The following is a 72,089-nucleotide window of genomic DNA, read 5'->3' on the forward strand; positions in this document are numbered from 1 at the left end:
TATCTTCATCGTAAATATTTTATTATTTATAATGAAAAATATTTTTCATCGTAAATACTATTATTGATAATAAAAATTATTTACATCGTAAATAATTTTATCGTAAAAATATTTTTTTCTTATAATGATATTTAATACCCATAGTTTTGTTTTTTTATTTAAAATTTTGAATGACAAAGATGCTCCTCCTCTTCTACAAAAATTAAGACATCCTATGGCTTTATTATAACTTCCTGCACAGGATGTCGTAATTTTTCTTCTAGAAGTCATAAAGAGAGAATGATATTTTTATCATTAAAAATTTATGATACTTTTCAATGCGTATTTAATATCTACAGATCAATTTTTTATTTAAAATTTTAAATAACAAAAATATTCCTTCTCTTCTGAAAAATTATAGTATTCTATTACCATATTATGATATCCTATAATCAAATTATGAGCTATTACATAGAATGTCATTATTTTTTTTTTAGAAGTTGTTGCTGCTCGATTCGATCGAGATCGAAGAGAAGATGATTGAGCCTTGCGCAGGGATGCTGGCACTAGAGTGACCTACAAAATAAGTCTAAATCAGAGATTTTCACTCCAATAAAAATCCTCTGACGTTCAAGTCAGATTCAGAAAATAATAGGAACAGCAACGAGTTTTCTAAGAGATTGATTAAGTTGGTCCTCGAGGTTTTGATTGCTTATATAGAAGACTGTCCAGCAGCTAGTTACATAGCTGTATGAAGATCGTGAGATCTTGAGATTGTATGATCGTTAGAAGATACCATTGCAAGTGACATAATCAGCTCTTAATCGCTCCCGTGAAGTGAGGAGGCCGTTACTAATAATATACTGAGTGAAGGATTTGCATATTCTCATTGAATATCTTCGAAGATTGTGCCTGACCTTTTGACTTTCTTCAGTTGGATGAGTGGTATCACCTTATGGTATATGAGGGTCCCACCTATTAATTGCATAGGCTGCCAATCAGAAGCTAAGAGTGTTGAGAGATTTTAACCTTCATATGCTCCCACGTGGGGATATTTATTGTTTTTGACCTTTTCTACATGGTGTGGATGGTTGCCATGGCATGAAGATGGCTAAGTATAGAATACCTTAACTTGGTATGGAAATAACCAAGTATACCTCAGCTCAGCATAAATGAGGCTCAGGATAGCTCTTATCAGCATGAATGAGGTCCAAAATAACTCTTAAGTCAGTGATCTCGATGATAGCTTGAAAATCTAAATGTCTCATGATTGTCATACTGATCTGAGGTACTCACTGTAACTACCGTAACACTACCCCCAAGTTCTGAGTCTGAGAATCAGACGAAAGTAGTATTCTGAAAGTCATATCTCGAATTTAGAGATGCGCACTTCCATGCCTTCATGAATGTCCAACATTTAAAGTTGCTGATGTCATCTTGGCACAATCGTTACAAATGATCATAATTGATGGGACCCCACAGCTGGCAGTTTTCTCAAGAATTTTGATTTTCGATTTTTTTGGTGGCGGTTTTTTGTCTTTACCTTTATCCTCTTTTAAATTGAGGTGTACAGAGAAGATGATTGTAAGATTTCTTTTCTTTTTTTCACTTCAGATTTTTTTTGCAACTCTCGGAAGCAAGATGAATTCGGATTTCATGAAGAAGCTAGAGCTGCTCTCAGCTGGAGAAGGTAGGTCAAGATTCTGATTGTCAAATTGGTGCCCATGACCATGAGGGATGAGAATCTGTTCTGACCGTCAAGCCTGCGGCTCTATCATCGAAGGTCGTAACAAAGACTCCACTGGAAGAAGCTTCGACTGAGAAGGTATTGATGGAAAGGACACAAGCAGTGGGTATAACCAATCGATCTGAGGAGGTTCTAGCAGCAGAGACAAATTTGTTACTGCTCGATTCGGTGAAGGTCAAAGAGAAGGCGGCTGAGCCTCGCGCAGGAACGCTGGTGCTGGAGTAACCTACAAAATAAGTCCAAAGTATTTTCACTCCGACAAAGATCCTCCGTTGCTCAAATCAGATTTAGAGAATAATAGGAACATCAACGAGTTCTCTGAGAGGGATTGATTGACTTATCTTGGTCCTTGGGGCTTTAGTTGTTTATATAGAAAGCTGTTGAATAGCTGGTTATATAGCTGTATAAAGATCGTAAGATCCTGAGATTGTAGAATCGTTTGAATATGCCATTACAGGTGAGATAATTCAGCCCTTAATCACTTCTGTAGAGTGAAAAGGCCGTTACTGACAATATACTAAGTGGAGGATTTGAATATTCTCATTGAATATCCTCGAAGATCATGCCTGACCTTTTAGCCTTCTTGAGTTGGGTGAGTGGTGTCATCTCATGGTATATGATGATCCCATCTATTAATTACATAGGCTGTCAATCAGAAGTTGAGAGTGTGGAGAGGTTTTAGCCTTCATATGCTCCCACATGGGGATATTTATTATTTTTTGCTTTTTCTGTATGGTGTGGATGGTTGCTATGGCATGAAGATGGCTAAGTATAGAATACCTCAGCTTTATATGAAAATGGTCAAGTATACCTCAGCTCAGCATAAATGAGGCTCAAAATAACTCTTATCAGCATGAATAAGGCTTAGTATAGTTGTTAAGTTAGCGGTCTCGATGATAGGTTGAAGACCTGAAGTATCCTATGATTGTCACGCTGATCTGAGGTACTCACGGTAACCACCGTAATAGAAGTGTTGGTGCAAAAATCCGCTTGCGTCGGAGAAGCTGGAGTCGGGAAAGTCGCGGTCGCCGTCGGGACCTGCAAAAGAAGTCTAAACCAGAGGTGGGGTTGCTCCGGCAAGACCCTCCGACGCTCCAGTCAGTTCTCTGCCTCAACAAGAATGGAGTACTCGAACGGAGAATTTAGCAGAGTTTTTGGATGAAAGATTAGAGCTTCATATTTCGCTCCATTGTTTGTTGCGGAAAACTCGAAACATAGAGCGTACTCAGCTATGACTCCCTCCGGACTGACCAAGATCAGGCCTGCACCTGCGCCCGACATGTTGGAAGATCCGTCCACATAGAGGGTCCAAAAGCGATCGGAGGGATTGGCCTCTTCGTTGGGGGAGTTCGGTTGAGACTTCAGGTCGTCAACTTTGCTTTGCTCAGGTTCGACCTCCTCTGAGATGGTGCACTCTACTATGAAATCTGCCAGTATTTGGGCCTTTACTGCTGGTCTAGGTCTGTAGTTGATGTCGAATTTCGTGAGCTCGATTGTCCATTTTGCCATTCTTCCGCGTTCCCATCATTCAAAGGGATTGGTACCAGGTCTTCGATTGGGCCGCCCCTTTCTTCGGTGAGGTCATCGCGAGCATCTAGCCCATCGACGGGACAGGGGTCAGCCTGATCGCTTCTTTGCAAAGCGATGTTGTAGCAGTGTCTGGCCAGGGCCTGGTCTCCCCGGACCTCTCCGATCCCCTGGTTGGTGGGGAACTTCAACTTCAAATGGTAGGTCGAAACGACAGCTCAGAGGGCATTGAGGCCGGGTCGGCCAAGGATTGCATTGTAGGTGGATGGCGCCTTCACCACCAAGAAATTCACCAGAGCCCTGGATTGCTTTGGATATTGATCCGCGGTCACAATCAAAGCTATCATTCCTTCCGTCGGAACGGCATCACTGGTAAACCCCACCAGGGGGGAGCAAATCGGCCTCAGATGACCGCCAAGAGCAGACATTCTTGAAAAGGCATCGTAGAACAAGATGTCGGCCAAACTTTCGTTGTCGACAAGAATGCGACGGACGTTGTAATTTGCTATATTCAAAGAAACTACGACCGCGTCGTTATGAGGGAATTGGACTCCCTGGGTGTCTTCTTCGGTAAAGGTTATGGGTTCTTCAACTTTTTGCCTCTTGGGGGATACAGCTGGTATGTTGGTTGCCTCCCGCTGGGATCCCCCCGAAATGGTGTTGACGAGATCCGATAGAGGTCGCTCGTCCGGTCGCTCCTTGTCGGCAACCATAGCCGGAGGTAGTTGTGCGAAAGGAGGAGTGGATGCCGGATAAGGTGATCGGAGGTGGATCCGTTGAGCGCTCCTTTAAGAACAAGGGTACTACGAAGGTTCAGGCCCCTTCCTCTAGCGTCAATCCCCTTTCTCTAGCGGGGAGAGGCCCTATAACACCCATATGAGCCCCCACAGCCCTGTTAGGGACAGGAGGAGAACCTCGCCCTAACTTGAGCAAAGTCGAAGGCCCGATTCCATTTAGACCGGATGGGGGGAGAGGCCCTACAACGCCCATATGAGCCCCCACAGCCCTGTTAGGGACAGGAGGAGAACCTCGCCCTAACTTGAGAAAAGTCGAAGGCCCGGTTCCATTTAGACCGGATGGGGGGGAGAGGCCCTACAACGCCCATATGAGCCCTCACAGCCCTGTTAGAGACAGGAGGAGAACCTCGCCCTAACTTGAGCAAAGTCGAAGACCCGGTTCCATTTAGACCGGATGGGGGGAGAGGCCTTACAACGCCCATATGAGCCCCCACAGCCCTGTTAGGGACAGGAGGATAACCTCGCCCTAACTTGAGCAAAGTCGAAGGCCCGATTCCATTTAGACCGGACGGGGAGGGTGTTGGAGTCTTCCTGCAATTAAAGTTAAAGATGAAGTTCGGCTCCCGTAGGAGTCCGGACAAGGCTTACCAGCAGTCGATGTTGAGGACGGAGCCCGGCTCCCATAGGAGTCTGGGCGGAGTCTACTCGCGGTTGAAGTTGTTGGCGGAGTCCGGCTCCCGTAGGAGTCCGGACGAAGTCTGTTTGCAGCCGTTGGAGTCGAGGATGAAGCCCGGCTCCCGTAGGAGTCCGGGTGGAGTCTTCCTGCAATTAAAGTTAAAGATGAAGTTCGGCTCCTGTAGGAGTCCGGACAAGGCTTACCAGCAGTCGATGTTGAGGACGGAGCCCGGCTCCCGTAGGAGTCCGGGCGGAGTCTACTCGCGGTTGAAGTTGTTGGCGGAGTCCGGCTCCCGTAGGAGTCCGGACGAAGTTTGTTTGCAGCCGTTGGAGTCGAGGACGAAGCCCGGCTCCCGTAGGAGTTCGGATGGAGTCTTCCTGCAATTAAGGTTAAAGACGAAGTTCGGCTCCCGTAGGAGTCCGGACAAGGGTTACCAGCAGTCGATGTTGAGGACGGAGCCCGGCTCCCGTAGGAGTCCGGGCGGAGTCTTCCTGCAATTCAAGTTAAAGGCGAAGTCCGGCTTCCGTAGGAGTCCGGACGAATCTTACCGGCGGTTGATGTTGGCGACGAAATCCGGCTCCCGTAGGTGTCCGGGTGAAGTCTTCCTGGAGTTGATTCTGCTGAGGACTTCGGCTGTGAGTTCCTGCAATTACTCATAACGACGCGGTCGTAGTTTCCTTGAATATAGCAAATTACGACGTCCGTCGTATTCTTGTCGACAATGGAAGTTCGGCCTACATCTTGTTCTACGACGCCTTTTCAAGAATGTCTGCTCTTGACGGTCATCTGAGGCCGATTTGCTCCCCCCTGGTGGGGTTTACCAGTGACGCCGTTCCGACGGAAGGAATGATAGCTTTGATTGTGACCGCGGGTCAATATCCAAAGCAATCCAGGGCTCTGGTGAATTTTTTGGTGGTGAAGGCGCCATCCGCCTACAATGCAATCCTTGGCCGACCCGGCCTCAATGCCTTCCGAGCTGTCGTTTCGACCTACCATTTGAAGTTAAAGTTCTCCACCAACCAGGGGATCGGAGAGGTCCGGGGAGACCAGGCCCAGGCCAGACACTGCTACAACATCGCTTTGCAAAGAAGCAATCAGGCTGACCCCTGTCCCGTCGATGGGCTAGATGCTCGCGATGACCTCACCGAAGAAAGGGGCGGCCCAATCGAAGATCTGATACCAATCCCTTTGAATGATGGGAACGCGGAGCATGTGGCACTAATCGGCTCCAACCTGGGGGAGGAGGTGCGGACGCGTCTTATTGACTTTCTACGGAGGAATGCGGACGTTTTCGCTTGGGTTCCAGCAGACATGCCGGGGATTGACACAGAAGTCATGGAGCATCATCTGGCCGTCGATCCAAAGCATCGACCGACGAAAGAAAAAATCCGGAGTCATGCCCCGGAGAGGCAGAAGGCGATAGCCGAGGAAGTGGATAAGCTCCTCAAGGCCGGATTCATTAAGGAAGTCAATTATCCTGATTGGATTTCCAATGTTGTTCTGGTCAAAAAAGCAAACGGCAAGTGGAGGATGTGCATAGACTTCAAAAAGCTGAATAAGGCTTGTCCAAAGGACAGCTACCCCCTTCCCAGAATCGACCAACTGGTGGACGCGACCTCAGGCCATGAGCTTCTCACCTTTACGGATGCGTTCTCCGGCTATAATCAAATTAGAATGGCGTCTGAAGATGAAGAAAAGACAGCTTTCATCACTAATCGCGGCCTTTACTGTTACAGGGTCATGCCTTTCGGTCTCAAGAATGCGGGCGCAATCTACCAACGGTTGGTGAACAAAATCTTTAAAGAGCAGATCGGCCGAAACATGGAGGTCTATGTGGACGATATGCTCGTAAAAAGCAAGTCTTCCAGAAATCATATCGCCGACCTCGAGAGACCTTTGACGCTCTCCAAAAGTATAAAATGAAGCTGAACCCAACTAAATACGCTTTCGGAGTAACTTTAGGAAAGTTTCTGGGCTTCATGGTATCGGAGCGCGGGATTGAGGCCAATCCAGAGAAAATTCGTGCCATCCAGGAGATGACCGCCCCAAAGTCGATCAAAGAGGTTCAGCGCCTCACAGGGAGGATAGCGGCTCTTAATCGCTTCGTCGCAAGGTCGGCCGAACGGTGCTTGCCCTTCTTTCAAACCCTCAAGCAGCCGAAGAACATCTGCTGGACCTCTGAGTGCCAACAGGCATTCGATGAGTTAAGGAGTTACCTTAGCTCACCCCCGCTGTTGGCAAAGCCTGAACCTGGAGAGGATCTGTTTTTATACCTAGCGGTCTCTCCCATGGCCCTCGCGGCCGTCCTTGTCAAAGAAGAAGCGAAAGTCTAGGACGGAGCCCGGCTCCCGTTGGAGTCCGGGCGGAGTCTACTCGCGGTTGAAGTTGTTGGCGGAGTCCGGCTCCCGTAGGAGTCCGGACGAAGTCTGTTTGCAGCCGTTGGAGTCGAGGATGAAGCCCGGCTCCCGTAGGAGTCCGGGTGGAGTCTTCCTGCAATTAAGGTTAAAGACGAAGTTCAGCTCCCGTAGGAGTCCGGACAAGGGTTACTAGCAGTCGATGTTGAGGACGGAGCCCGGCTCCCGTAGGAGTCCGGACGAAGTCTGTTTGCAGCCGTTGGAGTCGAGGACGAAGCCCGGCTCCCATAGGAGTCCGGGTGGAGTCTTCCTGCAATTAAGGTTAAAGACGAAGTTCGGCTCCCGTAGGAGTCCGGACAAGGCTTACCAGCAGTCGATGTTGAGGATGGAGCCCGACTCCCGTAGGAGTTCGGACGGAGTCTACTCGCGGTTGAAGTTGTTGGCGGAGTTCGGCTCCCTTAGGAGTCCGGACGAAGTCTGTTTGCAGCCGTTGGAGTTGAGGACGAAGCCCGGCTCCCGTAGGAGTCCGGGTGGAGTCTTCCTGCAATTAAAGTTAAAGACGAAGTTCGGCTCCCGTAGGAGTCCAGACAAGGCTTACCAGCAGTCAATGTTGAGGACGGAGCCCGGCTCCCGTAGGAGTCCGGGCGGAGTCTACTCGCGGTTGAAGTTGTTGGCGGAGTCTGGCTCCCGTAGGAGTCCGGACGAAGTCTGTTTGCAGCCGTTGGAGTCGAGGACGAAGCCCGACTCCCGTAGGAGTCCAGGTGGAGTCTTCCTGCAATTAAAGTTAAAGACGAAGTTCGGCTCCCGTAGGAGTCCGGACTAAGGAAACTACGACCGCCCGGACTCTTACGGGAGCCGAACTTCGCATCTGATTTTGATTGCAAGGAACTCCGCCCGGACTCCTACGGGAGCCGGGCTCCGCCCGTGACTCCAATCACAGGAGGGTTCCGTCCGGACTCCTACGGGAGCCGAACTTCGCTTTGACTTCAGCGAAGAAAAACTCCGAGCGAAAAGGAAAAAGGAAGGCAACGGACTATGACAGCTACGATTGGAAAACGGACAGCGATCGAGGTTCAGAAAACTCTGTCACCGCAAGCACTGGGGCTCCCACAGGGAGTCCCAACTTTTGAGGAAGTTTTCGACACAAAACAGGACAACCTACTTAAGGTGACAGAAGCTCGGATCCCCGAACTCAAGCCCTAGAAGGGACCCCAGGCCCGATTGGCCCCAAGCAAGCCTGCAGCCATTGACAGGAAAATGACAACCAGATATCTTCGAACGACGTAAAAATCGAAAAGGAGCTCGGCAAATAACAATCCAACACGAATAAAAGAGATCGTCGACGACCTTGGGACGACGTGAAAAAGAAAAGAAGAAAAGAAGGAAGAGAGAAGAAAGAAGAATAAAGAAGTTCGACAGACGACTACTCGATACAAGATGCAGACGAGGTAACAAAATCTCCTTTTCATTTTTCAACTGACAGGATGTACGTTACAAGACCCGGTGGGCCAGAAAAAAAAAATGTATACATCATTGCAAGTCTCGCGAACACGGTTTGGAAAGGATGCACCGGAGGCCGCTTCAAGCTGCAAACTTCTCTTCCCATTTCTGTCCTTCCCAGCCGCGTCGTCCAGTACGTGTGATGGGCTCATCGGCTTTCGCCCCGCCTCGTTTCGCTCCACCTCCGAAGTCCCAACCTCAGGGGGAAAAGGATGGGATAGACCCCCGGGGACGGTAAGGGCAACGGCAGCGGCGACGAAGACCTGTTTCAAGAAGAATCGGAGTCACCCTGGGGGCAACGGTAGCGGCGACGAAGACCTGTTTCAAGAAGAACCGGAGTCACCCTGGGGGCAATGGTGGCACCAAAGATATGCGTCATCACCGAATACTCCGTGGTAGCCGCCGTCCAAAATGCTCCGGCAAGGTCGGCATGCGCTACTTCCATCGCCCCCGCAACAAGTTTTACTGCCCCACCATCGACGTCGACCGCTTCTAGTCCCTCGGCCCTGACGGCATCAAAGATCCCGCCACAGCTTGTGACGACAGTTCTGCCCTCTTGACCGGTATCACCCCACCTTGCTGCTCCGAAATCCTCGGGCAGAATACCTTTACCGGCGGCCCCCGTTATTATACCCCTGTTGTTGAAGGAATTCTTCCTTATGCCCCCTTTGAAACGACGGGGATCCTCAGCGGCCACCTGATGACCGGCGAACTCACCGGCCGCTGTTCTCCTCCTCGCCTTCCTCCAGGCCCTATACATCCCTTCGAGGATGGCCTTCGGAGTGGAGGGCATGACGTGGGAACCCCTTAGAGAAAAATCGAGGGGCTGAAGACAGCGAGGGCTGGTGCGAAGGAAGTGGCTGAGTGTTAGGCTCTCAGACGAAAGAAAGATGCTGTCCTTTCGGCAGGATGGAGCCCCGAAGGAAGAGTAGGGGGTTTAAATAGCCAGCGGATCATAGCACAGTTATGGCGACGGGTGTCCCTAGGCCAACTGGTGCATGCCACGTGTCCCACGTGTCCCACTCGCCGCTATCGAGGATTGACTGTTCGCAAATTTCTGTAGCGCAACGCTTGGGATCACGTTTCGACGGGAGTTCCGAAAAGACTCTTCAGGTCGCCCCGATCCGAAAAGACTCCAGCACGCGCACATTTAAGGCCAAAATATCTGGGGGCGGCAGTGCGCAGGATTCGAGGGGACGATTTCGGCTGTGCCCATCTCTCTGTACTTCCTTCGTTCGAAATTCAAACTCGGAAGTAGGGGGACTGGTGTTGGGTATAAAATACTCACAGTCGAAATCCTCAGCAGAATCAACTCCAAGAAGACTTCACCTGGACTCCTACGGGAGCCGGGTTTCGTCGCCAACATCAACCGTCGGTAAGATTCGTCCGGACTCCTACGGGAGCCGGACTTCGCCTTTAACTTTAATTGCAGGAAGACTCCGCCCGAACTCCTACGGGAGCCGGGCTCCGTCCTCAACATCGACTGCTGGTAAGCCTTGTCCGGACTCCTACGGGAGCCGAACTTCGTCTTTAACTTTAATTGCAGGAAGACTCCACCCGGACTCCTACGGGAGCCGGGCTTCGTCCTCGACTCCAACGGCTGCAAACAGACTTCGTCCGGACTTCTACGGGAGCCGGACTCCGCTAACAACTTTGTTGGGTATAAAATACTCACAGCCGAAGTCCTCAGCAGAATCAACTCCAGAAAGACTTCACCCGGACTCCTACGGGAGCCGGGTTTCGTCGCCAACATCAACCGACGGTAAGATTCGTCCGGACTCCTACGGGAGCCGGACTTCGCCTTTAACTTTAATTGCAGGAAGACTCCGCCCGGACTCCTACGGGAGCCAGGCTCCGTCCTCAACATCGACTGCTGGTAAGCCTTGTCCGGACTCCTATGGGAGCCGAACTTCGTCTTTAACCTTAATTGCAGGAAGACTCCACCCGGACTCCTACGGGAGCCGGGCTTCGTCCTCGACTCCAACGGCTGCAAACAGACTTCGTCCGGACTCCTATGGGAGCCGGACTCCGCCAACAACTTCAACCGCGAGTAGACTCTGCCCGGACTCCTATGGGAGCCGGGCTCCGTCCTCAACATCGACTGCTGGTAAGCTTTGTCCGGACTCCTACGGGAGCCGAACTTCGTCTTTAACTTTAATTGCAGGAAGACTTCACCCGGACTCCTACGGGAGCCGGGTTTCGTCCTCGACTCCAACGGCTACAAACAGGCTTCGTCCGGACTCATACGGGAGCCGGACTCCGCCAACAACTTCAACCGCGAGTAGATTCCGCCCGGACTCCTACGGGAGCCGGGCTCCGTCCTCAACATCGACTGCTGGTAAGCCTTGTCCGGACTCCTACGGGAGCCGAACTTCGTCTTTAACTTTAATTGCCGGAAGACTCCACCCGGACTCCTACGGGAGCCGGGCTTCGTCCTCGACTCCAACGGCTGCAAACAGGCTTCGTTCGGACTCCTACGGGAGCCGGACTCCGCCAACAACTTCAACCGCGAGTAGACTCCGCCCGGACTCCTACGGGAGCCGGGCTCCGTCCTCAACATCGACTGCTGGTAAGCCTTGTCCGGACTCATACGGGAGCTGAACTTCGTCTTTAACCTTAATTGCAGGAAGACTCCACCCGGACTCCTACGGGAGCCGGGCTTCGTCCTCGACTCCAACGGCTGCAAACAGACTTCGTCCGGACTCCTACGGGAGCCGGACTCCGCCAACAACTTCAACCGCGAGTAGACTCCGCCCGGACTCCTACGGGAGCCGGGCTCCGTCCTCAACATCGACTGCTGGTAAGCCTTGTCCGGACTCCTACGGGAGCCGAACTTCGTCTTTAACTTTAATTGCAGGAAGACTCCACCCGGATTCCTACGGGAGCCGGGTTTCGTCCTCGACTCCAACGGCTACAAACAGGCTTCGTCCGGACTCCTACGGGAGCCGGACTCCGCCAACAACTTCAACCGCGAGTAGACTCCGCCCGAACTCCTACGGGAGCCGGGCTCCGTCCTCAACATCGACTGCTGGTAAGCCTTGTCCGGACTCCTACGAGAGCCGAACTTCGTCTTTAACTTTAATTGCAGGAAGACTCCACCCGGACTCCTACGGGAGCCGGGCTTCGTCCTCGACTCCAACGGCTGCAAACAGACTTCGTCCGGACTCCTACGGGAGTTGGACTCCGCCAACAACTTCAACCGCGAGTAGACTCCGCCCGGACTCCTACGGGAGCCGGGCTCCGTCCTCAACATCAGCTGCCGGTAAGCCTTGTCCGGACTCCTACAGGAGCCGGACTTCGCCTTTAACTTTAATTGCAGGAAGACTCCGCCCGGACTCCTACGAGAGCCGGGCTTCGTCCTCGGCCCCAACGGCTGCAGACAGACTTCGTCCGGACTCCTACGGGAGCCGGACTCCGTCCACGACTTCAACTGCAGGCCACAGTAACGGCCACGATTCTGCCCCACTCCCTGCGGCGGGCCCTACGCGGCTCCATTACTCCTTGACAGGCCGTATTAACGGCCACAATTCTGCTCCACTCCCCGCGGCGGATCCTGTGCGATCCCACCACTCCATGACGAGTCACGACAGCGAACGTCGCTCCACTCCCCGTAACTGACTCCACGTGGCACACCCCGGTGATAGCCACGGGTCCACTCCACTACTCTTCGCAGCAAACTCTGCCTGATTTTGGGCAGCTCACTGCCAGACGGTTACGGATGTCGCTATCAGACTACTGCCCCCTCCGCCTATAAAAGGGGACCCCAGATACGTTATTCTATAAGCTCTAATCTTTCATCCAAAAACTCTGCTAAATTCTCCGTTCGAGCACTCCATTCTTGTTGAGACAGAGAACTGACTTGAGCGTCGGAGGGTCTTGCCGGAGCAACCCCACCTCCGGTTTAGACTTCTTTTGCAGGTCCCGGCGGCGACCGCGACTTCCCTGACTCCAGCTTCTCCGGCGCAAGCGGATTTTTGCACCAACAAGAAGTTATAAAAAGAAAAAGATATTTTCATCACTGAAAATTTATATAATTTTTAAATGATGAAAATATCCTTCACATTCTTATGACATCTTGTGGCCAAATATAATATAGCCACGGGATGTCATAATTTTTTCAGAAGATAAGAAATATTTTTATCATTCAAAATTTTAAATGAAAAAACTAAACTATAAACATTAAATATGTATTGAAAAGTGATGTCAACTTTGAATGCAATGTATAAAAAATTTCTCTACATTCCAATGATACCATCTATAAGCTCGGACGGAAGAAGAGAACGGAGGATTTCATATCGCAGAACTAGACTGGACTATGTACCACAGTATATGCCGTCGAAGCATTCAAGATCTGATGTTTATCTCAAAAACACTGCGAGGAAAGGAAAAAAAAAAAAAAAATCTTTCAGCGCAAACTGTTGTCAAGAAAAGGTGATGCAACCATTAATATCTAAGTGTCCGTGCACGGCCTATGGAATCATCTAAGTTCCATCAAATAGTAGTTATCTGAATCTTTTAACACCATACACTTGGCTTGTCCACCAGGAAACACATCCTCCAATGCAAGCTGGTGCTTTGAAGCTGGGACTAACAAAAAAAAAAAAAGGGGGGGGGGGGGGGCAACACAAGGCTTGTTGGGCTGGGCCAAGTTCTGTGTGGGAGAGCCATCCTTTAGCTAGACTTGGGTAGGGAGGTCGACAGCCTTGGCCGAACTTCGAATCCAACTCCTGGATTAGGTTTCGGTCAGTCCCGTGAAAACGTCAATATGTGCGCGCGCCAGCCCATCCCGCTCCCTTTTCCTCCCAAAATCCCATTCGTCTCGGATACCACCATCCATCACACACTCGGCCACCTCCACCCAAAACCCACATGACCACCCTGCCTACAATATCCCATCCCTACCAAACCTTTTCCACTCCAGCAAGCCTCCACTTATTCCCCATTTCTATGATTCTATCCTGTTGAGCAACGGTTGCATCCTTATTGAGTTCGAGCCGGGCAGACCCTAATTTAGCCCACACGCTTAAGCTCAAGGTAGTCTAGACTCTGGAAACATCATCATACGCCCACGTCTACTCCGTAGAGCCCAACATAATTCAAAGATACTCCCTCGGCCAGGAATATCCCGCTTCTGCTCTGGCTCTTTCTTCTTCTTGTTCGATTTTTCTTTTGGTTTCCCCTTGAGTTAAAATATATCAGGTTCCGAACTGCAACCCCTGAAACGCTTGGTCGTCACGGATCTTTCTCACGTTAGCTGAAACGTGGTCAACCAAACATCAGTTTCGACGGTCCCAACGCTGCTGATGAAGGATTAAGAAATTGTGCAAAATAGTCAATTTGGATAAGCCTTCTGTCAGAGCCACTCTTGCTCGAGCCCTGCCGATCCTAACTACTGTTAAAACGTTTCTCTTAGCAATTGTTAATCGATGTCGTGTTGTCGGCACTGGGGCCGGCCATGTGATCAGTAAATTTTTGCGAATCTTCTGCGCACCGAGTGCAGTCCACGTCGATCTTTCGTCTACTGCAAGAACTTTGTTATTATATATAATCACTGCAAAAATTGTTATTGCTGCTCTTACTGGAGAGTATGAACAAAAGAAGCACTTCCAACAAAGGAAGCTTTGGTTTGTCGTCACAGATCAGCGAATGGAAAGAGGGAAGAAAGCAATTTCACTGCATATTTTATCAACCAAAGAGAAGGTGTCTTGGATGGACGATCCTGATTGAATGGTGGGCTGGTTGTAATTTCATTGTAAGCAGATCTGGACCTGATAAGCTTTATAGATAGTAGTTAAGACTACTCTACCGGTGGGAGTGAAAACGACCTTCTCGTCTTGTTAAAAGTCAACAGGCCTCCGCGAATTTCTTAGGGAGTGGTTCAAAAAGAAAGTGCTCGATCGTTGCTTCCTTCGTCAATCCATGATGGGACATTTATATTTATATATTTATATATATAGGGATTTCGGAATCATATATGGGATGGTGCTATACGGCAAAGGCTCTAGCCCGTTCCCATTTCAACGTCAACCACTCACGTCTTCATCAATCGTGGCGGTCTCTAATGGCTTCTTCATACTCTCGATTCTTTCCCTCTGATCTGTTTGCTAGCGTAGGCCATGGGTGGTACCTCTCGACTACCTTTTTATGGATAGCTACGACATCGTGCAGAAGGATGAGCGCTTCTATACCTGGCATGTTCTTCCATGAACGCTCTGTAAACCCGCACCACTTCCATATTATTTTTTCCTGATGTTAAAAAGAAGCTGCTGAAGAGGTACCTTCACCCATTCCTAAAGAAAAAAAAAAAAAAAAACTAAGTTTAGTTAGCTGTTTTGATTTTTGGAAAATCTTTAAAACACACTTCTAATATTTAGTGCTAGCAAAATTTCTTTTTCTTTATCTGCAGTTCTACGTGGCTTCGTATGGTATGGGATCCTGGAGTTATATTTTTGATGGTTATATGAATATCAGAATTTATAGATCGCTATAATTTGAGGATTAATAGAGTATCATATTCAAGTCTAAGGCTGGCAGGCGTGCTTGCAGCTGATCATACCGTGGAACTGGTGTCTGGTTGCATGTTTAGGGTAACATAGGAGAGCAGAACTAAAACTGTTTGCTTGAGAGATAGTAACATAAATTTATTTGTAAATACTAATAAAATCTTATCCAATAACAAATATATGAAAAATGCTAAAAATTTAGATGTTTGTGAGATGAAATCCATTCTGATCGTGACCGTCTCCAATCTGCTTCAATAGTTCTTGACCATAAACAGGTTGAACCCAGGCACTGAAATAGGCCGTTTTCTGGGCCATTTTAGTGGATGAGACCCGCCTCGTTTGGGTCGGCCAAATCTATCCCAGCTAAGATTGTCTTTTGGACTTGTTCCGTGGACGCGTGGACGGCTCTAACTTTTCTTCGGAAAAGAAACAGTGCTCCTAGGAAATTGACCAACACTCCATTATTCAAAAAGAATCATCAGGAATCCTAGCTAAATCACCATCAAATGCAATATTACCAATACATTGGCAGCAAAATAGTCATCAGATTAAAATTAAAAAGGTTGGGATTTCCTTCAATATTTCGCATAACGTATTGTGGTATGTTATCAGAAATTCATGAAATTCAACTAGGTGTATACAAACTACATAGTTCTTCCAAACAGACACGAACTCGGACATTGGTGATCTACCAAGAATGTCCATAACGCATCTGTTCGTGCTGCATTCCAATATAATCAGAGATCCATTTGTGAGATTAATTGAGCATCCAATGAGAGAAATCCAGATTTTCTAATAGAAGCAGAACGTGGTACAGGATTAAAAATGATCGGATAATCCATGGAACAGTGTCACTCAGGTAAGATGGAGTTGCCAATGCTCGCCGAAACAAGATTTTCCATACCAATATACAGTAACTGAAGGAAACTACAATTAAATGCCTGATTATTTACAGAACATGTATAATATCACAGTATTCGTCCATCTTTTTCCTGCTACTTACCCTCACCCAAAGGTTGAATGAAAGAATTTCTTTTTTTTTTTTTTTTTTTTGAATGAACTTAACCAACAGTGACAGTCATGTAACAAAGAAAACTAAAACTTACAGGCTATAGCACAGGTACCGAAATGGCCATTGGCACTGAGACTGAAACATCTCCGCTACCAAAACTCGAACTCCGCCTCAACGGGTTGGCCCTCGCAGATGCGTGATCAAAAGCCCATCCACTTCCTAGTGCCATCATTGCTGGAGACTCGCACCTCTGGCACATCTTTGCGAGCAAGGCTGCTTTTCTTCTCGCCCTCTTCGTCCCCGTGAACAAGATAGTCTGAAGCAAAACACCCAAGGATGGCATCCTCGCCACCCTCTGGGTCAAGGCGAAGCCACCACGCTGGCACAGCTCCTGCAGCGCCGCGACCGCATTCTCCTTCCCCTTTGCAGTTCCACTCCTCATCAGCCCCATTAGACTATGGATCGCAGCCTCTTCGCTCCCGACCGCCTCTGCTACAATTGGCTCCTTCATGAGCAAAGCCAGTGCACCCGCTGCCTCCTCGGCCACCTCTTCATCTTCCACTGCTCCAACCAATGCAGAGAGTGCCCCCACGTCCATCATCCGGACCCAGCTTTCCGGGTGAGTCGAGAGATTGAACAACGCCATCACAGCATCCTTCCTCCCTCTCGGGCTCCCATCGGTCAACATGTTCGCCAATGCCTCCACCGCACCCGGCTCATCGATGATCCTTTTCTTGTATTCATGCACTGCCGACAGGCTGAACAACGTGGCTGCTGCATTCTCCCTCGCCTCCGTCGTCCACCCTTGTCTCAAAACACAAACAATCAATCTCAAACACCCTTCTTCGTCCATAATTCGGCTCTTGTTGCCATCGTGAATCGATAAGTTCAATATGGCAGTCACCGCATTCTCTTGAGCAACTGGATTGCACGAATAGAGGAGCGGGGAGAGGAGCGGGATCGCCCCGCTCTCCGCGATGAAAGCCCGGTTCTCCCTAGCAGTCTTCGCCAGCAACCGAAGCTCGCGGACGGAGACGGTCATCTCATCCTCCGACCCAGTCGAAAGCTGCCGAACCAAAATTTTAGCCGTCGCCTGGTTGGCTTTTACCGCGGCCTTGCTGGCGCACGCGGTGGCAATGCTCTCGGCAGAAGCTTCAGCGCTCTCAGGGGTGTCACAAGGTATTCCATGAGCAGTACACCACTGAGAAATTAGGTTTCGAAGGGCGCGATTGGGCACGAGGCGGTTGTGGGTGAGCATCTGGCCAGAATTAGGGCAGGTGCAGTGGCCTTCACCCATCCATTGGGTGATCGAGGCACGGTCATACGTCTGACCGGTGGAGGTGATCACCGGGTCTGTCATCAAATCAAGTGAAATCGGGCAGCAGAAGTCCTTGGGAATGGTGAAAGAGGAATCCAAACTCCCCTGGCTGGCCAATCCGTTTCTCAATTTGTTTGCTTGATTGCTGCATCTCTCGACGTCGATCTCTTGAAATCCAAAGAGCAGGAACCTGCAATACCTAGTGAGGGCCACGACCCCGCCGAGAAGGGAGAGATCGGCATCTTCTTCCTGGTTATAAATCTGCTCTTCCAAGAATTCAATCTCGGTACGGCAAGCCTTGGCATCTCGAATTCCCAACTGGTCGATAAAAGCCGCCCGCAGCTCCTCCGGGTCCGGCACCCCGCCCCGCTCGAATTCATTGAGGAAAGAGAAGAGCTTGCGGCGGAGCTCCTCGTCCTGCGGATGGATATAGAGCTTGGACCTCCTGGTCTGCCTATGGAGGAGCTCGATCTGCTCCTGGACGTCGGCGGAGAGATGGAGATCATCGAGGGGAGGATGTCGAGGAGCGTGGCTATTTCTTGGTTGAGGTCATGAAAATTGCCGGCGATCTGGGGGTTCCTGAGAAGGAGCCAAAGCCGGCTGGACTGCGAGCAATAATCGAGAAGGAGCTTGGCCCGATAGACCAGGATGTAGAGCTCTCTAAAGCAAAGGATAGCGGAGCGAGGGAAAGGAGGAGGAGGGGAGGAAGAAGAGGATAAGGAATCTTTAAGGAATTCGAAGAGGCAAAGGAGGATCTTGACCTTCCGGACGAGGGATCCGGAGTTCCGTCGCTGGAACTGGGCGTGGGAGGACGGCCGGGGATTGTTGTGGGAGGTGATAAGTTCGCCGGTGAGGCTGGCGAGGGTGTGGATGAGGGCGAGGTCGGAGAAGTCCGCCGGCGCGAAGAACGCCCCCGCCAGCGGCAATCTCCTCCGCTGAAGGGAGAGGAAAGCGAGCGCGGAGGACATCTCGGCGACCGCCGTCGGGTTTCGCCTCTGCTCCAAATCGAAAACCCAGAATCAAATTACAATTAAAAAATCTCCTTTTCCTTTTGTTTTTCTTTAGGAATGGGAATTGCGGATTCTTAGGGTTAACAGTTCGATGGAAGGGTGGTGGGGTATGGAACGTGAGGCAGTTAGGGAGGATAGGAAATCGAAGAAGGTGCTCCTCTGGATCGGGGGATTATTAGATTCGCAAAAGGAAGAGAGGATTGATATGAGAAAATACAGGAATATGGTTGGATGGCTCTTAAAATTGGGGAACGATGGCTTCCGCGTTTGTTGAGTCTGGAAATTTCGGGCGCTGCCTTTGGAAGGCACAAGCCGACCGCGATTTTGACGGCCCCCACCAGGCGGCCACAGGCCCACCACCACGGCAAGGGTAGGGTGGGAAACAAGCGTGACCCTTTCACGCAATTACTAGAGTGTACCGCAGTGTCGGGTGATGGTAGATGGGGGTATTCTCGTCATTACAACTCTTACTGGAGGGCGTACAGCGGGCGAGAGGTGGGGAAAGGCGTAGGAAGAAGCCATTGAGCCAAAGTCAACGTAGGCGTTTCGGACACGACAGGTAAAAAAAGGGCACCATGGGCCATGGGGCGCCCCGTTCCAAATAAAAATTTATTGCTATTTATTAGTGGCCTAATGGATTCGGTGAACGTACCGTCCCACTGTGCGGTGAAAGAGGACAGAAAGCTGAGCGATTACTTACCGTAGTCAAAAGTGAAAATAAAAAAAAGTAAAAATGAAATGGTTTTTTGTTTTATTTTTTGGAAAAATACTTGCAGTAGCGATCTAACTTGCTTGACGGGGGACGAACCGCTCGATGATTGATTACGGTGGTCGAAGAGGAAAAAAAACCAAGCATGCATCCGAGCATCGAGGCGAGAAGCCTCCCTCACCGCCATGATTAGAGGAAGCCCGCCGGAGCCGCTAAACAATTCACTGGACCGCAATTTTTTCTTTTTTTTGATTTTTTCTTTGTGCAGGTAAGCTACCGTAAAAATGATAATAGAACTTGAAGTGATGATTCTTATTTAGGTGTTAATCTATTCAACAAGCGTAATGTAACGAAATTATGGATCATCATTTGATAATTATTTTAGTATCTTCAAATTTTATTTGTTATTCACCAAGACAACGGCTCTTACTAGAATAGTCGTTACTTATTTTCAGATTAATTCATTTAAGAAATAAATTCAGAAAAGAAATTATTATATTTACTACAAAAGAGCAAGAAACAAGGCAATAATATTTGAGGACGTCGATAGAGTTGAAACTTCACATGGGAAGAACGTACCCAGGTAAATAGGAACGAGGAAATTACTTAAGGTTGAAAATAGATGGGATGAAAAAGATACCTAAATCTTCTCAGTTAGCTAATAACCATCTATCCACCATAACAAGTTATACTTATTAAAATTTATTCAAATTTATATGATATTTCTATCAAAAAAAATTTGTATGATATTTTTATTTAAAATATATTATGATAATTTATATTTTAATAATCAATTTTTTTCAAAAAATTCAATCCATTTTTTTTGTTGAATAAAAAAAATAAATAACTTTAAGATATCTTTGCCTTAGGTGGAAGGGACTTTCAAGATGAAAATGAGTGACTCATATTCCAACTATTTGGCTAAAGGAAGTCTCATTCTGAAGGTGAAGTAGGAAGAATAAGAATATCCAATCCTCTAAAATCAAATTCTAGCTCTCTTCTCAATATTCAAATCTCATTCCACTAGCTAAGTTTACATTAAAAAAAAAATACTTCTCTAATTAGTTAATATTTGAAAAAAAATATCCAAGCCAATCTGATTCTAAATTCAGTCACGAACCCAAAGCACCCATATTTTATTTTTATAATATCTTAAATTCTTTTCATCTATAATATTAAAAATATTAATAACATCAATAATTCCTATATTTGTACAAGTGTTTTCTTCTAAGCTCCTTTTAAAAAATAGATAATTTTAATAATTTTTATATCATACATATTATTTAAATATATCTAAAATTAAATATATTTTTAACATAAATTTGATGAATTAGTGATCCAAATACTTGATGAAATCAATCTCCATATAACATTTAATAACTAAACTTAGATCATTAATTATCTGGTTGTGATGCATCATATTAATCTTAATAGTGGATTTCATTCTCATCCTTTATGATTGTATTGCTTATGTTAGTTTTCATTATTTAATTTTACTCAAAATCTTATATATGTATGTATGTATATGTATATGTATGTATATGGATACACACACATACATGCATACATATAGAAAATATAAACATAATCAAATAACCAACTTGTATCCATATCCGTTTAAAATAAATATTGATATATTTAATATCTAATCTACATCTATATCCATTTAAAACAAAAATGAATACTAATTTTGATAACCTTTTAATATCCATTTTTATGTTTGTTGTCATCATATATTCTAATGATTTGGATAAAAAAATATAAATATAATTACTATCTAACTTGTATCTATATCCATTTAAAATAATATAAATACTAAATTTTAACAATCATTTGATTTACATATTTGTGTTTATTAAAAAAATATATATGTATAAATGAAATTAGTGCCCGCATATTTGATGCCTCCACCCATAGAGCTTTCCCTTCCTCGCTCTCATCACATCCTTTTTAAAGATCAGCTTTGCTTCTGCTAAAACCTATCTGATAAAATTGGCAGGTTGAAGGACGACAGTTGTTCTAGTCGGAGTGGGAGTTGATGTGCGAACAAAGAGATGATTTGAAATTGATAAAATTAATTCGTTGGAAGATCTTCCAATACGTAAGTCAAGTAAAATTTTGATATAATAGAGACAAGAAGATCAATCTAAAGTGAATGAAAAATATTAGTTAACAGATCGGTTATGAGATTAGATGGGATAAGATTTATACTCTAAACCTATTTATAAAGAGATGAGAGCATGATTCCACTGTACAAGCTTCAAGATCAACGGACAAGCCATAAGCATCCACTTTTATTTATCCCGTTGACTTCGCGGGCTGTAACCACTCTTCTTAATTTGTCCGAGTTTTAAACATGCTTGCCACATGTCACATTGTCATTGGATGGTAGATCCAAACGATAATGATGGAAGAGCATGGAATCTGATCCATATCAAGCTCCAAGATCACCCCCTCGTAAGCAGGCATGTCCATCGTGGTGGCGAGTAACCGATTCCCCAAGTGCTCGCGCACGATGTAGCCCAGACGATGTGGGTGGCGACAACATTGGACCCGGCCTTGATGGCCTCCGTGTTGCATGCACCAGGTGCAATTAGAATGCCTCAAATCCCATGATGGATAACACGCCACGCTACCCCTTGTATGTCACCAATTTCTGATTGCGCGCTATCCACCGTGGATAGCTCCGCGATTTGCCCTGGTTCACTTGCACTTGGTGCATACAATAGTAAGGGTCGTGTGTGACATGCAGGACTTGCCCGACAATGGAGCTGGAAAGGGGTGATGAGGACCATAAGGTCATGGAGCTCTGTAGTGGAGGGAGCTGTTCTCTATATATATACTCGTAGATCAGGTAGCATCTGCCTCCTTCCAAGTCGGCGCAAAAGCCTTCCATCCACCTGCGTTTCCAAGAAAAGGCCATGAGAAAAGAATTATGTAACAGAAGCTAGAGGGAGCAATGAAGAAGAAACTAACAATTGGGAGCACCGCCCGTTGGTCCCCGGGTAATCATACATCACCCATTTCTCAGCGAACCGGTTCTTAGCTTTTTCCCCATTGCCAACCACTTTCCCACTATCCTCTAGCCCTACTGTTTTGTCCGCTGGAATGTCCGACATTGCAATATCCCTCCACTGGATCCCATGACAGCACAAATCCCATTTCAAGCATGCACTCAAAAAATGGATCCATGCTTGCACATGGTACAAGGAACCCCTAGGGCCAATGGTTTTGAGTGCTGCAGGAGGTTCTAACCTTATGAAAACATCGCTGTAGGCCACCATGACATTGTTGTAGCAAAGGAATAGAACGCTGGGAGGTCATGAAGACGTACAAGTAGGTGTAATATGGTTGTAGCAGCGGGATAGAATGCTGGAAAGTGAAGTAGCTACATGTCATGTTCCCGGTGCAGTTCAAAACATAGATGTCATCCAAGTAAACAATATTCAGAGCGATTAAGACTCTCTGATCGTCTTTGAACTTAACACCATTTTCAGGATTGGAGGAGGACCGCAATCCATGGATGAGACAGAGGAAGCGGCTCTTTAGAGAGGGGGTGGAGGTGAAGCCGAAGCCTCTTTGAACAGCTGGTGCTGGCGGCTGCCGAGGACGGACGGGGAAGAGGAGAATTTGGAGCGCAGGATGAAGTTGACGGTGGCAGGGATCGATAGGCAAAAGAAGAAAAAAATATTCGTTGCAACGGTGATATTATATTAAATTTATAAAAAATCAATAAAAATTTTTATATTTTATCTATTGTCGTATATTTCATCGGTTCTTATGGATAATATCCCATACTATCCTCCTATATTTTATCTATTTTCGACCGTTGATTAGTTTGTTACAACAGTGATGTGGTATCACCGTTGCAATAAAAATTTACTAAAGAAAAGGAAGGGCGGCCTATTACCGTAAAAAATAGTGGAGGGTCATCACCATCTTAGTTCCCATTCAAAGATAAGTCACTCGTTACTGAATGATAAACTCACGAGCCAGTGGAGAGAAATTATACCATACACCCTATGTACCACATGAAATACATCATGCCAGCCATCTCGTCTTATTTATGTGAGCCATAAGAAACCATAAATGTATAATGAATGGAGCCCACATAACCGAGCTCATAGAAACGAGAGACGAAGTGATTGGAGTGATGCACTATCACATGGTATAGGGTATACTTTCAAGTTAGCATAGGATTCTATTGCTTGATTTCTGCAGGCCCACTTTTAATATCAAATTCAGCTCATCAATGAAAATATCATTGCAGAATAAGTTACTTCTGTGAAAATGATACTTAGGGCATGTGTGAATTTTCTTATAGAATTGCGTTGAAAATGATGTAGTAACTTGTGGATTCGGCCAATCCACAAATACCACAGACTGAGATAGAAAAAATATCTAGAAATAGTTTTAAAGTGAATCAGCTTGAATCGCATAGAGAGAAAAAAAAGGATTTGCTAAGATCTTTTGTTCCCTTATAGAACCCACTTCAAAATTGTTTATAGGTTTTTTATGAATACATCTTTCAACATGTGGACTGTAATTTTGTTGGTCATGTAGGCCCAATCCACAAATCCTATGCGATTTTCAATTCCAGGAACATTCAAACAAATCCTTAGTCATAAATTTTTATATAATTTTTTTTCAAAATAAATGAGTATCAAAAGTTATAGTACATACAGGCCTGAACAAGTAATTTCGTCCTAAGAAAAAGGCTTGTGGCTAAAATTCATCCAGCTCACTGTAGCTTTCATGGGCAACGAGATGTGGGTACTCTAGTTGCAATGAGGTGTTGGTTGCTGAGAGGAGACATTATTGGTTGGTCCAATTAAATCTACCAACTCAAGGAAAAAGAGAGCAATATAGATATGTTTGTCCCCGTTAGTTAGTGGTTGTAACTGGTCCATAAGCTGTTGATCGGATCCAAGCCAATAGGATTCGGAGGATGGATGTGGCTGGCCGCATAGTTCGCGCATTTGAGACAAGGTACCAACATCATCCTTTAAATGTCTCCTTATTAGCCACTTCCAAAGGAGAAATTGTTGATTGAAACAGTTCTACTATGTATATCTTATACCATCTAATAACAAACAAACATACCTTTTAAGAAAATAAATTTTTTCTCATTCAAAATAATAAAAATTATCAGCTAGCCAATCATAATTAATCATAATTTTTTTTAATTTAAAATTTTCAATCAAGTATAGATAATAATATATTTTTTCAATAATAAATAATATATTTATTTATATTTGATAATATAAGATATACGTAATAGAACTATTCTAATCAATAATTTTTTCTTTCAAAATGAAGCAGTCTGCTCCATTCGGCCAACCAGAAAAGCGCTAGCTCATCCACATCATCATCTCTTGTCTACCGAGAAACCAATAATTCGAACACCTCAGGTTCAATAAAATTACCCATATCAATATGTTATGATTTTTTTCAGCTTTCTTTTGCACTATCTTATTACAAGTCTGTTATTTGTTACGTATCAGGTCGACAGACATTTTATCTGTTTGAACTTACGTTTAATCAATATTATAATTAAATATTCAATCTTTACACCAATTTACGTACCCCTTTTACCTTGAGGAAGACAAGTAAAATATCTTGCCTCATGGTTTACGTTGAATTAGTCGCTCGTTGTTCCTTAATCAAAAAAAGAAATTAGTTGTCTATTGAAATGAAATTGCTCAAACACAGTTGCTAAAATTTGCATCTTATCCACTAGATATAAATACTACACAAGTAGGACTTATGCACCTGCTTTTCTCCTGTACAGTGTACCTAAACTCGCGTCTCTATCTGGCATGCTTACCACACAGTTTGAGACCTGTTTGTCAACCAAAGAGAGGCTTGTGCTGGTGAGTGTTTCTTGTGCTATGATTCGAGTAATACTAATCCTGCATGCCAAACATTGAATAGAACGTGTCATCCAATATGTGGCAAAGTTTTTGTTGCCGCTGGACTCTGGAGATCTTAATAGAAAATCGAGCTGAAGATCGGCTTGAGGATGAGTTTGGAGTTCGGTGGAAGATTGAGGATCCCTTCAACTAGCAACCAAATATTCATTTGTTGAGTTTATTTGATGGGATATCCTTTAATGTTTAAGTTAGCTCAAATTTAAAGAAAAATCGGAAGAGAAAGAATAAATGCTCATTTCTATTTCTCAAAAAATACTTACTTGAAGATCCCTCCATATCCTATATATATATATATATATATATATATATATATATATATTATATATATATTATATATATATATATATATATTATTTTAATATTATATATTATATATATAGCTATAGTACTTCTTTATAATATTTTATTATAAAAATTATTTTAAATATTATATATTATTATTTTATATATAAATTTTTAAATTAATATTTTATTTTATTTTTTTTTTTTTTCCTTCTTTATGCATGGCTTCTCTGCGCCCCCTTCTCTGGGCCCCACTCGCGGCTCCTCCGCACCTACCCGGCCCCCGCATGGCTCCTCTGCCCTCATCTCCATCCCCTCCAATGCCGCAACTCCTCTGCCCCCCTATTGTCAATCCTAAGCCCGCAGCTTCTCTGCACCGCTCCTGCCCACCCCACGCTTGTGGTCCTCCCTTGGCGGTGCTCGCTACTGCTCTGTGCTGTCCACCCCTCCAGACACCTGCCACTGCTCTACACCCTCGACCCTCCAATGGCCTACAGCTAGGCCATCGCAGCTGCTCTGCGTCCTCCCGGATAACTTATGACTTCTCCATACCACTGCCTCCCCGGCGTGCACCTATGGTTCCCACTCATCCCCTCCCTGTCGGTAGCCCGCTGCTGCTCCATGCCACTGTTCCTCCTAGCATGCATCCGTGGTTCCCACCCACCCTCCGTCGGTGGTCCACAACTACTCTGCACCATCATCCCTCCACCACCTCATCCCCATCCTGCTGGCGACCCACGGCTACTCCATGCCACCGTCCCTCCCAATGTGCACCCGCGGTCCCCCCCCCTCAGCCTTTGATGGCCCATGAAGAAAGCTTTCTCAACAAAAAAAAAAAAAATCAATTTAATATGATATGAAACGATTTCGATTATTAAAATATTTATCACATCAACCATTCACATAGCAAAACCCATATATAATATATATATATATATATATATATATAATAAAAAATATATATATATATATATAGTCAAAATTATGGACAATTATTATGCCTATAATGGGCCATCATTTGATAGTTATTGCACCCACGATGTCAAATTTACCGCTCCACGATCATGCAAACAAAGAAAACAATCTGAAAGGTTCTATAAGGACCTATTTCACTATGTGTCGCCAGTATGTCTCCCAAGATGAGCTTGGCAACTATCTGAGGCCGAGATAGAATATTTTCCATAAAATTTGAGCAGTCGGGTCGGTAAACAGCCGAGGTTGAATAATTCGGTTATCCCAATAATAGTTTGAAAGGAGAGGATAATGTTTTTATCAAAAGTAGATTTATAAGTGCTTTGTGTTGAGAAAACACTCAATAAAGCTAAAGTTCATATTAACAGCAAAACTCGATACACAGTACAGCATGTATCTCCTCTTCAATAACCGTGTGTACAAGATCGGTTCAGAGGAGAATACAATATTGTTGACTAATTTTCCAGAGATATTCACTCCAATCAAAAGTCCAAGTCAATTGTATGATTCTTCAAAGGACAGTAGTTCTAAGCTTGCGCACAACCAATTCTATATGCAGCGTCCCCCTCGTCCTTGACCAACGCATGGTTATTTAATTTTTTTAATATCATTTCCTTCTCTTCTGCTATCAATATCATTTCCTTCTTTCAAATTGCATTAAACACAGAGGAACCATAGACAATTTAGACATGATCTGGCGCATCCAACGAGAGTCAAAAATGTCTTTTTCTTGCCTCTACGATGGACCAATCAATCCAATTAGCAAACAAAGTTTGGTTCTTCTACCCAGACTGAATCAAGGATGGATGACTTGGAATGATGGTTGCATTGGACTTCAGTGCAACCCCATCTTTTTCCAAGGCATCCTCTTTATTTATTTATTTATTTATTTATTTATTGGCTTGGACAAGCAAATTACACGTCTGTCACTCTGCTCTTGCTCTTTTTCTACCAATTTGAAAGGTCACCTACCGAAACTACCGAGCAAACCACCACCATCCAAGAAGAAAGAATTAATTGAAAGAGCTTACCGAGGAAGCAAAACAAAAACGTATCAAACGGATCAATCTAAGCCAGTCTTAACGACCCCACTCAGCCAACCCTGAACACCAAAATCTTGCATTCCCATGACTAATGTTCTCACCGTAGTCAGGACCACAACTGGAGGTATTAGCAATGGCCATTAGAATCTAGCGTAAGATGGCCACTATCTCGCCTTCCACCCCATATTAACAATTGAGGCTTCTTCTCAGGTCTTCCGTGTTAGCAATCAGATGTGGAAATTATTGCTAGTAGGTCCCTTCCTTTAGCTGCAGTGAAACCGTGTACATCGAAACAGCCAAGAAAATTCACATGATCGTGCCAACAAGAGAAAGTACCCATGATTTATAAGTTCCCAAATCCACCTTGACCTTAAGCTTGAAAAATTCCGTGATAATGATATGAATATGTATGCCATCGCAGTGATAATATTTGCTCTTGTTAGGATTTGACGTCTCGAGATTCAGCCCACATTGAGCCCACAGCGAGGTTCGCGGCGAAAAACGGAGTCCAACGAGATCAAGATCACCTGAAACGGAGCTCGGATGGAGGAGATACGAGCTTTTGAAGTCGGCACGAAAATCGAGGCGGCGGAGGACCGTCGGTGACCGGCGGCGGGCGGCGGCGGCAGCGGCACGGCCGAGGCGGTGGCGCGCGGGACGCGCGACCCAGGCCCAGGCCCATGCGGGACGCACGACCCAGGCCCGCGCAGGACGCGCGACCCAGGCCCGCGACCCTTTGCCCCGGTCCACCGTGGACTGGGCGGTCCACGGCGGGGCCTGTGGACCGCGTGGGCATTTCCCACGCATTTCTCGCGGTCCACGAAAGTATTTCGTGGACCGAAACGCGATCGGACGGCCCAGAGAGATTGCGGTCTTGATCCGACGGTTCAGGGGGTTTTTTGGCTTTGTTTAGGACTCCTAATCCCTCTCTAATCAAGTTTAAACTCGGTTTAAGCCTTTAAAAAGGCCTGAGACGAAACAGAGGGGAGTGCGGTTCAGGTTTCTCGCCGTACGAAGGCCGTACGAACCCGAGAAGAGAGAGAGGGGCGAGAGCGCTGTGAGAGAAGGAGCAGGAGGCTCCTGGACAGCGGTCGTCAGGCTCTTCAGGGGTTCGGGGGGTCTCCAAGAGAGAGAGAGCTTTTGTGAGGGGAACTTCAGGTGAGAGAGAATTGGGTGTACAAGGGTTAAGGGTGAGGTCTCCTCTTGTAAAATTTCTTTTTCATAGTGAAGTTTGCATGCCCCGTGGAGCCGAGCCCTTTTGTGGCTGATCCACGTATTTTGATTGTTTTTCCTTTTGTTTTGTTTCTTCTTTCTTCCTACTGCATCGCGTGGTACTGGAAAGATCTTGAGAGGTGGTGTCCTGGACAGACATCCACCCAACAAGTGGTATCAGAGCAAGACGGTACAAGGACGCAGATTGCAGTGGTGGTGAGCAAGACTGAAGATGGAGAAAACAGGAACAATCAAGATGGAGATCAACAAGTTTGATGGTAAGAGCAATTTCTCCTTGTGGCAGGCAAGGGTGAAGGACGTGCTCATCCAACAGGGGTTGATCGATGCTCTCTTGTGCGATGAGAAGCCGACCACCATAGAGGTGCGAGATTGGAAACGGCTACAGATGCAGGCGGTGAGTACCATCCGCATGTACCTGGCGGATGAGGTGGTGATCCATGTGCTAAGCGAGACTTCCCCGACGGTGCTGTGGTCGAAGCTCGAGGAGTTGTACATGGCGAAGTCTCTCACCAACACACTTTTCCTCTGGAGGCAGTTTTACCAACTGCGGATGACTGAGGGACAGAGCGTGCAGGAGCATCTGAGCCACTTCCAGAAGATCCTCACCGACCTTCTCAGCGTTGGCGAGAACGTTGAGGAGAAGACCAGGGCGCTGGTTTTGCTGGCGTCGCTTCCTTCTTCGTACGAGTCCTTGGTGACTGCTCTTCTAGTAGGGAAGAGCACTGTCAAGATGGACGAGGTCACCGCGGCGATACTCCAGAACGAGGTTCTCAGGAGAGAAAACCCAACTTCGAGCTCAGGTGTCGATAGCTCAACTTTGGTGGCTTTTGGAGGTGCAGGAGGCAGTAGACGGAGCGACAGAAGATCGCAACCAGGGCGGTCTAAGTCCAGGAGGGACTTGAGCAAAACCAGGTGTTACCGGTGTGAAGAGTTGGGGCATCTAGCCAGAGATTGTCCTCAACTGAAAAATCGGACGGTGGCTGCTGTAGCGACGGCCGGCAGTGATTTAGATGGAGATGTCTTTGAGATATCTGACGAGGTATCTGCTTCTTCCCAGCAGTGGATATTAGATTCTGCATGCCCCTATCATGTGTGTTGCAGAGAGGAGCAGTTTGACTCTCTGGAGAACAGTGAGAGCACTGTATATCTGCCGGATGGATCGAGCTGTGCGATCAGAGGCATTGGGACGGTCAGCTGGAGGACACATGACGGTGCAGTGAGGAGATTGGGGGAGGTCCGATACATACCCGATTTCAGGTGGAATCTTATCTCACTTAGCAGACTGGATTCGAGAGGCTACAGGACGGTAGCTGGTGGAGGAATCCTGAGGGTGCTACGCGACGATAGGATTGTGCTGGAGGGGAAGAAGGGAGCAGAGGACATTATTACCTGGCAGGGAGCCCAGTGCGAGGTGGAGCATCGGGAGCCAGGTGGAGCCCAGAGCGAGGTGGAGCTCCAGGAGGCGGATCGGGCACGAGACAAGAGACTCGGGAGGACGAGAAGCGACGTCGCAAGGTAAGATTCCTATTGCCGCAGGATGATGCCCCGAGCAGGTCTCAGGTCAGGAGGAGCACAGCATACGACGGAGATGGATCGAGCAGCCTGGCTCGACTCCCATGTTTGCCCATCCATGATCAGCAGGCGATTGCCCCAGGGCATGGGGGCGAGGAGATTCAGAAGCTCTCGGAGTTTGGAGGAGGCCGAATATCGAGTCGAGGTGAAGATTGTTAGGATTTGATGCCTCGAGATTCAGCCCACAGCGAGGTTTGCGGCGAAAAACGGAGTCCAACGAGATCAAAATCACCAGAAACGGAGCTCGGATGGAGGAGATACGAGCTTTTGAAGTTGGCACGAGAATCGAGGCGGTGGAGGACCGCCGGTGACCGGCGGCGGGCGGCAGCGGCGCGGCCGCAGGCGGTGGCGCGCGGGACGCACGACCCAGGCCCAGGGCCCGACCAGGCCGCGGGACGCGCGACCCAGGCCCGCGACCCTTTGCCCCGGTCCACCGTGGATCGGGCGGTCCACGGCGGGGCCTGTGGACCGCTTGGGCATTTCCCACGCGTTTCTTGCGGTCCACGAAACTATTTCGTGGACCGGAGCGCGATCGGACGGCCCAGAGAGATTGCGGTCTTGATCCGACGGTTCAGGGGGTTTTTTGGCTTTGTTTAGGACTCCTAATCCCTCTCTAATCAAGTTTAAACTCGGTTTAACCCTTTAAAAGGGTACTGTGACGAACAGAGGAGGTGTGGTTCAGGTTTCTCGCCGTACGAAGGCCGTACGAACCCGAGAAGAGAAAGAGGGGCGAGAGCGCTGTGAGAGAATGAGCAGGAGGCTCCTGGACAGCGGTCGCCAGGCTCTTCAGGTGTTCGGGGGGTCTCCAAGAGAGAGAGAGCTTTTGTGAGGGGAACTTCAGGTGAGAGAGAATTGGGTGTACAAGGGTTAAGGGTGAGATCTCCTCTTGTAAAATTTTTTTTTCATAATGAAGTTTGCATGCCCCGTGGAGGCGAGCCCTTTTGTGGCTGATCCACGTATTTTGATTGTTTTTCCTTTTGTTTTGTTTCTTCTTTCTTTCTGCTGCATCGCATGGTACTGGAAAGATCTTGGGAGGTGGTGTCCTGGCCAGACATCCACCCAACAGCTCTCATGCTTGTCTACCTTCAAATGTATCAGATCCTCCAATCAGTTCATTCTGCTCTGGTGGAACTTTCTGCACCCGGACTGACTAACATTTTAGAAAAAAATGGAGAAACTATGTCAGTAGTATGGAAAGCAACTGTAATTTTTGAATATTTGCAATTCAATAGATAGAATGGGAAGATGTCAGATGATGATGACTGGATGCATTCATACATATCCAAGAAAAGAGAGAAGTTTTTCTGGGAACACTCTCTCCAAACCCATAATTTTCTTCACTTTATTTCCCTTCTCTGTGTTCTTTCTTTCTGTTCTTCGTTCTCCTTGACCGGCACCATCTTTTGAATTATGCTAAGTCCAGATCAAATCTCAAATCTGATAATCAAGACATACTGCAATTTGTTTTACATTCTCACCTCTGTTCAAGCATGCACTGAAACCAAAGACCATTCTTATTCCCTTAAATCCCAGACTAATCCTCTCTAAAAATTAGACTCCAGAAAGAGTTTGATCTGGATTTACGCAAAAATCAGAACAGCAAGCACTCGTCAAGGTTTTTACTTTTCCAACCACTTCCTATCCTCTCGAGAAACCAGGTATTGTACTCGAATAAAATCATAGGCCTTGCTCTTCTAGTTTTACATGGTGGGAATTTTTATAGTAAGGAAAAATAGTGGAATGTAATATAATAAGGCTTGATACTGGTTGTATTGTCTCACATCTTAAGTCATAATCTTTTTATGGGATTCACATATGTAAAAGAGGCGTTTTTTTAAACTATGTACACCTTACAAAATAATATCATGACTTTCTCATTAGCTTATTTCAACAATTCAAGGATTGATGTAAAAAGAAGCCAATTTATATCCATTTCCAAGAGGTCCCACAGACAACCCTTTTTTTCTAATCAGGGTCCCTTTTTTTCATCAACTTTCGCAACTGACTAATGGTTTTATATGATTGCTCTCCATCTATCTCAAAAAAAAAAAAAAAAAAAAAAAAAACGAAAAAAAAAAAGGAAAGAAAAGACACTTTTGCAACTTATGGTAGTCTAAGCTAAAAGCTTCATATCAAATGATAGAGTTAACCCGGACCAATTTTTTAACAACAATGTGCATGTGCAAGCTTCAACATAAAATATCATTTTCTAAAATTCATGGTAAATAGACTAGGGGGACTCAAGAAATGGAAGACTTGTGCAGATTAGAGACGCGGAGAGAATTTTGGATTGAAGGTAGAGATTAGAAGATGGGAAAGGCAATCAGCTTGCCTCGAAGGGATGCAATTGGGTGGCCTGGAGAGGAGCAAGGAAAGGGTCGGCCCGATGGTGTTCTAGGCAAAATCTATAGATTGAGAATGTTGAAAAGATGAATTTTGCTATGATATTTTTTTTATAATATTTTATTATAAAAAATATTTAAAATATTTTATATTATTATTTTTATATATTTTATTTTTATTAAAAAATAATATTTAAATATTTTTTTCTTTCTTTCTTCTTTTTCTTTCTGCTCGGGCTTTTTTGCGCCCGCCACCCCTTCTCCTCTGGCACCACCCGTGCCTCCTCTATCCCCCTTGGGCTTGTCCACGGCTCCTCTGCCCTCATGTCCCCCACCCCTCCAGCGCCCGCGATTCCCCCACCACACATCTTGACATCGATGGCTTCGGCGCCCCCACACATCCCACCAGCCCCGCTTGCACCCATGGTTCCCACCCCTCTCTTTGGTGCCTGCGGCTTCTGCGCCACCCCCCACCCCCACAACCCCCACCTTAGGCCCCCCTCTTTGACACCTATGGCTTCTGCAACCCCCACCCCACTCCGCCCATGCTCGCGGTTTCTATCCCTCTCCAACCCCTCTCTCCAATGCAAATGGCTTCTACACCAAACCCCTCCCCCCGCTCCCCCCCACCCCTAAACTCCACCTCAAGCCTCGCTCTTTGACGCCCATAGCTTCTGCACTTCCCCCCACCTAGCCCCACACACCGACAGTTGCCGCACCCCCCCTCGATGTCGATAATGTCTGTGGGCCTCAGTCCCACGTGCACTTGCGGTTTCCCTTGGCCAGGGGCTTCTCCATGCCACCACCACCCCACCCATGGTTCTTCTGCCTTTATGGCTCATGACGAGAACTTTTTGAGAAAAAAATTTAATTTAATTATAGTATGAATTAGTTTTAATATTTAAATATTTACTACACTAGCCATGCACATAGATACTTTAATTAGTTGAAATCTGAATGATCCATATTTAATCTAACGATCAGAAATAAATAAATAATAAAAAGATTAAAATATCTTTTAAAGCACTAATAAAATCTCAAAAAGAATTATTTCGTTAGTTGCTTGTTGAATGCTAACTTTCTATGAAATCGGCAAACTTCCAAGACGAGATTGTCTGAGTGAGCTTGAATGGAACTCGTCCACGAAAGTAACATATAGATTCTCAAATAAATCCCAAATTACTTATAAGTCATTAGTTTACAAGCTTTATGACTTGTAGGAAATAGTTACTAATTTCATAGTATATTTTTTTTTTCAAGTAAATTACTTATGGCCCCTTGCTTGAAGATTAAGTTATTTATTAGCTTCTAACCTCCTAGCTTCATGCGCTGCCGACTTCAGTTTATATAGAGAAGTTAGATGTCTGGAAAACTACTTACAGATCCTTAATTGAATATTAAATTACTCATTATTCCCCATCCACAAGCTTCGTATGTCTTCTATTGATCCGGCAAACAGAGGTTTAGCAGTGGATTTTGGGGCTTCTTGCTGCTCCTACCGTGACGGGATATTGGGGCGACGGAGGTTTACCGGTGGGAAAAGGTTGGGAGTTTGGGTCGGGCGGTGAGAGTCGTGCCTTATCACCTCGCTAAACTGATAGGCAAGAGGGCGAATTTCTATCTCATGTCATTTTCCGCCCTCTACCCCTCTTTATAAACTTCTTCCGACAGCGAGAGGATTAGACCGTTGGGCGCCAAAAGGAGGAACAGAGATGTACAATATATATATTTTTTTTCCTTCTGGCAAGATGGGGTAAACATACAAATTTAATTAAAAAAAAAATAAAAAGAAAAACCCACTACGAAAGAACATGAGGATATTTTGAGTGTCGATCCGTAAAATTTTCGTCTGAATGTCCTGCAATAAAGTGGGAACAAGAAAATAAAGGATGTAACAAGTGCAAGAAATGGAGGGATGGAATGGCAACCATAATATTTCAATGGCAAATTCTCTTGGAATTTGCCAATTTTTTGTCGTGCAGGATGGAGTATAGACTACTGAAAACGAAGGGATTCGTAAGACTTATGGTTTAGTTGTTCAGCTGGGGACTCCCTTAAGCAGGACGATAGGTTTGGGCTGGTAATTTAAAGAAGAGAACCATACTCTAGTGTTATTGCAAATTAAAGATCAAAGGTTCCATATTGTATTCCTATCGAGTGATTCGAGCCGCATATTATGTAAACCAAGCTTCTGTATGCATAGAAGGGGCAAAGACACCAGTGGCAGCTAAAAGCACCTCAACAAACGAGATTGAGATGTATCATGACACTCCTGAGATTTTTATGTTTCTTCCAGAGTTTCCCGCGGTTGTATGCATGAAAGCTTTGCGTCTACTTATTTATGCATCAGCCCTGTTATTACCCAAGTGCATGCAAAAACCACTCTGGAGTTCAGAAGACGTGTACAAAAGAGGAGGTTTCAAATAACATTTTCCGACAATCATTATATTCAAATGGTAGCACATTTCGTGATCATTTTTGCCCTTCAGAAAAGTAATTGGAAGGAAGAAAAGATGCTACGAGGTGTTACATTCGGCGAAATGGAATGCCTGAAGGTGGTGCCAGATGGAGATGAATACCAGTATCTCCTCACTGCACTAGGATTAGCGGACACAACAAATTGGCCATTTGACTCTTTAGCGAGCTTCTAACTTGACATTGCAGAGGCTTATGAAACAGTGACTAAACTGAAGTCTATCAGCAGAAAAGTGTGCAACTAGTGACCTTTCTTTATAAATATTAGAGATGCAAATAGCTCCCACCAACCCGATACATTACACAAGCAACTATATCGCCGAGGCTCTAACCGTAGAACCCGCTGGAAGATATAACCCACTTTGGACATGGAAATGGAGGACCGGAAAACTGATATTCTTATTATCTGTCAATGAAGCCTTTTGACATTGAGATTGAGACTTCAAATAAGGCTTGTTCTCTTTCACATAGCCGAGAAGATGAAGTCTAAATAACATGTGAAATGGTATGCTATATGACTAACTTTTGGTTCCTGGTCCGACAAATAGTTTATCTAATGCAAATAATTGGGGCAACATGTCCGACAGATTCATGAGCAAATTGCTTGATTTATCAGTGTTCCCAGAAAATACGGGAATCCAAAAACTACAACATACAAGGGCTACACATCATTTCATAGAACCTCTTCCAAACAACCAGTTCAACCAACAGTATCTTCATGGGAGGAGGAGAAAACAAAAACACAGAAAAGGATAAAAGCATGGCCATGGCCATGACATTTCTGAACTACACTGGATATACCCACTGTATATTAGTAAAGAGAATATGGAGCAAGACAAGTAATTGCGGGATGCCAGTGACATGCCAATAATAACATCATTCAGTAGCGGTAGGCATTGTCCGAAGCATACTTGCTCCTGATGTTGTAATGATCAAACTTTGGTTCACCGTAGTCCGCTGACTTCATCTCAACTGATTTTGGCTCTGGACCCACAGCTCCAAAAACCTCTCCAGTCTTGTCACGGTGACGGTGCCGGACCCGATCTTTTTGGCTCTTTGAGCTAAGCTGAGGAGACTCTCCTGAACCATAGAATTCTGCAAGTCTTGCCTCTTTGAGGACCTATGCTTGCTAGAGGGATCCTTGAATTTTGGTGGTTTGCTGCTCTTCTGGGGCTTAGGTGGTGAATCACCAATGACATTCGGGGCATGCAGAGTCTCTAACATAGGTGAAGGGCCCTTTTGCTTCTGCACCAGGGGTGGCTCTGGTTTGTCCTCAGGCATTACAAGACTATCTTTAAGGGGAGTACGGCCTGCCTTGGCTCTGCCACGTCTGACACTGAGTGGAATGAGGTTGAGAAGCAAAGTACCAATTGCTTCAATACCAAATTTAAATAGGTCAGAAATAAGTCTTCCAAAGGATGGCCATCCAGCAATCTGTTCCTCTTTCAAGCTTTCTACAATCAAAGCAGGTTTCTCCACAATGGTGCTATCTTGCTGTTCAATCTGATTTGATGCTTGCTTCTGGATAATCACATCACCAGATTGATTGTCAAGTGGCGCAAATAACAATTCATTAAAAAAAAAATAAAGAAAATTTAAAATAGCATAGGAATTTGTCTATCTGGTTCCAAGTATCTGGTTACCAAATGGCAGGAATGGATTAGAAATAATCTCCTTAACTGATGGCTGAACACGGACCATGGAAACATAATTATTCTTGTACTAGAAAAGCACTTACTGCATTTGGTTAAACGGAGTGGTGTGTGACATACTACCTTCTGGAAGATAACACCAAATCCATGCTGCAGCAAGCATGAAACATATCCTGCCAATACTGCACCAATGACCATAGCAATATCTGCAAAAAAGGACACAGGCAACATATAAATTAGGATGCGAAAATAAGTTTCAAAGAATTTTGGGCCAGGGTAGAAAAATGTAACAAAGGTTATATCCTTATAGGTTGAGAACCTGATGTTTCTATGACACTGAAATTTAAAGCTAGCCCCTGATGATTTGACACACACAAGGTCTTTACCTGATTGCATAAGTAAATTAATTATGTACTGATGAACCTAAAAACCTTTTAGAATTCACTGGAAACATCAGGCATGTTTCAGTAGGCATTTCATGTCAGTAACTTTATGCCTCTCTAATTTACATAACAGATGTTTGTTGGATGTATTTTGGGACCATTGTACTCAAAACTGTAAAAACAATATAGAATTTAGGCTTCTTGGTTGACACTGGAAACTATGAATTAGCAGTAGTGGTATGGGGCAGCACAAGGTTATTGAACCTTGCAAAAATCTTTCCGCCAAAGTCAGATGCACTTCCATATTTCATCTCCTAAGATGAAAACTTGGTTACATAAAGCTTGATGATGGTACAACAAGCCAAATGGAATATTAGAGAATTGCAGCCATTTTTCATTACACTTGTATGTCCTATGAACCAGATTTGGACATAATACAAAAATCAATAGCTGCAGTTAATAAACCAGACAAATTGCATACAGATATTGGTCAGGAGTAAAAATGAAATTCTCGTCTGCGTCAAACTTAGCAGCAAAACTTCTCAAGTTGTGGCATATTTACAGGAAAAGATATAGCAGAACTGTGCTTTATAGGTTATGGTGAAAATATTGAGTTCTTTTCCACAGCGAGTAACACTGCATTGTATAGGTTACGGTGAAAATACTGTCTTCCTTACTTTTCAACAGCAAGTATGCTCATGGTATCAAATTAAGCATGAAAATACAAGTGGCATTAAAGCAACTCATTTATGGTAGCAAAATTAACATCGAACCATGTGATTATATTATATTCATCTGCTTGCTAAAAGTTCATACATAAAGAAACTGTCTACTGCCAAAAACAATACAGAGCGCATATTACAGAAGCATGCATAAGCATGCAACAACTTTGCAACATGGATGCTGTAAAAGAAGTTAATGGGGTAACATATACTCTCTCTCCCTCTCTCTCTCTCTCTCTAAGATGAAGTCTCTGTATCTGCTTCTGAGATGAAGTTGCTCATTTTAAAATTCAACTATTAAATGTCTTAACCAGACCAAAGCATGTTCAACAATGACCACATCCTCACGAATCCTCAACTTTCTATGATGATCTAAAAAATGAATGATACAAACAGAAGTAGTGCTTTTCTTTTTTCTCCTTTCTTAACCTGTAAGAGGTTTCATTACCACTCAGTATAAATGCTCCATGCTTCAAATTAGGTAATAAGGGAACCATTTGAACATGTACTTGTTGTTGCCAATAATCAGAAAAGGAAATCCCTTGAAGGCTCGAGTTACTCAGTGACTAGAAAGAAGAAAAGACTCTTCGAGTGCTTTTGGTATTGCTGAGGTATGGATGGAGGGAAATTGAGACACCCTTTAAAAAAAGGCAAAAAGAGGCAAATGGCTTCTTCTATTTCTTTCCAAAGTTGTTCATTTTACTGGTTTCTCTACATCATTGGGCATGAATCTTGTTGGTTCCAATCATGACACATTTTTCTAGAAAATTCCTGATATGTTTCTCTAGGTGTTTTGCCAGAAGGGTATCTAGATGAGCAGGGAATGTGACTTAGATGGTTACCTGATTGTTTTCTTGTTAGAGACATCAGACTGAGTAACAGGTGGACATGCATTGTTAGTTGCCATTATGACAGCTCGAGGGTCCTGAATAAATAGCAGAACCCAAGGGACTAGGAACATAGCACTGAGCATAGATTGTAAGGACAGAAAAGATATGGTTCATCCCACAAGCTTGTAGAAAATTCCTGAATCATGACCATCCAGGCCCAAACCAAGCCTGAACACTTGTAAGCCAATCCACTAGCTAATAGCACCTTTACATGTCAAAACTATTACTAAATCAAGCCTAAGCTTCTCCTAAACTGTACAATTTTTCCACAACCAAATCTAACCTGCTGAACCATGCCCTAAATGTGAACAGCAAATTATTCATATGAAACCCAGCATGCCTCCCAAGAATTTTGAATGAGGAATCTCTTTGCACTAGATGCAGGGTGTCAACCACATGTTAACTGGCAAAGCGTGTCATCCTTGTACAGAATTCATTTTCCTTCATAAGAGTTGCATACTCCATAGTAAAGAATCTCTAGGACTCTCATTTGTGGGCTTGTCCAACTCGGGCTGAACAACACATATCCTTCTCTCTCTTCTGGATATTCCCAGTTTGACTCATTCATTCTTAGTAAGTTTGAACGTAAGGACACATCTTGTGCATGCCTTCCTTGAGAATTCTATTGTCCAACTAGCATATGACCTAATCATGCACCCTTTTCGGAGGGTACATAATAACATCACCAATCATGGAATAAATAGATCATAACAACTTTAACAAAACATAACTATAACCAGAAAACCTTTTTCTAACTATTTGAGATCAGCTCTAGAAATCCTTATCCATCAGCCATTCTTGTTTAGAGCATCATCAGTGTTAAACAATTGATGCAATTGTTTTCACTTTGTTTCTTATGACATCCACTTGTGCTAGCTTAGGCTTTCCTGACCCTTTCCAAGGCCCTTCCACCAAAGAACATGACAGAAAACAGAATGTGGTTACTGATCAATTTGTGGCACATCCATATGAATTGAATGGGTGTGGTTCAAAACTAACATGCTTCAAAGTAAAAATAAGTGAATAAAAAATTCTTGCCAAACTCACCACAGACTTCTTGTTCCTTGATCTTGGCTCTGACTGGTTAACTCAGCTTTAGGATATCTAGTTCAGTTGAAACATGATTTTAGTATTATGCTATCATGGGAAGAATGATGGATGCCCATGCTATGTGTTGTTTGATTTCCAAATCTTATAGCTAAACCCAAGTAATTCTCATACTGTTTCACAAATCTTATGGTTCCTAGGCTTTCCTTTCTCTACTGGCTCCTTCCTGATCTTTTGCCACAAAAAAAGAAGATGAGCAAGAATGAGAAGAACACACAAGAGACAAGATGACAAAACAAAGGCATCTTCCAACATTTAAAGACAAAACACCCAAAGGCATTCGTCCAGGAAAAACTTGCAAAACAGTAAAAATGATAAACTTCTCCTCCCGACCCCCACCCCACAAAGGAAAAAGAGTGACCTGCATAACCACTAAAGGATGATAGCTTGGTAGACAGATGGAGCAAGTATGTATAATTTATGGAGCCTGTGTTGCCCAAACAACAAAGATCTAGTGGGTGAAAGCTACGAATGGATAGCTAGGAAAGAAACTCCAATGAAATGAAGAAACATTTCAAAAGTGAAAGTGCAAAATATTTCAGCTTATCCATGTCATTGATTTAACATTATAACAACCAACAAAGCCACAAGCCTCATTCCATTTAAATGGGATTCATGAAGGTATAATCCAGTAAACCATAGGAACATCCTCCAGTAGGCATTTATCCTAGTGACAAATTCCTACAATTTGCCAATGACCACCCACTGCACAAGAGAAGCGTGACATACAAGGTGAAAATCTTAGAATTCCCAATAAACAGAATTCTTTTACACCTCTGAGACGATGTTAGTAATAATCTAGCTCATTGAACAGACAGTAAACATTTGCCAAAAGAGAAGGGGAAACACAAATAATTGACCATCCAAATTTCACTGAAAGGTGACAGTTATCCCAGTGAATGCATGTGAAAATGACCGCAAGTGAAACAAAAGGAGGAAAGCGACAACATTTCAGGTAGAATTCAGTTCAAACCTGAAGGTGAAATGGAGCTATACTGGTAATCACAGTCTTCCTGCTGAAGAGAAATTTGACGAAGAGCAGCATTGCCTCTGTCGACAACCAATAGAGAACAGGTCTTTCCAACATAAACCACATCAAAATCAGTAGAGAACTTAGCATCCTCGCTAGGTCCATCTCTATATCCAGCCACATTTGATTTCCCTCCAGCAATAGTTGTCACTCCTGCAAGGAAATATCTCAAATCAATAACACCCCATGACATGCCAGGCCATCATCACCAAATTTTATGCAGTGCCGAGCGACACACCTCCTTCCCCTATCTTCCGAATAGCCAAATTAGAGGAATCGGCAACATACACATTTCCCTTGCCATCCATAGCGACACCTTTTGGATGATTAAAACGAGCATCGCTCGGTTTCCCATCTACATGCCCTGCGTATCCCTGAAATGACCCAGCAACTAGTCTTGCCCTGCTGTCTGTAATGCTCTTCCGTCAGCCCTCACTATATATAGCAATATCTCACTAAAAAAGGACACGAACAACTCGGTCGCATATTTTATTAGCTCAAGCAGTTATATTTGGTAGGACGACCCCCAGATTAAAATAAAATGCATCCATCACAAATGTATGAAAGAAAGAACTCACGGCCAATGATCCAAAAAAAAAAAAAAAAGAGTTCACAGAATTCAGGAAAGAACAGGAGTTCTGTAGGCATACATTGGGACAGCGGCGGGGTGATCCGGACGATGTTATTATTGATGGAGTCCACAGCGAAGAGCTCCCCTTCCGGAGAGACCCGAATGGTGTGCGGCACCACCCCAAGTTTGTCCCCGTCCGCGACGGTCTCCACGAAGTACCCGCTCTCAAAGGCCAGAAAATCTCCATCAGCTGCAAGATCAAATGGGGTATCACAACACTCAGTGATCATCGGCACCCATCAAACATGACCTACAATTTACCAAACGGGATGAAGAAATTGATCTCAGCTGACCGCTTTGGGGGGTTTTGGGAGAAGCCCTCGTCCATCTAAGAACGGAAGACAAGTGTCTGACAATAGCTCCCACTGGAAAATAACAAGCCAGTAAGGCATTTTAGGTTTACTTAGAAATAAAAGAGGGGAAGAAAGAGAATGGGCGGTGATGTGAAAAGGAGAGAGAAAGTGGGTTTATTTTTTTTAAGAGTACCTGTGGGAGAAGCTTGAGCTGTGAATGGGAGAAGGGTGGTGGAGAGAGAGAGGAAGAGGAGGAGGAGGAGGAGGAGGGATCTTTTCATGGCGCTTTCCTCTTTCTTCTATGGGCAGAAGAAAGGGCATCCAGGAGAGGGATCCCTTTCCTTTCTATTATATTGCTGTAAAGAGGGTTTTAGCGCGGGGTGACGCTGCGAACGGGAGCGAATCGATGACAAACTGAGGTTCTTTGGTAAAGCCCCACAGTCGGGTTGCTGGGGATGGAGTAGCGCTGTGGATGGACTAACGGACGGTAGAGAATGCAGTTACGGTTTCAGCGTAGAAGTGGCCTTTATACCGTCTTTAGAGCTCTAAAGGTTTTTTTTCTTTTCTTTTCTTTCCTTTTTTTTTAATTCTTTCTGAGAAAAGATAAGTAATTTTAAGGATAAAATTGTCAAGATTCCATGTGAAAAATAGGATTTACAATATGATCTTAGCAGAATTTTTTTTGTGCATCACGAGCGATGCACAAAATATGATGTAGAATGCATCGTCTCATTCGATTGATCCATATAGTCACCACTATCCAACACATGTTTAATACTTACATATTAGTTTTTTCATTTAAAAATTTTATATAATAAAAATATTTTTATTTTTTAAAAAATTATGATATTTTATATTCATATTATGATATTCTGCATCCATAATATACACAAGATGTCATATTTTTTTTAAAAAAATAAAAATATTTTCATCATTCAAAATTTTCAAACGAAAAAATCGATCTGCGGATATTAAATGCGCATTGAAAAATAGTTGAATAAAAATATAACTCTCATATTATGATATCTTAGATCATATTATGAATATTGGACTATATTATGCTATAGGATATCATAATTTTTTTTAAAAAAATATTTTTATTATATAAAATTTTTAAATAAAAAAAATCGATCTACAGATATTAAATACGTATTGAAAAATAGTTACTATGTCAACCAATCAGATGAGATAGTGTACTTCACATCAAATTTTTTACACCATCTGCGGTGCATAAAAAATTTCCCTAATAAGATCCTGACGCATGGCAATTGAACCTCCCGAAGATCTCTTTTAAATTATTTTAATATGGATAAAAAATTATTTAGATCTTTTTTCTCTTCCGTACGTGACTCCGATTGATTGACTCTCTAAAAATTTCTATGACATCAGTAAATATAAGTCTAGCTTAATTTTCATCTTATAAATCCTGTTGGATTCTTCAGAATTATCCAAGCAAACACTAACTTTTCATAAAAAATACAAATATATCAATTGGTCATGATGGAAGGTTGTAAGTGGTCTTCATTGCTACCTCGATTGTAGCTCCTTTTGTTTTTTTAGTAAAATAAGGAAAAAGCTATGCCAATGATAAGATGAACACCATGTTTTTGCAGAAGAGTGTACGGTGGAATTAAAAAGAAAGAAAGATCCAAAGAGTGCTTTACTTAATTAATTTTAAAAAATATATATTTATAAAAATAATATAATTTTTAATTTATTTATCAAATTGATATAAAAAAGATAAAACGTCATTTTGAATTGCGTTTTATCATCGCCACGTTATCCCCCATTTTTCACGTAGACGACGTCAAAAAAAAAAAAAAATCGTCAAAACAAATGGTGTTTTAAAAAACACCATTTGCTTTGGCGATTTTAATTTTTCTCCCAAAAAAATGATAAAATATAATAAAAAAAATAAATTTAAAAAAAATAAAAATTATAATTTAAAAAAAAATAAAAATTATCATTTCAAATTAGTATCCCCATTTCAAATTATCTTTTTAAAAAAATATCTGAAAAAAAATGAGTGTAAAAAAAATAAAAATATTATAAAAAAAGAATTGAAAAGAAATAAAAATTATAATTCTAAATTTTAAAAAAAAATAATTTTAATTTTAATTCAAATAAAAATCATCATTTTAAATTACAATATCTTTTTCAAATTAATTTTTAAAAAAATCATAAAAGAAGAAAAAAATGAGAAAAAAAAAATTATAATTTTGAATAAATTTTGAAGAATAAAAATTCTAATTTTAATTCAAATAAAAAAGATAATATTAAATTATTTTTCATTTAAAATTAATTTTTTAAAATATCTCAAAAAGAAATCTTAAAAAATTAAAAAAATAAAAAATATCATAAAAATAGAAAAATGAGAAAGAAATGAGAAAAAAATAAAAATTATAATTTTGAATTTAAAAAATAAAAATTTTAATTTTAATTCAAATAAAAAATATCATTTCAAATTACTTTTTCCATTTCAAATTTTTTTTTAAAAAAATATGTCAAAAAATAAAAAATAAAAAAGTGCCATAAAAAAGCAAAAAATTAAAAAAAAAGGAAAAAAATAAAAATTATAATTTTTAATTTAAAAGAAATAAATTTTTAATTTTAATAAAATAAAAAATACCATTTCAAATTACTTTTCTCATTTCAAATTATTTTGTTAAAATATTCCAAATAATGAAGAAAAAAATGAAAAAAAATAAGAAAAAAATAAAAATTATAATTTTAAATTTTAAAAATAAAATTTTAATTTTAATTTAAATAAAAAAATAATTTAAAATTATTTTCTTCATTTAAAATTAATTTTTTTAAAAAATATCCCAAAGAAAATCTTAAAAAATTAAAAAAAAATATACCATAAAAAAATAAAATGAGAAAGAAATGAGAAAAAAATAAAAGTTATAATTTTGAATTTAAAAGAAACAAAAATTTTAATTTTAATTCAAATAAAAAACATCATTTCAATTTACTTTCCCCATTTATAACTAATTTTTTTAAAAAATATGTCAAAAAAAATAAAAAATAAAAAAAAATAAAAGGTGTCATAAAGAAACAAAAAATTTAAAAACATAAGAAAAAATAAAAATTATAATTTTAAATTTATAAGAAATAAATTTTTAATTTAAATTAAAATAAAAAATATCATTTCAAATTATTTTATCCATTTTAAATTATTTTTTTAAATGTTCCAAACAAAGAAGAAAAAAATGAGAAAAAAATAAAAATTATAATTTTAAATTTTGAAAAATAAAAATTCTAAATTTAATTCAAATAAAAAAGATAATTTCAAATTATTTTCTTCATTTAAAATTAATTTTTTTAAAAAATATCCCAAAGAAAATCTTAAAAAATTAGAAAAAAAAGTATACCATAAAAAGAGAAAAATGAGAAAAAAAATAAAAGTTGTAATTTTGATTTTAAAAAAAATAAAAATTCTAATTTTAATTCAAATAAAAAATATCATTTCAAATTACTTTTCCCATTTAAAATTAATTTTTTTAAAAAAATATGTCAAAAAAAATAAAAAAAATAAAAAGTGCCATAAAGAAGCAAAAAATTTAAAAAAATTAATAAAAATTATAATTTTAAATTTAAAAATAAATAAAAATATTAATTTTAATAAAAATAAAAAATATCATTTCAAATTACTTTTCCCATTTCAAATTATTTTTTTTAAAAAATATTCCAAACAAAGAAAAAAAATGAGAAAAAAATAAAAATTATAATTTTAAATTTTAAAAAATAAAAAATTTAAATATTAATTCAAATAAAAAATATAATTTCAAATTATTTTCTCTATTTAAAATTAATTTTTTTAAAAAATATCCCAAAAAAATTTAAAAAATTAAAAAAATAAAAAATATCATAAAAAAAAAAATAAAAATAAAAATTATAATTTTAAATTTAAAAAAATAAAAATTTTAATTTTAATTCAAATAAAAAATATCAGTTCAAATTACTTTCTCTATTTCAAATTAATTAATTTTTTTTCATACCGCACCGTACGTAGCTGTTCGTGCCCATCCCAGATCGAGATGTACCAGTGTGGTCCGATTCATCTCATAATTAAATTATCTAATATATTTTATTATTTACGTTATAATTTCTATAGCCCTTTTAGCATAACTTTTTCTCTCCTAATGTTCTGAGACACATTAGAGTATGTGTATCCATATCCACAAAGCATAATATCCGATCATTTGAAATTAAATAATATAAAATAAAACCAATAATTAATAATATTAAATATAATAAAAATATCAAGCATACAAAAAATAGTACAATAAAAGTTTCAAAAATATTAAGTATAAGTCTAAAAAAGATTAAGTCCTACGAGGACGTCGTGGTGCTCGTGGTCGCTTGGACCTTCTCAGGAAGGTCCTCAATGGTTGCTCCTGCTCTTACTGTGATGGCGCCTCCCCTATATCAGTGGAGGAGGTCTGCTGGTCATTCTGCTAAGAATAACTGATGCTGTCGGATCATCTACGGACTGAGCGACCCGCTCAATCCTCTTATCTGGATACATGGATGGGCCTGAAAAGAAAGTATCATACTCATGTGGCCAACTGGTACTCGATGATATCATCTGGAGGATGTAGGAAGAAGAAGACACTGTCATCTGTGGATCAAAAGATGGTGGTATCTGTGCAGCATCTAGTGATGACATCTGTGGAATATGCCGTGATGGCATATGTAGAACATATGGTGATGACGTATATCTCATATCTGACGCATCAGCTGCTCCATACCAAGACGCACAACTATATGGATCAACACCAATCGCCACCAATGTTCTGAAATTTGTTCTCTCTATCTCACGCAGTATCCGAATCCATTCGTCCTCATCAGTCGTAGATAAAGCACGACGAGCGTTCAACACAAGATCCGATATAGAATCAGTCTACAAAATAAAAATAAAACAGTCAATATACTATAAAATATAAAATAAAAATATAACACAAACAACATAAACTAATTTTCATAGTCTTACCAAATGACGCACAGCAGAATTCTCGCCCTCATATCCGGGAACTGCATATCGAGGCTGTCCAATGACTCGCACTGTAATACTAAAAAATCAAGCCATGTAGTCCTCGGTATATGAACGACCTCTCAAAATGAAATCACCATGAACAATATGATCTCGACGTACATCCCAAATATCGATGTACTCTGCATGTCTGATACGTTAGTCAATACGAGCTCTCCCTCATCGATCAATACGATGAAGTCCCTGGCTGGTATCAAACTGCTCTGGGATATCCTGAATCTGACCAAACTACCACAGGACATGATCGAAAAGATGCCACTCTACCACATCAAAATAAATAAGTGGCACCCTAGCAGTCCATATGTCATGTCCAATTGTACACATCTACGACAATATAGCCAATATCTCATCTGTATATAGCTCCCACAAAATTTGATAGAGTTAAAATAAAAAAAATTAGTAAGCTAAAATTTTAATAGATTATGGATACTATAAAATGATATTTGTAAAAAAATTAAAATTTATCCATCTATATGTATCAACTAATATATCCAACTGGCACTTATAAATCCGTGCCACTCTCGTCGATACGTGATGAACATTGAATGCAACGTTCCATCTGTTTTACAATCTACTCATGTTAAATAAATTTTATCGAATTTAAAACAGTAAGTTTCAAATAAAAAAAATAATATTTTTATACTTATATTCCAATGGTCTGTCTAGTCTGAATGGAACATCAGGATTGTGCTGCTCTGATGGCATCTCGAGCAACTGTCGTCGTAATAGACTGATAGTCGGCATACGCTCCCATACTCAAATCTGTAAATTTCAAAAAAATCATACATGATATACCCAATATGAAATATAATTGAATATTAAAAATAAATTTTTTTAATTCACATACCTGTAATAATACAAGATAACCACCAATCTCGCTTTGATCAGCATAAGAACTCCGACACACAGCTCTGTACAGACAAGATAGTACAGTACTGCCCCAACTGAGTCTACGAGCGATGTCTAAATCCTCTAATAATGGCAAAAATATCAACTTCATCTTATTCTATGAAGTATCGAGTAACAGGATACCACCTAACAATCGCAGCACCTAACCCCTAATATACTGCTGCACCATCTACTTTGGTGCATCATCCGCAATATGAAAATATCGATAACGATCATCCAAACACTCAATCCTGAGTCGTGAATGATCGAAAAAATATGCGTCGGGCTCAAACCCTAACAATTGCAAGCACAAAGCCTGCCACTCCGGAATGGTAAGCGTGGGATCAACTCCGATAACTGGATCGCCATCAACTGGTAGTCCAATAAGGATGCTAACATCCTGTAAAGTGATGATCGCCTCACCAAATGGAAAATGAAATGTGTGTATCTCTGGATGCCATCTCTCAAGCAAAGCAGTAATTAGACCAACGTCCATCTGTATACGACCAATCCGATATACTCCATAAAATCCAAAATATCGTAAATAATCCAACACTCTATGTGAGATGTCCTCTGTCCTCTAGAAGTCAGCATCAGATCGTCGTAGACGAAGGTGTCTGGGATCCTACAATAAAATATAATAATTAGATAATGTATATGACTTTTCAAAAAAAAATTTAAATAACAAATAGGATTGGAATGCTTACGCCGTCATCTAAAATAGTCTGTGATCGATGATGCTCCTGTAATATAAGAATACTACTGTCTCGAGGACCGAAATACCGCGGATCTTAAGCCATAATACGCTAATGAATCTAAAATAATGATATTATCATAAATATATTAAAAAATAAGAAATATGATAGCCATTTATTTTATGAGAAATATATTTTAAACATAATATTGTCACATAATACAACTTAAACATACAATTCAGTTCATCTCTGGATATTAAACACGTATATTCAAATACAATCTCACAGAAATATATAAAACAATGACGAAAATATATTTTCAGAGCCTTTAATTTCTTCCACTGCTTGAAGTTGAAGTGTGTTGAAGTATCCTAGGACAGCGATGGTGATCATGACCCTATTTCTTACAAATACCACAGTAGTTCTTACTTCTTATTTGCCTATCATCTATCTTATTTCGTAGTCTTGTTGACTTTGGTCTACCTTTCTGCTTGGGTCTCAAATGATGATGATCAGGAATATATTTGAATATACGTATATGCATCCAATAATCTTCATGTAGTAATGGATTAAAGTCACCGCTCCAAGCATTCATATATGCTGTAATTGTATATGCATCATCCACAAAATCACTAAAATGTATAGCAATTTCTTGACACACAGCTAAAACGTGGGAACATGGATATTTGTACATGCTTCACTTTTCACAAAAAAATTTTCTTTCAGCTAAAGTAACAGTATGAGAATTTTCTCCACTTCGTAACCCTGCGCTTGCCCTCCTCGTAAGCACTTCATATATGCCTCTTTGAAGGTTGAATGCTGTTACTCGGTGCTGGTTAGCTTTAACTTGATTTTCAGTAATCTTAATTGCAACATAGGAGTAAAAAGATTATTTTGATTCTCCTCTATATATGTCAAGGCTTGGACATGCCTCATATTGAAGTATTCCACAAGATGATAAAATATCATTTGAACACAAGCTGTAATTGGCACATTTCTAGCTCCTCGTAAAACACTATTAAAAACCTCCGACAAATTTGTAGTTAAGACACCATAGCGCAGGACATCATCATGTGCCAACGTCCACTTTTCCTTTTCTATCTCGGACAACCAGCTCCAAGCCTCTTCATTCACTATTTTGATCCTATCCATGATAAAGTTAAACTTGCGAACTTGATGAGTGCTTCTTGCTTGCCATACTACTCTTTTCAGCTGTACATTTTTAAAATGAGTGTTGAAATTACTGCAGATATGTCTTAAGCAATATCGATGATAGACACGTGGTGGACTCCATCCAATAGACTCATCTGCGATGATATTTAATATACCTAGATGTCTGTCAGAAATTAAGCATATTCTATTTCTATCTTTGACAATATGTATTTTGAGCTGGAAAAGAAACCAACTCCAACTTGTAGTCGTCTCCTCATCCACAATTGCATATGCTAATGAAAATATCCCATTCTCTACATCAATTTCTGTTGCAATTAACATTTACCTTTAAACTTTTCATACAAGTACGTACCATCAATGCTGATTACAGGACGACAGTGCGTAAAATCCTGGATAGATGGTTTGAAAGTCCAAAAAATATAATTTAAAACTCGGACATTAGAATTCACAGTTTGAAAAAAATTTCATGAAACAACTGTACCAAAATTCGCATGTTGAAGTGCAGCCATATAATAGGGTAATTTAGCATAAGATGACTCCCATTCTTCATAAATATCAATCAATGCCTTCTGCTTTCCACACCATGCTTTTCTATATGATACTGTATATTGAAATTGATCATTAACGATTGCCACAATAGCTTCAACTTTAACACCGAAATCTTTCTCAACAATATGTCAGACTAGTGTGCCAATCATCCTTCCACTGACATGTTTATGGTCTCGACTCAACCCCGTAAACAAACAAGTGTGAGGACCCTCATATTTTATGATTTGAAACTATCCATGTTTTTTCAACAATACAGCACGAAGCTTCCATTTACAATTTCAAATATTATCTAATGATGCCCATCGTACGGACCATAATTTCGAATGCGACTGAACTACATTGTATGTCGATGCTTCATAATGTGATAAAGATCAACAGCTCTCCTTACATAATCTTTACTCTCAAACATTAGACCTTTAGAAAATTCAATCATCGAGGAGTCCCAAAACTGATAGTCAGAGTTCAATCTTCGACTAGCACTAACACAACCACCATCATCTAAATTTTATCGTTAAAAAATTATGGAGGTTCGTGCAAACGAGGTTGAGGTTCTTCCACATTAATATTAGCCCGAACATCTTCATCATTATTCTCATCTTCACCATCATCATCATTATTGCTACTGTCCTCATCCATCTAATAGTCTTCATCTCCACTTTCATTTGACTTAAAGTCTAGATTATCAGAATTTATTCCATCGACTATCCAGTCATCGTTCTCTATATGAGTGTCATCTCCCACACTTACCACTACTTCTAGCAAAGGAGAAGTCACCATAGCAGAAGACACAGGAGAAGTCACCATAAGACTCTGAATAATTGAACAACTAGGACCGACAGTAGTGGAATGTTGTTATGCAAATACGGCCTCAACACTATCGATTTGCACCATAAGAGTTATGAAATGTGAGGAAGGCCCAACATTATTATCCGCTTGAGTTAAAAGCCGACTATAGTATCCAAAGCTCGGTACATCTTCCTTTTCAATATATAATTCTAAAAATCGATATTTGAATATTTCAAAGAAAAGATCAGCATTTCTTCGACATCTTCATCATCATCAATTGGAACTAAGATATAATTGCTCTGCATTAACTATCCTGACAGATTAGGAGATTTTATTTCAATTTTATTTCATATTTTTCTTTGTCTACAAGAATACTGCTGTATAAATGGTCCAATAATTCTTGACGTGATAATAATGAAGATACTCTAATCATCTGATTTGCAGAGTGACTGTACTGCACATCAGTTTCATCATTCTGTATCATGCCATCATAATACAATAGTACACGAACTCGAGTACTGACCATTTTCTCAGAGAAACCCATGACAAAATCAAAATCAAAATATTTAGTATTACTAATTATTTTATCGTTTCAAAAGATTTACATGATAAATGCATCATATCATCAACAAATAGGTACAGATAGATCCTATGTCATTCAAAAATTATATAATTTTATAGGTTAATTACATTAATCAAACGATACGCAAAAGGGACCAAAAAAAATTTCGGTAGTATTTCTCCTTAGTTCTCCCCACACAACTGAAAATGTGTGAGGAGAACTAAAAAAAAATATTGTTCGAAATTTCTTTCGAACCCTCCGCATATCATTGAATAATGTAATTACCTATAGAATTAAATGCAATTCCCAAACTGTCCAAACTGAACAATCAATTGACCAATGTATATATTTTACGGTACCCATACAAAAATATATAATCAAATATATATTTTATACGGATATCGTAGAATATCCTACATTGGTCAACGGATAGATCTATATTTTTATGAAATATAATATATTTTAAAATATTTAAATTAGGATCGAATCAATTTTAAAATAAATCTGAATCTAATCTGAATCTAATGAGATAAAAATAAAAAATAAAAAATAATGAGATAAAAATAAAAAATAAAAAGATCGAAATAGAAGGACACCGGGGGCCGCACGGGCCCGCCACCGGAGGACCGCCGTGGGGTCGCCGTCGGGGCCCACCATGGCTCATTGTTGGGGCCCATCGTGGGGCCGCTGCAGGGGCCCACCGCAGGGGGCCGCCACAGGGGCCGCTATCGGGGCGTGCTGGCCCACCGCCGACCGTCTGTCACCGACGAGCCAAGAAAAAAGGGGAGAGAGCGAGAGGAAGAGGGAGAGAAGAGGGAGAGAGAGAGAGGAAGAGGAGAGAAGAGGGGGCCGGCCAAGGAAATGGGAGGGGCGGGGCGGCCCACCGGCGGACCAACCGGCGGGGGCGCGCAGGCCTGCCGCTGGCCGTCTGTCGCCGGCGAGCCAAGGAAAAAGAGGAAGAGAGAGAGAGGAAGAGGGAGAGAAGAGGAAGAGGGAGAGAAGAGGGGCCGGCCAAGGGAATGGGAGGGGTGGGGTGGCCGCCGGCGGACCAACCGGTGGGGGCGCGCGGGCCCGCTGTCGGCCGTCTGTCGCCGGCGGGCCAAGGAAAAAGAGGGAGAGAGAGAGGAAGAGGGAGAGAAGAGGGTGAGATAGAGAGGAAGAGGGAGAGAAGAGGGGGCCGGCCAAAGGAAGGGGAGGGGTAGCCGCGGTGGACCAACCGGCGGGGGCGCACGGGCCCACCGCCGACAGTCTATCGCCGACGGGCCAAGGAAAAAGAGGGAGAGAGAGAGGAAGAGGGAGAGTAGAGGGAGAGAGAGAAAGAAGGAGAAGAGAGATGAGAGAGCTCAACGCCGTCGAGAGCTTGCCGTCGTGCCATCGGAGAGGAGAAAATGCTGGAGAAACATCGGAGAAGAGGGAGAAGAGGGAGAGAGGGTTTTTTTTTTAGATTTTATGCTTAAAAAATGCCAAAAAGAATGGCATTTTCAAAACACCATTCCTTCGGCATTTTCTTTCAATTTTTTTTTTATGGTATTTTTAATTTTTTAGTTATTTTTATATAATTTTTTAATAAATAAAATTAATTTAAAATGAGGATAGTAATTTGAAATGATAATTTTTTATTTGAATTAATTTTTTTTAAAAAAATTATAATTATAATTTTTATTTTTTTACCATTTTTTCGACTTTTATTCACTTCTTTTATGTCATTTTTTTTATTTTTTTGAATTTAAATTAAAATTTTTATATTTTAAAATTATAATTTTGATTTTCTCCCATTTTTACCCTTTTTGGCATTTTTTAGGTATTTTTATTTTAAAATTTTTATTTTTTAAATTCAAAATTATAATTTTTATTTTTTTCTCATTTCTTTTTCATTTTTTCTTTTTTATGGTATTTTTTATTTTTAAAATTTTTTAAGATTTTTTTAAATATTTTTTAAAAATTTAATTTTAAATGGAGAAAATAATTTAAAATTATCTTTTTTATTTGAATTAAAATTAGAATTTTTAGTTTTTAAAATTTATTTAAAATTATAATTTTTATTTTTTTCTCATTTTTCTCTCATTTTTTCTTCTTTTATGATATTTTTTTAAAAAAAATAATTTGAAAAGGAGATTGTAATTTGAAATGATGATTTTTATTTGAATTAAAATTAAAATTTTTATTTTCTTAAAATTTAGAATTATAATTTCTATTTCTTTTCAATTCTTTTTTATGGTATTTTTATTTTTTTTTACAATAATTTTTTTAGATATTTTTTAAAAACATAATTTGAAATGGGGATACTAATTTGAAATAATAATTTTTATTTTTATCAAAGTTATAATTTTTATTTTTTTATAAATTTAAAATTATAATTTTTATTTTTTTTCATTTTTTTTATTTTTTCTCTTTTTTTGGAGAAAAAATTAAAATCGCCAAATCAAATGACGTTTTTAAAAATTCCATTTGATTTGGCAATTTTAATTTTATTTTTTTTTTTGGCATCATCTACGTGGAAAATAGGAAAAAAGATGGGTGACATGGCGATGATAAAATGCCATTCAAAATGACGTTTTATCCTTTTTGCATCAATCCGATAAATAAGTTAAAAATTAAATTATTTTTATAAATAATTTTTTTTAATTAATTAGATAATATTGGGATATATCGACTGACCCTGTATACCGACTTATCCTTAGACCAGTCCGACCGACGCCCGACTCTGCCCACTGGACCGACGGACGACTCCGACAATGACTGCCGACAATGGCTGCCGACAATATCCACCGAAGGTATGCCGGCCGAACAGACTCATACTGTTCCCGACCGACCGAGCAGCCGAACCCATATCACCAACTCACTGTCAGAGGCGACAGCCGACGTCCGACTTCCACAAGGCACCAGATCAGCCAACGGTGTTTTCGAGTCATCACCCGACGTCCCGACTGCCGAATACCGACATATAGTCGGCCGATCCATCCGAACACCGTACAACCGCTATGGGCTGTTTGTCTTGCCAAGGACACGCGGTACGGTCGTCCTGGGGCATTGTCCTGCCAAGGACATGGATTAATTCTAATGACTTGACAACCCACGGCGATTTGATAATCTCCGACGATTTGACAACTCTCCAGTTGTCGTACCATTAATGGCGGGTCCATACCGCATTCTACTATAAAACGGAGTAAGGCAACACTTTTGGTAAGCTCTCTGAAGCACCTTTAAGCTCTTGAGCTCTCTAGCTCTCCCCCACTGAGCCTCTGATTTTCCACTGTTGTCTAGTCTTCTCTCTGATTTGACGTCGGAGGATCTCCATCGGAGATATCTCCGGTCAGTGAGGATTTTTTTGTAGGTGTGCGATCCCGATAATCAGGCGATAAAGGGATTGACCGTAACAGAAAAAGTACTTAAGGTCCAAAAGAAATAGATAAGGCCTCTATCGTGGCTCCTTTACTAGTCGGTTTGCCTTGCGATAAATACGGCTTGATGGAAAAAGGTTGGGAGATGACTTGGGACAGACAATATTGACCATGAGATGATACTTGGAGACAGGTTGGTAGAAGCATGGTTTTTATCAATCCGATCCATATTTTTTTTAAGTTCTCCTTCGAGCCATGTTTTAGAATATTTCAGTTTATAGGCAACCGTTATGAAGCCCACTAGGGTTGCTTCTAGCATCGTGGGAGTATAGAAGATTCTTGTCCCTGCGTACAATACTATACCAACATAGTTCCTCATGATGAATCATGCTCTAGCCTTGCCATCCTTCTGTGATGTATCAAAATTCCCTTTCCCGATTGCATGATAGGGGTACCCAAGAGATGGAGATGGAAGAACTGGTGGACGAGCTTGCTTTGTCGATACAGTGCCATGCAGTATTAACATTGGTGATTGATGACAAGAAATCATGGAATTTGGTTGCCAAGCAATGAGCTCGATCATAAGCATGGGTAGGGTCACCACGATTATTATGGAACAGTTGCTCATTCCTTATAGACCACAGTAGGCACCAACTATATATAGTTTAGCTTTATCTTTCTCTATGATATGAGGATCAGATAGGCAGGCCAGTAGAGATTGCGGTGTGTCAATCGTTGGAAGGTTAGGATTGTTGACCCTCTTTTCGTTACAAATTAACTTTCTATAGCAAAGTTGCAATATATCAGCACATATTGGAGATCATTCATGGACAAAGTTTGCAATTGATAGTATTGTCCTGTCACCCGTGGAAACTTTGCAAAGAAATCTCAACAAGGAGTTCCTCCCCATGCGATTTTCCACATAGATTTTGACCCTTGGAGCTGCCACCAGTCTCCAAATCCAAGAGAACTGTTACTTATGGATGGGCCTTATTGTTGTAAAATGTCCCTGTAAAAATCGCTTGCACGTAGTTCTGTGGAGGCAGCAGCTCGCCATACCAATCTATCAAAATATGGATGCTTAGGAAAGATAGGGAGCTAAAACTCTATGTTAGTTTTAGAAAAAATAATTTGTGTAGCAGTTGCTCGTTCCAAGAGCCCTCGTTGGCCTTAACTTATGAGGCATGCCAATCATTTTCATTTTGAGCTGGATTAATCGGGGACCGGTAGTCGATTTATGGGTATGTTGAAAATCATGGATCCTACGGAATATTGATATGTTGGTGATCTCATATCTACTGCTTGAATACATCTTTCACCTGTTATAAACCTGAACACATATAAGCCCAATTCTTACCTGCTTTTGGATGTGTAAATCCTTTGCTATGCTATCAAGTGTGACTTTCTTTGCCCAGTCTCATGATCCCATAGAAAGGCCTTAAAAGTTTTTTAGTCTAATCCAAACAACATATGGAACTGCACCATTAGCCATATGAAGCAATAATGGACTAAAAAAGTGTGAGTATTTCAGCTTATGGCAAATGTTTCCATTTCTACCCTTAAAGATGTTTGTTGACTCTATCAACAAGAGGATTGAGATGAATGATCTTGATCTTGAAAGAGGAGAGAAAGAAGGGTTGTGAGACATCTAAGAGGAAAGGAGGATGAGTGCCTTTCAGTGTTTTGGCTGTGAAACTTGAGATTCGGTCAGGTAGGTCGGTCTTAGTCTGGACAAGAACTAATCCTGATATCCAAGGCCATGTTAAAATCGAGCAATGCTAGGTAGCTCATGTAAAGTGCACACATCAAACCCTCTTGCCAACTGGTAAGAAAAAATTTGGTGAAGCTCGTTAATTTGTTGTCAAACACGATGGGTCGGTTGATTATAGAGTAGAGTCGCCAAGTCAGCAATCATGGTCTCGATTTACTTTTCATACGAACTTCACCAACCTTCGGTCTCTCATTAATATATTTAAAAACGAGTCAAACCACAAGTTCATTCTCTTCCATGGTATAAGTCATTAGCTAATACAATGCAAGAGGCAAAATAATCAAAGTTTTAAACACGACCACACTTTATTGGCTGCCCAGTCAACAGGTGGATGCAGGACAATTCCACGCTCTACCATATGAACAACAGATTAATGAGATGACCTTATACTTTTCTAGCTGAATGGAACCCTTTGTGGGCCTACACTGGTTTAAATTAATATTAATTATGATGACTATGATGCTTTCTCCCCTTCAAGCTTCCTAGCAATTTCGGTTTCGGAGACTGGTTAGCTGGTGCGCGAGCTCGTTGGTTTGGGTGGAAGCTTCAACCCGTGAGTGGACTAGAAACCTGCTTTAGTTCAACTCTTCAGGCCCAGATCCACTGTACAGAAATGGGCCAGGCCATCTAGAAAAGTAATAGTCCTCGAGCCAAGTTTCTATTTGCTGGCCCCGGGTAGAAGTGTGGATAAAGTTCGCATCAGATAGGATTGGGCCCCGTGCTAGCTTTCACAGTAGAGCGTTGCAAACTATGACCGGCTGTGGGGGGAGTTCCCTGTTGGTGGCGTTGCAAACTAGGAAGACCTCTCTTTCTTCCAGTGGGCCAGATAACCGCACGCGATTGGTAGGCACCGAAGGCAGGAAGGCGTGGCATCTGCCTACCCACCCAAGCCTCGTGGGGCCCTGTGGGCACCACTGTCCACGAGCGAGAGTACGATTGGACGGTAGTGATCGTCCGACGCTGCTGCGGTACAGCGGGTAAAAAAAATTGTCGAGCAAGTGATCGATATTTTAAGGCGATAAAGTACGAGCGGTGGTCTCGAACTACGAGGAGGGGGGGCCCGCCAGGCTCGCATGTGATGGGATGGTACACGGGGCATGGGCGCCGAGTCAGGCGCGGGTCCCGGGAATATCGATCAGTGGGATAGCCGTTGGGCGGACCTTGGATTCGAGCGTATTTTCGATTTGACGCCGGTGGACCTCGGGCTTGGTGAAGGCCGAGGGATGGAGGCGTGGATCACAGCAGAACGGACGCTAGCTCGTCTGCAACCTTCCAGGGAATCTGAAAGCTATGGCGTAGTCTGTGGGCTTTTCCCGGAGCTCCTCCAATCAGCAGCTCCCTGTCCGCTTACCTGCTTATCATTCATAAGGCCCAGCTTTTTCAAAAGTTTCAAGGACACTGCAATGATTTTATACAGAAAAGTTTATACAAATGATGATTGTCTTTGATTGTATTCCATGTCTCCCCGTAGCTTTTCCTTGGTATTATCGTCACCATCCATATTTACGGTATAGTAGATGTCGTTACCGCTGGAATTGATCCAATCCAGATGGCAAGCTGATGGGGCTGTTTGAGAGCTCGAAGGATTGGCCAAATCCGATAAAAAATATTGGCCAAGGATATTGACGCACCTCCAAGGTAGCCGTATAGTGGCTCCCGTGCTCAAGGGGGATGGCCTTAACATTGGTTGAATCGATCATGAGAAATACAGTTTCCTCTTCTCTGCATCACCTCGGGAGCGGTCAAGATATCATCACCATCCTAGCTCGCAACCACCATATTACTATCTTGGAGGTACATCCAGATCTTTAGGTTACCCCTCCGATCTGAATTTGCCGCTTTTTAGTAATTTAACTAGCTTGACATTTTGATCCGGTCGATTTTTAATGACAACAAATATTAAATCAATTTAGTATGAAATATATTTATGATCCCACCAAGCCCATCATAATAATCCATGTAGTATACAAAGAAAAATGCTTCAATGTCCTGCCTTGATACACTAATTACTTGCTCCTTAAAAGTAATCTTTATTGCCACATCTGATGAAGGAATTGATGCTCTAAGCCACATCTTCACGTTGTATCTCATAAACCCATTCGATTAACAGTTTTTCCCATGCCATGTGGCATTGCATTTTTGGTGTCCCGGTTGGGTCCTGTAGCATTATTAAGGAACAACGCTTTATTTTTCAGTGATTTAAATGCCACCAGATGGCTATCCCATAATTTTCTTTTTCATGTGTATGTAAAGATGAATTCTTTCTTAATTTCTTAGACAACCTTGCAACTCCTTTTTTATGGAAGCATGTATTTAGGGTAAAGCTTTGCTCTTTGCATAAATCAAATGTCTATAATTACACTTGAAGTGTCATGCATAACTTAAACTCTAGCACAAGATAATTTAAGGCAATAAGCTCTCCAGTAAACATGCTTCGACGACAAGATATTTTGCAAACCTTGTACTAATAAAACTTAGGAGATCATATGAACGACCTTGGTGTCAACATAAGATAAATTAGTAATTGAATCATCTGTTAAAATCATCAGTTAATGCTTTGGCTTATTGTCTATTGTATTAGAGGATAACTAGATTTACAAGACATGATCCAGCCATAGATCTAAGTCATGGTTGCAGAACATGATTAATTTATCACAGAAATTTAATTGCAGGGAGCTTTCATGTACGTTGCCATGTTAATCAATTGAAACCTGAAAAAAAAAAGTCCTTTTACCAAAAAAAAGAAACCTAAAAAAAGTCAGTGTGCTTGAAATCACCCATGGCGCATTCACTTTTCCATGCAAAGTCAAGACATGAGTTTTTTTGATGAAAAAAGTCAAGACATTACTTATTCTATATCCTCTCTCTCTGAAACTTTTCTTTTTCTGGTGAAACTCTCTCTCTACCACCGTAATAAGTCCTCTGTCCTCGTATTTACGCTCGCCGACTTGCCGTATCCAACCTAAATCCAAACTGGGGTAGTCTGAACCAAGACTACTGTCGCGACAAGATAGAGATGAGCAGGATGAGCATGTCTCTTTCTAGAAAAAGAGGATTATGCCCAAAAAATCCTCCCGCTTGCTGCCGGGCAAGCCTCGGATGACGTACAATTTCCTACCGACGTGGGGTGGGTGGAGCCCTTCTTCCATTTACGATTCATCTTTTTTTAATCTATTATTTTAATAAATAATTTATAAAAAATTAAAATAAAATTTTAATTTTATTTCAATTTAAAAACAGCTATCTAAATAAATTTTATATAAAAATATTTATTTATTTTAAACATAAATTAAAATCAACTATCTATTTTGGTTAAAATTATCTTTATACCTTTATATCCTTTAAAATACTACAATATTACATTATCATAATATAATATTTTTTTATAATAAAATAATATTATATTATATTAGGATAGTGCTCTTTTATAATAATACAGTATTGCTTTTTTGTGTTATATTAGTGTAATATTTCTTTACAATAAGATAATATTATACTATATTAGTGCAATATTTTTTTATAATAATATAGTATTATTTTATTGTATTATATTTGTATAATTTTTTTTTACAATAAGATAGTATTACATTATTATAGTGTAGTATCCCTTTATTGTAGTATTACTTTACAATAATACAATATTGCTTTATAATAGTATAGTATAACTTTATAATAGTGTGGTATTACTTTATAATAGTGTAATATTATTTTTATTATAATATAGTATTATTTTATAATAATATAATATTACTTTATAATAGTACAGTTTTATTTTATAACTTTAATGACAATTAGATTATTTTATCTTATTTGAGTAGTTGCTTTTAAGTTATGTTTCAAATAGGAAAGATTTTTTACTAGAAACTTAAGTGGATAGTTATTTTTAAGTTTAAACTCAATTAGATATTTCTCATTAATTTTTCTTAATTTATCTATATTCTTTCACTTCTCTAGATAAAAAAATTATATTTTTATGAATAATATTTATTTATAAAATAAAAAAAAACTCTTACTCATCAAGAAGATGTTTATTATCCTATCAACCTCAAAAATAATCTTTTTATTTTATTTTTAATATATCCCTAATCCTATAATGATATATAATATTAGCTTATATACAATATAATATAATATTAATATCTTATATTATTATAACATAATATATTATATTATATTATTATATATAATAATATTTATATAATAAAAAATATTATAAAAAATATGAATAGCTGTCAGTAACTTATCTAGAAAACCATTGCAAAAGAGAATAGATAATAGATTTCGAGCCATTTTTCAATAAATAAAAGAACATGAATAAACTATTTTTTTATTTAAATATTATTTAAAAAATATTTGTTTAAAAAAATATAGAATTTTGGATAAGTTTTTTATCCTCAAAAAAATGGGCATTTAATTTCCCATGAATTGAGTGAAAAAAATAGTAAGAAAATTGGTATGACCGAGATGCAATGCCCAACCACCTAATCTACTACTTAATAACAAATGACATGTGGCAAGCCATTTTTTTTTTTTTTTGGTAAAGATATGGCAAGCATATCTAAAATCTGGATGGATTAGAAAGAATTGTTAAAGCTCCACATAGTAGAAGCATGCAAAAAAGGATGAACCATTACAGTTTGTCTACTGGTCTTAGAGCAAAAAGCATAATGGAACCATATTCTCATCTCTATATAAACAATTTAAGAATCCAAATATACATTTGATCTCATCTAATCTTATAGCTTGTTTTTTAATTTATATTTTTCATTCTTTGGATCTTCTTTTCTCTACTCTGCCCCATTCAAACTCTGCTTACACATTGAAAAGTCTCCATTAGATTAAATTTGGCAAACTCTGATCATCTTTTTGTTCATGGGTTGGACTTTCGCTCCGGGGAGACCAACCGGCATCCTTCAGCTTGCTAATTTTATTAGGTCAAATTTTGGTGGCATTATAAATAATTTGAGATAGGGATCCGATAAAACATCCAAGTGTTAGTCGTGTGCACTGTGCATCTTATATCCATCAATTCTATACTCACTTCTAGTTGGATCTGGTTGGACAAGGGTTTTCCAATGGTATAGGATTTATCTTGAATTATTTGATTGCCTGATATCATATTGCTGAATCTATCTCATGCCTTTAAGATTCATGTTTTGATGATTCAAGAAAAAATAATAACTCTATCAAGAAGTGTCATCCGGTATAAGAATATCTAATGAGCGAGTGGTATTGGACTTGCTGGTGCTAAAATTTGGTTTGATTAGGACCATCTGGAGGGCACTATTTGATCCATAGTAGTAGAAAATGATCTGCCTTAGAATCACGATCTGCATACAAACATCATAGAAAAATTTGTCGGATTGGCTCTAGTTGAGCTCTTTGATGTCTAAGTCAAATCAGACTTTAAAATAATAATAAAATATAATATAAAATTTTATTTAAAAATATTTTTTTGTTCTACTTGATTTAATTATAGCAGTCTTTTTCAAGCCAGTCGAATCATCTGGATCTTGTCAAGTCAGCCATTTTACCCCTGTCTTCTTATGTCTTTGATTTTTTTAGGTTTGGCCTACTCACAAACTCGACCTTCTCATGATTTTAATCTCTAAAAAAAAAAAAAATAGATGAGAGTTTTGAATTATTGGAATTTCTTCCTCTGAGAGCATCTCCTTGTAGGTTCTCTTTGCCTTCTTTACATAAATGAGGGAATGTGGACCTGTTACCATTAGACATGGAGATTAAGAGATGAGATATAATTTGTTTTTTATGAGTCATCATTTCTTTCCTTGTGGGTCATAACTATCCTTCTATTTCTGAATTTCCCATAATAGCATTTGAAATCCCTTGTCTTGTTCCATCCACCATAAGCGGACTATATTATGCCACATCAGGATCTGTTAGATATTTATCGGTGTTTACGTTGTATCTTATGTATGGAAGAATGATTCATCTTTTTTTTTCATCATGTGTACCTCTGGATGGCATCATAGCCAGATATGTACAGATAAATTAAGAAGGACAGTTGGGGTGCTTTGGATACATAAACACCCTCATAGTTGACGCGGAAAAAAAAAAAAAAATCATTCCTTCGCGCGGAAGATACAACCCGAACCCTAATTATCAAATCTAACCCGCACCCCACTTGGAGGAAAAAGATCGCTTCATTGACCGTAACAATTAGAATGACCCGAACAGGCCAATCGAAAGTCCAAAATCCTTCCGCCCCCGCTCTTTTTGTTTTTTATTTTTCAAAATATAATTCTACCATCATACCAATATATATATATATATATATATATATATATATATATATATATATAATTCTACCCCTCTGTCGCCTGCCTCACACGTGGTAACGGAGCTTCTAGAGAATTCTGGATGAAGGATGTTTCCGGAATTTCAGGTTTAAATTGGAGGGCATTTTCCGTAATTAAGAGTTGTTAAACCCTACAAATAAAAGAAGTCCGCAAAAGGTTTTTATTTCCGATGCCGCGTTTTCCAATGCGGCTGCTCTCCTTTTCTTCCCTTCCCGCGCTTCTTTCACGTCTTTTACTACTTCCGCGTTTCCACCCTCGCCTTCCTCCTCGTTCTCTCCGCTCTCGTCTTTGATGTTTTCTGTGCGATTAACTCCGATTACTGGAAAATAGATGGAAACGGAGGCGGCGGAGGCCCTTCAAAGATTCGATTTTGAGGTAATTTCCTCCATCGACGAGCTTGGAGTGAAAAAATGTTTCTCCTCCGCAGATTACTTTTCTAACGGGTAAAATAGCTTTAGGCGTGTGATGGTTGACGATCGGATCGGAAGCACAGGCTTCGTCGTAGAGGGATAGAAGAAGGATTGAGAGGAGGAAGAGAATACACAGCCCTTTTCCAATCCAAGATTTCTGGTAAGTCGGCAAACTTCAGTGTTTGAAATATTTGCGTAGGGAGTTTAGATGATGCTTTGAAATTCGATCGATTAATTGATCGCTGCAACGACAAAATTCGAAGATCAGAAAAATAAATTTATAGGACATTCGTCTCCAGGACTTGCCTTTTTTTTTTTTTTGGGGGGGGGGGGGTGGGGGGGTGTTTAAAAATCAGTACTCCCGGTTAATCAAGTTTTCCTTAATTTTGCCCTTTTTTTCGAGGATTTTTTTTTTTTTTTTTGTGGTTTTCTGCTTGCTAGATATTTTATCTTCTCTTATCCACGATGTATTTATTCTGTATTGGTTTAATAAATCCGGTTTACCCAAAAAAAATCCAGATTGCCGGTTTATATTTTCATTCCCTATCCTTTAGATGGACTTGCTGCGTCGAGTGCCCGTACGACTTGTCTTCGAACTTTTGAATTCGAATATCAAGGTTACCGGTTATAGCCGGTTAAGTGGAGCGCTGGGTCGCAATTTAAAGCCGCTATTGTTGTCCGTATGATGTCTTATCTGTGTTGAGCCAGGCTTAGAACTGGGAATTGCTGTTTGAGCACGTGGTCCTGATCGCCCGTGTGAGCAATTTAGCAGTGGGTGGGTCGCGTCGGGAATTGTTGTTCTGCATCGTAACTGGAGTCATGTTATACAGCTAGGAACCCACCAGATTCCATCCAAGAATAAAATAAAAGCATTCCATTTTTATATAACTAATTAGAAGAAAGCAACACGATCAATAAAGATAAACAAAGAAGTCTAGTTCTACTTTGCCTTGGTTTTTTATCAAAAGTCAAATTGGCCTGGATTTTGTTGCTCCTATTTCGCCATTGGTTCCCGTCTAATGAAATGGTGGCAGCAGAGGTGACAATAGATAAAATTTGAATCAAATATTATATTATTTATTTTTAAATTTAAATTTAATATTTAATATTTAAATTTTATCCGATATTCGATCGAGTAAGAAAAGGGATATTCGTTCTCATATCCAATGAATTTGAAGGTATTTATGGATAATTTATTTCTCTATATCTAATTCATATCGATTTCATATCTATCTTATATTAAAAAAAATAAATAATTAAAATAATTTTATATATATTATCAATCAAAATAAAATTATTAATTCAATATAGAACATAACTGATAGGTTCAGATTTATAGAAATCAAATATAGAAATAAAATTATAATTCAACATAAAACATATAAATTACTAAAATAATTCGTCTATTTGTCCGCATCAGCCGACTTGGTAGGCGTGGTAGTTCGCCTCAGCATCCTGTAGCTGCTTCTGGAGGTCGGAGAATTTTTTCAACCAGTTTCGATTGTGGTCGATCTGAGTTGTGAGACAGGACGAGCTTCCTTCCAATTGGTCGATTTTCTTTCGTACGGCCGTCAATTCAATCTCGAAGAAGTTGATCTTGAAAGTCTGAGTCCAAGATCGGTCGCTGGCGCGTTTCTGGAGCACCTCAAGCTCCTTCACGAAGTCGGCCTTCTTTCGGGTGTAGTCCATTAAGCCTTTTTTGTGGAGGTCCCGAAGGCGAGTAACCTCCGTAGTGGCTTCCGAATGGTTCTTCCTCAGCCTGTGAAGTTTGTCGTCCATCTTTTTTGATTTCTTCGTTAGGTGACGAACTTTCTTTCTGAGATCTTGGATCATCGACTTCAGAGGAATCCTCTGTGGTAGGGGAAGAGTTTCGGCAGGACACTGTTGTCGGAAAAAAAGAGCGTCACAACACAAATCAATGCAAAAAAATAAGAAAAAAGAAGAAAAAGGATGTAGAGTAAGAAAAAAGAGCTTTCTGTAAATAAGAATTCGATTTTATTGATTAAATAGTTCTTAAGTACAAAAGAATAACGAAAAGTCGCAACAAAAAAAAATATAAAATTAGAGGTTTCGGATCTCTGGGGTAGAAGTGGAGGAGCTCGGCGCTCCCGGAAGGTCGGTCGCGGCAGTCGAAGAAGTCTCGGCTGGAGGGAGACCGACGGTGGCCTCGAAAGGTCCGGCTTCATCCTCGGACACTTCATCCAGGAAGTCGAGATCGAGTTCGAAAAACTTTTCGACCATCTTCTCCTGGCAAAGCTTGAAGCCTTTGATGAAGGCGGTCTGGCCGAACTGGACCTTCAGATCCCTCATCTCGGAGGAGGTCTTGAACTCCTCCACTGTTCGGACCCTTGCCTCCGAGATTAGGGTCAGGATCTGCGCCTTCAGCTCGGAGACCTCGGCCTCTGTCTTCTTTCTTTCCTCCTCCAAGGTGTCCCTCAGATCTGTCGAGGTTTGTCCCTCTTTCTACAGTGCCTCTCGGAGACTCGCGACTTCGGCGACCTTCTCCTCGAGACGGGCAGCTTCAGCCTGGCGACCTTCCTCCGCCTGGGCTGCTTCCTTTTGGCGTTATTCATCGCCTCGATGTTGGCGATGAGCTGGTGTCCAATCTGCAAGAACGGCCAAGAAGTCAATATGAAAGCTAAGGGGTAAGCTAAGTAAAGAAGCGAAAGAAAGGAAGAAGTAAATCGGCCTACCTCAAGAAAGAACCCGAGAGAGTCCCAGACCCGCTGTTCAGGATCGGCGTGGACGATCTTGTGAACGACCTCGGGCAAGACACACCCGTCGATCAATCTTTTTATTAAATCTCTATTGTTGAAGGGATTCTCCTCCGGATCCTCTTCGGAGCCGTCGGCCCCCTCGATGGCAGCCTTGCTGCTGCGGCTCTTGCAGGCCAACTTCTTCTTCCTCCTCCTTTCGGTCCTCGGTGCCTCCTCGGGACGAGACTCTGGAGTGGGAACCTCGGTCGAGGGACTTCTTGAAGAAGCTCGGGGGACTGTGGGCTCGATGTCGGAGGGGGCATCAACGGTAATGGCCACCTGGTCAGGTGCAGCCGAGCTTGTCTCTCCAACCCTTGCCTTCTTCGCCGACCTAGAAGTCGCGACGCCTTTCCTCTTGTGGGCCTTGAGACCCTTGGCTAGCATCCGAGCTGCGTCTGCATCCATATCTGCAATGAAAGAAGATCGGCACAGCTTAGAAAAAGAACAAGAAGAAAGAGGAAGCAGCGAATGACTAAAAAGAAAAAAAAAATACCGACAGGGTTAAGAGGGCTTAGGCTGATGTTAAATAAGAGTTGCTCCTTCAGAAGGTCTGAGAGGAGAGGAGCTGGATAAGCCTCGAGTTTATTGGAGGCTTCAAGGTCGTCCCTTCTCAGGTTAGAAGTCAGGTGGACGGAGTCCCTCAGGGAGCCTCAGGGGGGCAACTCCAGCTCTAAGGTCGGGCATCGGACGTAGAAGTACTTCTCCTTTCAGTTGTGGATAGAAGAGGGGGTACTTTTCAGCAACTCTTTTCTACCGAACTGGGGGGAGAAGTACCACCAGTCCTTTGCTAAAGGGTGATATGGCCGAACTTCAGCTAAATGACAAAGGGAAAGAAATTCTATCAGAAACCTAAAGGAGTTCGGCGCTACAGAAATTAGAGAAATGTTTAAGAAGCAAAAAAGAGCAATAACAAAAGGTGGAAGTGGAAGTCGAAGTCCGGCGCGGAAAGCTTCCTGGTATAAACAGAAGCGATCGGGGGAGGGGCGCTAGCCCGGTCAGTTGGTCCGGGAAGCTCAAGCTCGTATTCTGGAGGAACTCCGTACTGAATTCTAATCAGCGAGAGTTCGTCCGAAATCAGATAGCGAGGATGGTGTCTGATACAAAGATTGGATGAGGTCCATCTACAGAACTAGGATTTTGGGGGGCTGGAACAGACGAACTTCTAGAACTACTAGAGGAGAAAGTGTTGGAGGACATTTTGAATCAAGTGAAAATCCCTAAAAATCTCGAAAAATTGAAAAAAAATAAGAAACAAGGCGCTCGCGGAAAAACCGAACGGGCGGAATGCAAAGGAGAAAAAATCGAAGAAGAACAAGAAAAAGAAGAGTTCCAGAACTAACTTAGACTGGTCTGAGAGGTGCAGGAAGGCAGCGAGGGTGATAGGGGTTGACCCGAAGAACGCCCAAGACCAAGGGGGACGTTGGAGGAAGACGGAGCTCTCGGGAAGAAGCAGGAACCGAAGAGAAATCTCAGGCAAAGTGAAACCTCTGAAGGAGGGGGGCGGGCTTAAATAGGTCTCTAGGTCCGGCGCAATGATGATTGCAGATCTCTTTTGATCGATCTGCAATTGCCGCATGTTCCACTCGTCATGGCAGGCGGCTGACAACTGACGGAATCATTATTGCGCCGTACTTAGAGCAATGTTCCAGCGAGAATTTCGAAAAAATCTTTTTGGATTATCTCGATTTGCAAAGACTCCCGCACCAGCGTATCAAACATCAAAATATCTGGAAACAATTGAGTACGAAAATCGAGAGGGATAACTTCGGCTGTGAAAATTTTTCTGTATTTTTTTCGTTCGATACCTGAACTCGGAAGTAGGGGGGCTGGTGTTGGGTATAATATAACCCAGCCGAAGTTCGTAAGAGGTCGATCCTCCCAGGATTCTCCCGACTTCTGACCTTGTACGGCGTCTTTCTGAACTCTCCCGACCGTTCGAGCTTCCACAATATCATCCGGACTCCTCCAGCAGTCGATCTTCCACGGTGTCCTCTAGATTTCTCCAACGGACGAACTCCTATCGTGCCATCCGGACTTTTCCAATAATGAGCTCCTCTATTCATCTACCGGACTACTCCAAATGCTCTCTAGACTTCACTATCAGTCGATTTTCTACAGTAACCAGACTCCATCCAAGTTTCTACGATGGTTGATCACTTTCCGAATTTCATCCGAGCTCCTACAAGAGCCGGACTTCGTCCGAACTTCTACAGCGGATGGATCGTAGACGAACTTCTACAACGAACGGGCTCCACCAGTCGGATCTCTACTCCGAACTTCTATTGCAAACGGACTTCATCCGAGCTTCTACAATAAGAAGTCTCCATCCGAGCTTCCACGACAACCGATCTTTGTCCGAGCTTCTACAATAAGCGGTCTCCATCCGGGCTTCCACGGCAATCGATCTCCATCCGAGCTTCTACAAATAAGCGGTCTCCATCTGGCTCCCACGGCAATCGGTCTCCATCCGAGCTTCTACAGTAAGCGGCCTCCTTCCGGACTTCTGCGAGAATTGGATTTCGTCCGAACTTCTACAGCGAATGGATTCCAGACGAATTTCTATGACGGACGAGTTCCAGCAGTCGGATTTCTACAGTGACCGACTGTCTCCAGTGTCTTCCGTACCTCTCCAGCCGTCAACCTTCAACGGTGCCAATCGGACTTCAACAGTGCCGACCAGAGCCCTCCAACGGACAAATTTTCTTCAAACTCCTCCAGCGGACGAACTTCCACAACACCTTCTGAATTCCACTATCGGTCGATCTTCTGTCGGATTTCTCATGCAATGGAACCTCATCAGTGGACAGTCTTCAGACAAGTTTCTATATCAGACAAATTTCAGACGGACTTCTCTAGCAATCGGACTCCAATCGGATTTCTCTAACAGAAAGTTTTCGTTCGGACTTCTACAGCAGATGACTTTGGTCTGCAGCATCAACGCCAAAGGCACTCAACAATAATCCGTCAGCAACCTCGGAAACATCCGAGCTTCTCTCAGATTGTTGAGATAGAGAGCTATTCCGCTCCACCAGACGTCCCAACAGAGCTCCAGCTGTCCGGTCCAAACTCTCTGGCAAGTCGCGACAACGAACATCACTCCACTTTCTGTAACAAACTCCACATGGTCTCACCATTTTTTGGCAAGTCGCGATAACGGACACCACTCCACTCTCCGTAACAAACTCCACGTGGCTCCGAACGGTCCACTGACACCACTACTCTCCGTAACAAACTCCGTGTGGCCCCGAACGGTCCACTACCAGGCAGTTACGGACGTCGCTGTCAATTAGTTACGCTCTCCCGTTTATAAAAGAGACCCTCCAAATATGTTCTTCTCTAAGCTCTAAACTCTATCTCGAAATTCTGTTAAAATCACATTCGAGTGCTTCATTTCTGTTGAGGCAGAGTACTGACTTGAGCGTCGGAGGGTCTTGTCGGAGCATCTCCGACTCCGGTTTAGACTTTCCTTGCAGGTCCCGGCGACAGCCGCGATCCTCTCGATTCCAGCTTCTCCGGCATCGGCGGAATTCTGCACCAACACATATTATCAATCAAAATAAAATTATCAAAATAGAATTATAAACATGTATATTTGGATATGGGTTCGGGTATATCCATATTCGTAGATTCGGGTTGGATTCAGATTTGGATAGAAAATAGCATCAACCATATTTTATCTATATCCGTGCTATCGTTTTTTGATTTTATCCAAATTCGAATCTAAATCCGATCAAATCTTATTTTTCGGGATTGATCGGATTTGGATAGGGTGTATATTCATCGGATCGGGTCGATTTTATAATCTCTAGATGGTAGGCAAGGTTAGGTTAATTGTATCTTTAGGCTAATCAGATAAACAAATCAACTTATTCTGGGCATGGCTAGCTTTAGATTACCGGTTATCGTTAGGTTCTCTTTGGTCTGTGTCAGCCTAGCCTAACCGGATCCACAACCCGACACATTAACCACGGATACCACATTCATCCATGGAGACCTATGTATTTCTGCATTGCTTGTGCTGGCTACTGATAGATGCATATCATATGGCTTTATAATCATAAGCTTGATAGTAGCATAGGAGATTGTTGGTCTAGTGGCCATTGCGGTTGCTTGTGTCACGGCAAGGCTTCATTAATTCCTATGACTCTAAAGCGGTCCTTTGCCTAGGTGAACGATCGATAGGTATGCTGAACTTGATCAATTCTACAATTAATTCTTACAACGGATGGAACTTAATTGCATACCTTGTTTGGTGCTTTGACCCGGCCCATTTACACAGCTGGACTTGCTATCTAGGGCCTGAATTTTCCAACGGATCCCTCCAGAATTTCTGGACTTCTGCCCATCTACTATTCTATATTTTTTACACCGGGTCTTAAAAGTGCAACTTTGTGTAAATGTCAAAAGGGCATAGGATCCTACTCTCTCCACATAATTATATCTTTCGTATTTGAGCCGATTTTTGTTTCCTTTCTTATTAAATCTTGCATCCATCGCAACATGGTATCTTTGTCTGGGAGTTCAAGGTGCTGCATACTGGCATGTTTCGTCCAATAAAAAAGCTAGCTTATAACTACTGTTCTCGCCTATCTTGTATAAACGTAGCGACTGCACGGGACACCAGCAGTTGCCTCACAACGTTGTCTAGAGGGCGTCTACGTGGTCCATAGAGAGGATATATACTAATAATATTCCATCCATTCTTAACACTAGCTTCGAGTCCGGGACGTTTACAGGGTCTGATCCAAATACAATAAGCACGAGAACTGAGCATGTTTAGGTGGCTACCAGAAGCCTGGTATTTGTCACTATTAACATATTCTAGATTTTTCCCCACAAAATAACATATTTTTTTCCTTTTTCTATATATTATATGTAGATTTTTTAATGATGCATTGCAGGATTTGCCGCATCATGGTCCATGAAACATGTACCATCAGTATGAGAATCTCATGTCGTGGAGAAAATATATTAAATGAATAATTAAGGCTTTTAATTAATGCCGTACACACAAGGTCTTTCCGCTTCTCTGCCCTTCGTCTCGCCTTTCACTTTGTCCTTTTTTGTTTTTAAACGAGAAACTCTTTGCCCTCTTTGAAATCTCCTTTGCCCGTTCTTTTCCATTTTTTTGAAGTAGCATAAACCCTTAAAAAGACCTCTAACTGGACGTTTCCTTTGAGAAAACACAGACCGCAGTCGTCGGATTGCTTCTCTCAGAGCCGTTGGATTTGTTCTCAACGCGGAACGCCTCACCTCCTTTTGTTCCCCTTCTCCCATCCCCTCTCGCCAGATACTAATATTTCTCTCACGCCCTTCCATCTCCTCTGTCTTGCTTAAAATCCGGGGTTTCCCTTCGGAAGAAATTAAAGAAACAGATGGAGACCGCCAGGCCGGCGCCACCTAACTTTGGGTCACTGGCCAAGACCTTTACGAAGATCCTCCGCCTCCGGCGGGCCGCCACCGGCTCCGGTGGAGGAGGCCCCGTTGGTGTCGCCCCCGACGAATGTAAGCCGATCATGGAGAAGCTTAAGCTCTCAGGAAACCTCAGAGAGTACTCCACCATGCTCTCTGAGCCTCACAAAGACGAGGATGGGAAGCAGCAGCAGCACTCGCTGAAGCTCTCCTCCAAGGATAAAGAGGCCATGGAATCCCTCCTCGCGAACCTCTTCGCCAGCGTCTCCGCCATCAAGGCGGCCTACGCTCAGCTTCAGGTGGCCCAGTCACCCTACGACCCCGATTCCATCCAGTCCGCCGACAAGGCCGTGGTCTCCGAGCTCAAGCACCTCTCCGCCCTCAAGCAGTCCTACCTCAAGAACAAGCTCCATTCCCACGCTCCCCCGCCCTCCCAGTCGGCCCTGGCGGCCCAAATCCAGGAGCAGCACAGCCTCCTCAGGACATACCAGATCACCACCAAGAAGCTCGAGGCCGAGCTCCAGCTCAAGGACTCCGAGATCCTCTCCCTCCAAGCCGAGCTCCTCGCCTCCGAGAAGCAGAACCGAGCTCTTGAAGCCAGGCTCCACCCGGGCCGCTCCCTTGCCGCCCTTGATGACCTCCACCTCTCCGCCCTGAACCCCACCCATTTCCTCACCGCGCTGCGGTTCACTGTGAAATCGATCCGGTCGTTTGTCAAGCTGATGGTCAGGGAGATGG

General features: G+C 41.7%; 3 protein-coding genes across 8 annotated transcripts in view; 1 reads left to right on the forward strand and 2 right to left on the reverse strand.

Moving 5' to 3' along the window:
• Window positions 1-14,450: 14,450 nt before the first annotated feature.
• On the reverse strand, window positions 14,451-18,648 carry LOC105040582 (U-box domain-containing protein 17-like). The gene is given in 3 exon segments (XM_010917171.4): window positions 14,451-14,810; window positions 16,130-17,862; window positions 17,865-18,648. Coding segments are annotated over 2 exon segments (2,187 nt in total). The 5' UTR covers window positions 18,322-18,648; the 3' UTR covers window positions 14,451-14,810; window positions 16,130-16,132.
• Window positions 18,649-35,516: 16,868 nt separating this feature from the next.
• On the reverse strand, window positions 35,517-42,053 carry LOC105040581 (uncharacterized). The gene is given in 8 exon segments (XM_010917170.4): window positions 35,517-36,025; window positions 36,028-36,445; window positions 36,700-36,782; window positions 40,652-40,861; window positions 40,947-41,117; window positions 41,359-41,529; window positions 41,633-41,704; window positions 41,826-42,053. Coding segments are annotated over 8 exon segments (1,434 nt in total). The 5' UTR covers window positions 41,914-42,053; the 3' UTR covers window positions 35,517-35,804.
• Window positions 42,054-62,924: 20,871 nt separating this feature from the next.
• Window positions 62,925-72,089, forward strand: part of LOC105040580 (protein GRAVITROPIC IN THE LIGHT 1) — a 10,145-nt gene continuing 980 nt past the window's right edge. The window contains exons 1-3 of one of the 6 annotated variants that reach the window (XM_010917165.3): window positions 62,925-63,148; window positions 63,232-63,343; window positions 70,841-72,089. The exon at window positions 70,841-72,089 is cut by the window's right edge and continues 980 nt beyond it. In XM_010917165.3, the coding sequence (XP_010915467.1) occupies window positions 71,315-72,089 (775 nt within the window). In that variant the 5' untranslated portion in view covers window positions 62,925-63,148; window positions 63,232-63,343; window positions 70,841-71,314. Of the gene's footprint in view, window positions 63,149-63,225; window positions 63,344-70,840 lie in introns of all 6 variants that reach the window. The other 5 variants (XM_010917168.3, XM_029263235.2, XM_010917169.3 and 2 more) reach the window with 5 other exon arrangements.

The sequence above is a fragment of the Elaeis guineensis genome, chromosome 3 (genome assembly GCF_000442705.2).
Source record: "Elaeis guineensis isolate ETL-2024a chromosome 3, EG11, whole genome shotgun sequence".
Classification (NCBI taxonomy): domain Eukaryota; kingdom Viridiplantae; phylum Streptophyta; class Magnoliopsida; order Arecales; family Arecaceae; genus Elaeis; species Elaeis guineensis.